The sequence below is a fragment of the Prionailurus bengalensis genome, chromosome A3, assembly GCF_016509475.1.
Source record: "Prionailurus bengalensis isolate Pbe53 chromosome A3, Fcat_Pben_1.1_paternal_pri, whole genome shotgun sequence".
Taxonomy (NCBI): Eukaryota; Metazoa; Chordata; class Mammalia; order Carnivora; family Felidae; genus Prionailurus; species Prionailurus bengalensis.
In genome coordinates this window covers 59,412,392-59,468,838 of record NC_057354.1, presented here as the reverse complement: position 1 = coordinate 59,468,838, position 56,447 = coordinate 59,412,392, and the positions used below count along the sequence as shown (strand labels likewise).

Below are 56,447 nucleotides of genomic sequence, written 5' to 3'. Positions count from 1 at the left end.
TATGGTACCCTATAACATGGGAATATTATTATCTTCAAATGAATTAATAAATGTTTTAAATTTCTCAGTTTTTATTACTAATACCATAAACTTGGATAGTCATAATCCAGATTAACAAAAGCTCTTTGGGGTTCCTTGATCATTTTTAAGAGTGTAAATGAATCCTCAGATCAAAATGTTTGAGAACTGCTGTTTAAAAGAAATTCAAGTCCTTAATGATAAAAGAAAAATATACCAGATTCTTTTACCTTCCACAACCGTAAAATGTATATCTTTAAAGGCAAGGCCAGAGGTGAGACTAGGGAATAACAGAAGTTAACCACTGGCCCAAAATATTGCCACCTGTTGGAACCAAACCAGTGGAATAAACAAATAGATGCATCTAGAGAAACCTAGATGCCTCTTATGGGGTTATGGGTTACATGAAAAACCATTCTCCTATGAGAGTAAAAATTTGCCAGTTCCTCTGACCATTCTGTGGTACTAAGATTTTATAAATTTCTGTCAATACTTCATTTTGGGTTAAGCACAAAATGGACTTGGGGTCCGTTAGTGTCAGATCCTAGAAATTGAAATTGTTTTCCTTCTTTGGACTTGCCGAGCTCCTCACTAAATCACAGAGAGGCTCCTGCTTTTTCCACGGCAGGGCCCTGGTCAGAGACGGTTCCCACAATACTGGCTAGCCCCTTCCTGTGTTCTCATCTCAGTGTTCACAGTTGACATCAGCCACTCACAGACCTCCTTGGGTTTTCTTTAAAAGAATGTGTTTGGAAATTATTTCTCAGCCATCCTGGAATTTAAAGGCAATGGAAAATTGCATATAGAGAGCACACATCCAAGTTCCTTTTCCCGAGCCTACTGAAAAATTGCACTTGACTCCCTTGGTGGGTGTATGAGGAGATACTTAAACAGAGTTGAAATGAGATTTTTCCCAGGTTAAGGCTTTAGGAGAGCTGTAGTGGCCACAACCAGGCATCTCTAAGGAGTTCTAGAACTGTGAAATTGTTCGGTTACTAAGAGGGCTCTTAGGAGATGTGTAGAGATAGGGATTATACAGGCCTGCCAAGTTGATGGCCCTTTCCAATTTATAGACGGTCATATAATTCAAAAGTTGTTTGTTTGTTTGTTTGTTTGTTTGTTTACCAGCAGATGGTGGAGGGAAATAGCCTGTCTTTTATGCTGTGGCCCTCAGAAAACCTCTAATGAGTTTATTATGGTATTTATGGGGGGTTGTTTTTTCTTGTTAATAGCTTCTCCCAAACTAGGTAAAATATGATAGAGCTTCACATTAGGAAAAAGTCACCAGAAGATTTTTTTCATATTTTAATTCTTTTTTTAAGTTTATTTATTTATTGAGAGAGAGAGAGAGAGAGAGAGAGAGAGAGAGAGAGAGAGAGAGGAGAAGCAGAGGGAGAAAATTCCAAGCAGGCTCCACACTGTCAGTGCACAGTCAGACACGGGAACTGTTAGATCATGACCTGAACTGAAATCAAAAGAGTTGGACACTTAACCGACTGAGCCACCCAGGTGCCCCTCATATTTTAATTCTGAGACCTCTTTAAGACCTACATTTTGAATTGTTGAAAACACATTTTAAATATTATTAAAATGAAAAAAACCAAAGAGGTGCTGAGCTGTTGAGATGGGAAGACACATCCTACTGTCAGGTTAGACTGTATTCTCAATGTAATTGCCTAGGGATAGAAAATTGTATTGGAAGTAAGGTGACCACACAGAGTAAGATTGGGCCATATGACTAAGCCAATGAATATACACAAAAGTAATCTAAGCCACCCATAGGTCTCACCATTGGGAACATGCCATATGATCCTGAAGTTTTCTTCCCCTGACACATGTCCTAGAAGGCAACACACAGAATAGAAGCAGCTGTGATTGCTAAGTCACCATTTGGAGGAAAATTACAGTACCTGCATAGAATAAGACAAACATGAAATCAGTATTCATTGTGGTAAGCCAAGAATAGTTCATGGTATGTGCCTTATTAAGCACAGCCTATCCTAATATAATATTCTAGTTAAGTGATAAGCACACTGGACTGAAAGTCAGGAGACTTAGGTTCTGTGAAGTTGAACTATAAGAAATTGCTGATAATCATTAGTTTTTGATGTTCAAGAATGTCAGTTTTACATGATTCACCCTTATAGTTACACTTCTGTGACCAAGTGATATGCAACACTGAGTAATCCACCAATCCCAAAGGTATCTCATTTTTCTCATTTATAAACATCAGACCTCATAGACATCTCTGGAACATTCCACCCACTAACAGCAGAATACACATTTGTCTCAAGGATACATGGAACATTCTTCAGGATATATATCCTATATGCTAAGCTGTAAAACAAGCCTCAATACATTTAAAAGGGTTGAAATTATGCAAAGAAAGTTCTCTAATGATAATGGAATTTAGAAGTCAGTAACATGAGGAAATTTGAGAAATATACAAATTAAATTGAACAACACAATAACCAATGGGTCAAAGAAGAAATCACAAGACATTAGAAAATACTTTCAAATGAATGGAAACAAAAGCACAGCATACCTGAACTTATGGAATATACTGAAAGCAGAACTCAGAAATGTATAGCTATAAATGGGAACGTTACAAAAGAAAAAGATCTCAAATTTAACCTAACCTTTTACTTTATGAAACTAGCAAAAGAATAGCCAGCTAAACCCAAATCAAGAAAAAGGAAGGAAATAACAAATATTGAAGTGGAAATAAATGAAAGAGAAAATTGAAAAACAATGGAGAGAATAACAAAAAATTCGTTCTTTGAAAAGATCAACCGAATTGATACACCTTTTTCTAGACTGACCAAGAAAAAAAGAGAGAGGAATAAAATTACTAAAATCAGGAATGAGAGGGGAGACATTACTACCAAGACTATAATCGTTGGAGAAATCAAAAGGATTATAAGTGAATACTTGAACATTTGTATGCCAACCAATTATATAACCTTACATAATGGACAAATTCCTAGAGAGACACAAACTATCTAAAATTGACTCAAGAAGAAAATCTGAATGGACCAATAGCAAGTAAGAGATTAAATTAATGGTTTTAAAACTTCCAAAAAGGAAAAGTCTAAGCCAGGTAATTTTACTGTTGAATTCTACATTTAAAGAAGAATTAATACCAATCCTTCACAGCTTCTTCGAAAAAATAGAAGAGGATGGAATACACCTCAACTCATTCTGTGAGGCCAATATTACCCTGAAACCAAAACTAGAAATAGGCATCACAAGAAAACTACAGACCAATGTTCTTATGACTACAAACACAAAAATCCTCAAAAACATACAAATTGAATCCAGCAACATATGTAAAGGATTATACCCCATGCCCAAGTGGGATATATCTCAGGAATACAAGATTGCTTTAGCATCTGAAAATCAATTAACGTAATATACCATGTCAATAGAATAAAGACAAGTCACATGACTAAATAGAAGCAGAAAAACCATTTGATAAAATGCAACTCCCTTTTATGAGAAATGCATGCAACACACTGGAATAGAAGGGAACTTACTTAACTTGGTAAGTGACATTTACAAAACCCCACAGATAGCATCGTACTTAAAATAGTGAAAGACTGAAAGCTTTCCCCCAAGATCAGAAACTAGACAAGATGTCTGCTTTTATTATTTCTACTCAACATTTTACTGGAGGTTCCAGGTAGGACAGTTAGGCAAGAAAAAAAAATAGTATCCATACTGGAAAGGGATAAATAAAACTATTTCTATTTTAGATGACATGATCTTGCATACAGAAAATCCTAAGGACTCCACTAAACTATTAGAACTAATAAATGAATTGAACAAAGTTACAATATATGAGACCAACCTACAAAAATCATCTGTATTTTTATAGACTAGCAATGAACAATCCAAAAATGAAATTAAGAAAACAATTCTGTTTATAATAGCATCTAAAGGAATACAATTCTTGGGGATATATTTAACAAAAGAGGTATAATACTTATACTCTGAAAACTATAAACATTTTTGAAAGGAATTAAAGAACACCTAAATAAGTACAGAGACATCCCATGTTCATGTATCAGGAAATTTAATATTGTTAAGATGGTAGTACTCTCCAAATGACCTGCAGATTCATTGCAGTCCTCATCAAAATTTCAGACGACTTTGCAAAAATTGCCAATGTGACCCTCAAGTTTGCATGGATATTCAAGAAACTCAGAGTAGCCAAAACAATCTTGAAAAATAAGATCAAAGTGAGAGGAACCACATTTCCCAATCTTAAAACTTACTACAAAGCTACAGTAATCAAGAGAATGTGGTACAGGCATAAGAATAGACATATAGATCAATGGAGTAGAATTGAGAGTCCAGAAGTAAACCCTCACATTTATGGTCAATAGATTTATGACAAGGTTGCTAAGACAGTTAATGGAAACAGAATTGTATTTTCTACAAATGGTGTCAGATGACTGGATACCCACATGAAGAAGAATGGATTTAAACACCTCTGTCATAACGTATTCAAAACTTCACTCAAAATGGACCATAGATATAACTGCAAGAGTTAAAACTTAAAAAAAAAAAAGCTAGCAGAAAAATAGGCATAAATCTTTGTAACCTTGAATTAGACAATAGTTTCTTAGATATGACACCCAAGAGCACAAGGTCAAAAAAAGAATTTTTTTCATTACAATTTAAAAAATGTTGTGCTTTAAAGAACACTGTCAAGAACATGAAAAGACAGTCCATATAATGGGAGAAAATTGTTGCAAGTCATATATACCTGTTAAGGGACTAGTGTCTGGAATATGTACAGAACTCCTACAATTAATTCCATAATAAAAAGACAAAAAAAAACTCAATAAAAATGCACAAAGGATCTGAATAGACATTTCTCCAAAGAAGATATGCAAATGACCAATAAGTGCATGAAAAGATGCTCAACATCACTAATCAGTAGGGAACTTAGAATCAAAATCACAAGGAGATACCACTTAACACCAACTGGAATGGCTACAATCAGAAAAGACAATAACAAGTGCTGATGAGTTGTGGAGAAATGCAACACTCATACATTACTGGTAAGAATATAAAATGGTGCTGTTGCATCAGAAACCAGTTGGCGGTTCCTCAAATGTTAAACATAGGGTTCCCATATAACCCAGCAATTTCACTCCTGAGTGTGTACCCAAGTGAAATGAAAACAAGCCTACAGAAAAACTTGTACATAAATGTTCACATCACTATTTATAATAGCCTAAGAGTAGAAACATCTCCATCAAATGATGAATGAATTAACAAAATGTGGTATATCCATACAGTGGAATATGACTTGGGGGAAAAAAAAAAAGAAGAAGGAATGACATGGATGAACCTTGAAAACATGTTAAATTGAAAGAAGCCAGATACAAAGGACAACTGTTGTATGACTCCATTTAAATGAAATGTCCGAAATAGGCAAATCTGTAGTGACAGAAAGTGGAATAGTGGTTGCCTGGGGCTGGAGTGAAGGTCAGGAATTGGGAGTGACTATTAGATACAGGGTTTCTTTTTGGGGGCGATGAAAATATTCTAGAATTAGATTGTGGTGATTGCTCAACAACTCTGTGAACATACTAAAAGCCATTGAACTTTAAGTGGATGAGTTTTAGGGTATGTGAATTATATCTCAATAAAAAGGTTAATTAAAAATGTGAATGTGTAGTGATTTAGAAAAATACCCTCACTTATATTGCAGTTCACTTCATTGTATGTATCTGTTGAACAGAATAGTAGATGGAAAAATGCTCAGCTAATAGGAGATGTGATTTCCAATCTGGCTTTCATGTAGAGTCTGGTAAATCAACTTCTGAGCCCCAGTTTTCTAACATGAAACCAATATGTTATTTTGAATAACTGCTGTGTTCCCTTCCAGCTTTAATAGCCAATTATTCTATGGAAGCTAGATCTGAATCTGTAAAGAGTTGTTGTGGGGGATGTACATTTATATCTGGGTTTAAGTCCTGTAATGAAAATAGCAAAGTGTGGAAGGAAAAATGTCAGAAGCATTCATCTAAGAAGAAAATAATATGGAGACATAAGGAGAAAAAAAAAGACAAATTTTTTTGTCTATGTGACATACGTTTAGGTAATTACCCATCCAGTTGGATGAAAACACAATTATTATTTTCTTTCCAATCATGGCAAGATGGGACCTACTTTTACATCTCTTATGATAAGGAAACTGCCAATTAAAGTTACTATTATCTTTTTTCATACAATGCTACTCAGAATGCAACATAGTACTAGAGTGGCACTTTGAAAAATTGGCCTGCACTTCTGGTATTGAGTTCATAAAGCATGGGAAAAATGTATCTTGGTCAGATAAGATGTGTTAATAAAAAGCATGAATTGACTGTATCAAGAATTAACAAACTCCTGATGTCTTATACTAAAGATTGTTTTAGGATCGTTACCAGAAAAGCTCTCACATCAGGTGGAAGGTTGGAAATTCACCATGCATATGCTCTATTTTATTTACCATCCAAATCTTCCGCTAGTAATAAATTAGGGAGGTGCATTGATTCTTCAAACCACGAGAGCACTATTTGGTTCCCAGCTACTGTTGACTCTCAAACCTGGCTGATCATCAGGGATCAGTGTAAAGATAATTCACATCAGTGGCTCTGTCCCCTAGAGATTCTCATTCACTAGGTAAAGCCCGGACCCTAATATTTAAAATCTCCTCAGATGATTCCAGTGAGCAGCCAAGTTTGGGAATACTTGTCTAATTAAGGCCCTGAATTACTGGATAGCCTTAGTGCTTAAGTGCCACTGACTGAAAAATGCTATTGAGAGAGGACTTCAACCCCCTCCATTTTGACTTCAGTCTGTACCTTCTAATTGATTAAGTTCTTTTCAGCTTATCTCTTAACTCAGGCAAAAGACTGTGTGGGTACAGCATCCTGTGATGGGAACTGACACTATTCCCTCGAGCAATAGAGACCCCCCTGATGCCAGCAAGACCCCACATATTAGACCTGACCTTTACTGCCAAGCTGCATGAACCTACCGACCTTTGTCCCACATTTCCCTTATGTAAACCTAGAAATATTTTCAGCACTTTGGAGATGGTCTTTGAGATGTTAGTCTGATGTCTTCCCAGTGTTGTTAGTGTTACTGAAATAAATTCCTTTCTTGTCTCACTGCCACTCATGTCTCTGGCTTTGGATTTTGTCAGCAGGAATGAGTGGGCCGAACCTGGTCTGTTTGGGAGCCAGATGCTGTTGTACCCTGTGCCCCAGTTACACTATGTTAATTTATATTTACTTTTGAGGACAGGACAGAGAAATGCTACATTAATTGTACTAAAACTCTTTTTACAAAGTGAAAATAGTAATCATGCATCCATATGATTGATTACATACGCTTTCTTTTTCAGCACCACATTCAAAGTTTTGGCCTAACCCCCCTTTGTTTCCAGAGTCTCAAGAGTCTCTGGCAAATAGGCTGCCATTATTAACCTATGCTCTTGATCTTGATTACTTGAAAAGTCTTAGGATTGAGTGATTTGAAACACACCGAAGAATACTAGTGTTTTATTTGTATTTTCCATTTGGTCAAAATCTGTTTTGTTTTCCCTTGCCTTAATTGAATCACTTGTGACTGGTTGTTCAAAAGCTCTTCTTCAATGTTGGCCAGAGGTTTTTGACAGACAGTAGTTCAATGCACTGGAATAGACTATTGCAATGTATGCACTGGTTGCAAAAACCTTACCTACCTTTGGAAACTCTGTGATTTGAGAGGTTTGATAACTTCCTCTGCCTTGAATTGACTTGCTTTGTATACCAAAGACCCAGTTTCAATACTGCATCATGGTGGTATGCCTTTTCTTTGTTTATGAAAGTTGGTAATCCAAATTCAAGTTAAAATTCAGCCACATTTGGGGCCACCAAAGTAATTTGCTTAACTGAGATGACAGTGGAGTGAACAGATGCCTTGCCTGAATGAGTGAGTTTATACATGTGTAGCCAATGACAACTACGTGACAGCCTTCTCTTCATTCTGGTGGCTAGCAAATTTCTTTTGCTATTGATTATAAGAGACAGACATGGATGTAGGTGATACCCTAGTTCCTAGTAGAAGTTAAAGAAAAGAATGTTTTAAGAGGGGATACTACTCACAACTTTCTATTGAGACCACTCTCTTAAAGGCCATTGATAACGAGATTAATTCTACAGACACTTATCAAATGCTTACTACATGCCAAGTATTATGCAAGTGCTGGAGAGCCATAGATGAATGATAATAGTAATATATATAGCAAACGTTTATATAATGAATACTATATGTAAGCAACGTTCTTCATACTGCACACAGCAACCTTTTAGTGGGTCACAAGAATCAATTTAGTGCTTCACAACCATCATTTGAAAAATGAAGAGAAATGAAGTAACAGAGTAGTTCCCTCGTATTAAGATTAGGCCATTTTGGCATGGACATTATTGAGTTAAAACAAATCAAAACCCAGCAGATTCAGGAAAAGGCTCTTTATCTCTCCATTAACTGTCTGCTAGTACAAGGAAGAGAGCTATTAATAGAGATTCTTCTTTACCCAAGAAATTTGTCTGCATAATAGGGTACCTATGTTTTCCAAACATCTCCTTATACCTTCCTGCTAATGTTCTTTTTCCCTTTTGTATCCTCCGAGTCCTACCCGTCTCCTTAGCTCATGTAAGTGTCATGTTGCCTCATTGTCTTTGGAATTTCCATGTCTGTGTGAATTCCCTGTGTGTGTGCTATTAAATTTGACTTTTTCCTATTAATCTGTGTCTAGTCAACTTGATCTTAGACCAGGTAGAAGGGTCTTGAAGGGCATAGGAAATTTTCAACAACAGTAAGAATTGTTCCATAAAACTTTTATTTCATACACACCTATACTCATACATCTATGTCCAGTGGGTCACAATATAAAATTTATTTCCTATTGTTTTGGTCAAAATGGTTTAAAAAAATGTTTATTTTATTTTTGAGAGAGAGAGAAAGAGTGCAAGCAGGGGAGGGACAGAGAGAAAGGGAGACACAGAATCTGAAGCAGGCTCCAGGCTCTGAGCAGCACAGGGCCCAACACGGCGTTCAAACTCACAAACTGGAGATCGTGACCTGAGCTGAAGTTGGACACTTAACTGACTGAGCCATTTAGGCACCCCTGGTCAAAACAGTCTTAAAGTCACTGATCTGGAACACTATAACTAGAAGCATTAAAATGGGTTAATTACAGATTCAATTTTTTAACAGATATAAGGCTATTTAGAATTTTAATTTTTTTTATATAAGTTGGTTAGTTATCTTTTGGTTAGTTGTGTTTTGGGGGGAAATTTTCCATTTCATCTGACTTTTCAAATTTATTTGCATAAAGTTATTCATAGTATCTTATCTTTTTTTAATATTTGTGGAATCTACATTAACATCTCCCTTTTCGTTTCATACTGGTCATTTGTGTTTTCTTTCTTTTTTTCCTGCCCAATCTTGCTAATGTTTATACTTTATTGTTACTATTTTTAAAAAATTTTGATTTGTTGATCTTATTGATTTCTTCTGTTGCATGTCTGCTCTCTATTTTATTGATTTCTGCCTTTATCTTTTTTCTTCCTTTTTATTATTTTCTGTTCTTTTTTTTTTAAGTTTATTTTTATTTATTTTGAGAGAGAGATAGAGAGCAAGCAGGGGAGGGGCAGAGAGAGAGGGAGAGAGAGAATCCGAAGCAGGCTCCATGCCATCAGCACAGAGCCTGATTCAGGGCTTGAACTCATGAACTGTGAGATCATGACCTGAGCCGAAATCATGAGTCAGATGCTTAACCAACTAAGCCACCCAGGCACCCGAGGTGCTGTTCTTTTTAAGATAGAAGCTTAAATCATTTATTTTCAGCTTTTCTAATATTTACATTTAAAGCTATAAATATCCCTTTAAGTACAACTTTGGCTACTTTCTATAAATTTTGACAGAATACTTACCTGTCAAGTCATTCCAAGTCATATGGTTTTAAGACTCCATAAAAACCTACATTTTGCTCCTTTTCCTGCTTCTATTCCTTACTAGGACCTGCACCCCCACTTTACACATGCCTTGTAATGCAAATAGCATATGTCCTCCTTGTAAGGGACAGGAGTTAATGATTTCTCTGGAATAGATAACATCTAAGGAAGGACCAGGTGAGAATGATCAGAGGAAGCTGTCATATGCATATTCCAGACCACAGATACTAGAGGGCTCAGCACCATGGCCCCCTGCCTCCAAGGAATAACACTTGGGCCCTCGACTATGTTCTAACTTGTTCTTGGATGCCTGAAAGGACAAATTCACTGGATCACAATCCTCAATAAAAACCCCCAGACCCTGAACAAAGATCAGACACATGCTCCTTTCCGTGTCTCCCAGATGCTTCATCTGTATCTGTTCTCTCTGTATGTTCAATAAAGTCTGCTCTCACTTCCTGCTGGTTTGCATTTGATTTCCATCCTTCACAAAGTCAAGGACCCTCTTCCTGCAGGACCCCATCTGGGTCTGGCCTGCTGGTGTCAATAATTCAATGGTTCTGTTTGATTTGTTCTATTTAATTTCTTTCAGCTTGAGGAGTATGGCAGCATAATTTTGTGACTATCAGAACAATAGTCACAATTTCCCAAATCATTTATTATTTAAAATATATCTAACAAAACATCTTTTGGCATTATCTTATGAAATAGCTTTTACCAGGAGACTGTGGTGTGACCCCAACAGGTGGAGGCGGCCATGCAGGCAGTGAAAGAATTTGCCCAAGGCAGAACAAAGGAGATAGCAATGTATTGAATACATTGTAAGGGAGTAGTGGGCAGGACAGCAAAGGAAAGTCTGCCAGGAGGCAGTGTTGGGGGGGGGGGGGGGGGAAGAGGTGGTTTCTATAGTTATGGGAGGGAGTGAGGAAGTATGGGAACATATGGAGTTTTCCTTTTTTGGTAACTATGCCCTATTGTAAGTAGCCCATTTGTCAACTGGGGCCTATGGCTATACTGAAGTGAATCACTTAATAAGCCTGTTTGCATTCAGCCTGGTGGTCGCTTGTGGGTCCTTTTACCTTCCTCGGTTTTCCATTGCTCAAACCTATTGCCTAAAAGCAGCCTTGTGGAAGCACATTTTGATTCTTCCCTGCTTCTATAAGAACTATGAAATGGCATCTCGAATTCTTCTTGTAAGATATGAGCTATTAAGTGTTGCTTATTCATAATGTCTGTGGGCAAATAAGGACATGACAATGAACCTCTTTTGTCTTAATAAAACTCAATATATTAAAACTTTCCAGAAAATTGAAATGCTATTATAATCATGGCAAAACATTAAGACAACCAATTAGAATTATGTACTTTTGATATAAAAGTGTACTTTCAGGGCACCTGGGTGGCTCAGTTGGTTAAGCTTCTGACTCTTGGTTTCAGCTCAGGTCATCATCTCACAGTTCATGGGTTTGAGCCCCACATAGGGCTCCACAGCTGGCAGCAAAGAGCCTGCTTGGGATTCCCACCCCCCGCCCCTCCCCCACTCACACTGACTCTGTCTCAAAATAAATAAATAAGGTTTAAAAAAAAAGTTTCTGCAGTCCAGTTACATCTGTAAGAATAGCTTTATTATGCCAAATAATCTGTTTTCCCAGAGGCATGGAGATAACAAAGATGCTTTCCTCTTTTCTTTTTGGGATGGGATGTCTCTCACCCACTGCTAGAAGGGCCTACATTCTCAAGGCTCAGCACTAGAATTGCATTAGCACTAAGAAAAAAGCCAAGCCCTGGAGACTCAAAATTTATAATATGAAAAGAGGGCAGAATAGAATTATTGACAAATGGAATGTGGAGCTGGGTTGTTTTGCCTCTCTAATTCTGAGTCATTTTATCACATATGAAATGTCCTATAAAGAGTAATTTAACCTCCTGATGTAGATATTGCTTGACTCATGGCACACAGTGGGATAAAAACTGGCCTAGTTAATTGCAGTACCAAATTTTTAGGAAGGAGCAGGACATGCTCTTGGTTGTTGGAAGTCAGAAAATTTGCTTCAGAAGACATCATTTTGCAGTCCTTTGATGCAGCATTTCCATATCTAGGGATTTGCTCTAAGGAAATAACTATTTACATTTGTGAAGCTTTAATTATAAGGATGTCTATCATAATATTGCTTAGAGTTCTATAAAAACTACAAAAACCCTAAATATTCTCAATTAGGTAATGTAAGTTTATTATATTGGAATATGATAAGGCCAAAAATGATGCTTCTGATGAATATTTCATTCTATAGAAAACATTCCTACTATATTTTAATTTGATTTTTTAATGTTTATTTATTTTTGAGAGAGGGAGAGACAGAGCATGAGCAGGGAAGGGGGAGAGAGAGGAAGACACAGAATCCAAAGCAGGCTCCAGGCTCTGAGCTGTCAGCACAGAGCCCAACATGAGGTTCGAACTCACAAAGATTTCATGCAAGATCATGACGTGAGCTGAAGTCGGACACTTAATCAACTGAGCCACCCAGGCACCCCTACTATATTTTAAAGATACAAATATTATATGTGATGTAATTCAATTTTTTTAAAGGGCACATGGTATATTATATACTGTATGCTTTGATAAAATACCAGAAGGGATAAATACCAGATGTTGACGGTTGTTATCTCTTGGAGTGGGGATTATAGGTGATTATATTTTTTGGCTTATCTGCAGTTTAAAACAACTTCTTAAAAAAAAGTCTATGCTTTTTGTTTGTAATACTGAAAAATAGAAGCTATTGCTTTATAAATTGCATTAGAGCAATTGAAAGGAGTGAATATGGACCCTTGCTGTGAGAATTTCCAGCTATCTGACTTGGATGACATTTAAAAAACTGTTTAATTGTTTTTGAATCACCTCATCTGCAGCATAGATAGGAAGGTATTCAACAGAATATTAACCATGATTATGGTTATCGAATATGGAAGAATCTGAGTATTTCCTTCTTGAGTTCAATCAGAGAAGCATACCAGTAGGAATGGGATGTATTACAGGGATTTGGCCTTACAAAATTGTGGGAGCTAGTTAAATAGCTTATACACGGAGGTTATCTCCGCATCCAGAGCTGGGCCTGATGTCAGTAGGGAAGGCAGTCAGGAAAGAAAGGGCGTGAAATGAGAGAGAGCAGAGACAAGCTGCAATCTGCAAGGATGAACTAAAAGCCACATCAGTTTCTCACCGACTTCACTGCTCTGACTTCAATGATAACTTGAAGAAGATACTTGTGCCTGTTGTCACAAAGCTAATGTGTACCTGGTAGGAGGTAGAAAGCCCAGAAGCCCAAGGAGGAATCCAGCAGGAACTAGAACAGCTGTGGGTCTGGCTGCTGTCTCACACCAAGGTGGGAGGCAGATCTGTGGTATCAGTCATGGTCTGCAACCACACCTGACTCTCCACAAACCAGGTAGAAATACACAGTTGACCCTTGAACAGAGGGGCCACTTATACCTGGGTATTTTACAGTAAAGTACTGTAAATGTATTCTCTCTCCCTTATGATTTTCTTAATAACATTTTCTTTTCTCTAGCTTACTTTAATTGTAAGAATACAGTATATATAATAACACATAACATGCAAAATGCATGTTAATCGACGGTTTATATTATCTGTAATGCTTCTGGTCAACAGTAAGCTATTAGTAGTTAAGTTTGGGGGGAGTCAAAAATTATAGGAGTGCTGGATGGCTCAGTCGGTTAAGTGTCTGGCTCTTGATTTTGGCTCAGGTCGTGATCTCATAATTTGTGAATTCAAGCCCCAGATCAGGCTCTGTGCTGACAGCACGGAGCCTGCTTGGGATTCTCTCTCTCCCTCTTTCTCTGCCCCTCCCCCACTTGCTCACTCTCTCTCTCTCTCTCTCTCTCTCTCTCTCTCTCTTTCTCTCTCAATAAATAAACTTAAAAAAATTATATGTGGGTTTTTGACTGTGTGGGGAGTGGGGGTGTTGGTGTCCCTAACCCGTGTTGTTCAAGGGTCAACTGGTACAACCAAATGGCGTAGAAGTATATTTCTGAGTATAAATAAACATGGCTTCTGGTTCCTTTCAAGCCCCACATAAGACTGTCTTGTGGCCACACAGGAGAAGGAATTCTAGCCATACAGCTTGACTAAGTTGATACAGTACAAGCTACCATGGCCTTTATTTGCTACTAACCCATGGGAGGACCACGGACAAGTTGCCTATCCTCTATGGCTCCCCAAACCTCTCCAAGATAATTAAAAAAGCAGCACTAGCCACTTTTTGTTTTGTATGTATGGGGTAAAGATGAGAAAGACTAGATTTGTAAAATTATTGGGTGAATGTTAGGATTAGTTCAGTATCATCATTTTAAGTTGTTTTATGTTTATTATTCTGTGACATAGGCCTTCCTCTGGAAATGCTGCTTTCTGTCAAGCCGACTATCAAAACGCATTAAATATGAAGATTTGATAGAAAAACGTACATATAAGCCAACAGTAACCCATAAGGTATGTCAGTCTTCCTAACAAGTAAATGAATACTTTGAGGTTTTCTCCCCAATGGGAAACAATGATAGTATGTCTCTTAATTATGTACTAAAACAATAACTCACTATTCTCTCTTCCATCAAGCTGCAAATATATAGCAAGCAGACTGTCTTTTATAATAATACTGCCCACTGAGCCTAAATACTACCCATTGTCATATGTCGAGTCGCTGCTATGTGTCATGTCCTGGCCAAATGGCTTTTAATACATCATATCTAATTTTCTCACTAACTGTGCAAGATAAGCATTTTTGCCAATCCAACGTGTGTGAAATAGTATTTAATTGTTTTAACTTATATTTCTCTAATACTAGTCTACTGATCGTTAGGTTACTTCTTCTCTGAATGGCTTATTTATATCCTTTGCTGAGTCCTGGCCCAGGCCATTACCAGCTGTATAAAATTGAACAAGTTATTTAAATCCTTTGCATCTAAGTTTCCTTATCTGTATAAAGAAATACATATAAAGGATTACTGTATAAATGTAGAGTAATTTTTAGGATAAAGTGTATTCATGTATATTAACTATTATTAATTCATAGCACATATGTTAATTGGCATTTGGATATAAATTCCCATTTGCTCTGTTATAAATATGTTCTCCCTGACAGTGGCTTGTCTTTAAACTTAATTTATAACATATTTTATCATATAGGAGTTTAACATTTTTATAATAATATATATCAGTACTTTAATGATTTCTATCTTTATAAAGAACTCATCTTTCCCTCAAACAATAAAACATTATGAGATACCTTCTTCCAGTTGTTTTAAATTCTTTTTAACGTTTATTTTTGAGAGAGAGAGACAGAGCGTGAGTGGTAGAGGAGCAGAGAGAGAGAGAGACAATCTGAAGCAGGCTGTATGCTCTGAGCTGTCAGCACAGAGCCAGATGCAAGGCTCGAACTCACAGACCGTGAGGTCATGACCTGAGCCAAAGTCAGATGTTTAACCGACTGAGCTACCCAGGCGCCTCTCTTCCAGTTTTAAAATTTTGAATTTCACATTTAGATATTTAATCTACCTGGAGTTTATTTTTATATGGTATGAGGAAGTACATATCTATTTTTTTTTTTTTTCATATAGATAGCTGAGCTAGGTCAGACCACAAGTGCTAGTATAGGTAAGAAGTCTGTTGAGAATGGTGACCTCACTTAGCTTGGGTTACTTTCTTGGTTGTTTAATAGTGACCCAGTCAACAACCAGGGCAAAGGATCATAGGAGGGTAAAAGCATGCTTTCGAGGAAACAGCTCTCCCAAATTTCTTTGTCACTGTGGAATTGCCCCTAAATACTTGGGGGTCTCAGCAGCCTGGGAGAGAAAAGTGCCAGAGGCTACAGAATCAAGACAACCCGCCTTTTATATCATCTTGGAGTTTAAGAGGGTTTTTGTGTGAAGTGTTACATCAACACTTAAGGATGACCTTGTGATCTCTTAAAGGTGTTGGTACAATGCATACTTTCTATTCCATTTCTAATTGGGCCTCCTTGATTTTTTCGTGCTGTGAGATGTGAGGTGACACAGTTGTCCCAACTCCATTTATTGACCAGTTCTCCCCATGATTGGTAACATGTCCCACACCAGAGACCTGCAAAAACCAATGTCTGTCTATGAATACAATAGCTAATGTAATCATTTATGTAAAACAGACAATTTCAGGGGCACCTGCATGGAGCAGTTGGTTAACCGTATGACTTTGCCTTAGGTCATGATTTCAAGGTCTGTGGGTTCAAGTCCTACATTAGGCTCTGTGCTAATAGCTTGGAGCCTGGAGCCTGCTTCGGATTCTGTGTCTCCCTTTCTCTCTGCCCCTTCCTCTCTCATGTTCTGTCTCTGTCTCTCTCTCAAAAATAAATAAACATTAAAAAAAGTTAAAAAAAAAACCAGACAACTTCAAATGTTGTCCATCTTGATTTTGGTTTGTGGATTCTAAATGTCCAAAGTTCAAATGATTCAGAGTTGAAGTGAAAGAAAACTAAATCCTTATTTTCCTTTTGATGACACATTCTAGTTTTTAAAGATTCATAACACAATCCAGAGCCTTTTTATACTGATGCCTAATTGTATGACATGGGCTCAGGACTTGGATTTGTGCCTTCTGATAAATATGGTGGTGTCAGATATCATAGCAGGTGATTATAATTGCAATAATTCTGTAGCCTTCTCACAGTAGGAAACTAAGTCAGTCTGTGAATTGGTCAGCAAACTCTCCAAAGGAAATTACTAATGTGAGAAGTGGAGGAATAAATGTGTGGTTATAGTCCAGTTTAATTTCCTGTGAACTGATTGCTTCCTTGGTAGTGGTCAATATGTGTGTCTCAGTGCCTTTGGGGAAGCATGCTCCTATGGTATTATGATGGATAATAAAAACACAGAATCCTGTGTCTCCCTCTCTCTCTGCCCCTCCCCCACTCATGCTCTGTCTCTCTCTGTCTCAGAAATAAATAAACATTAAAAAAAATAATAAAAAAAACAACAACACAGAATCCTGAAGAAGAACATTGCTAAATGGTATTTAAATATGGCTCTGGGATGAAAAAATGAGCTTGTGACATCTGACTAATAGGGAGATGGAGCATAGTGAGAATTATTCATAGTGGTCAATGAAAAGGCCAGGATGCACATTGAGCAGAGCAGCCAGCAATACTCGGGTGTTGTTTGCACACTGCTTCTCTAAGTGACAAACTGTAATCATCAAAGCCTCCTCAAAACTTTCCATTCACCAGGGCTGCTTAGGCTAGTATACAAGTGATATTTTTACAGATGGCTGTGTGCGGATCATACAGACGCCAGCAGCTGTGATGGGTCCCCACTGTGGCACGGATCTCCCAAGACATTCCATGTGGCTTCTTTGGAGTCCTCTATTATTTATTTATTTGGGGCATAAGATTTATCTTTGTGAGTGTTTTTCCAGAATTAATATACACCAATAACCTCTGCATGTCCTGAGTATCTCTAAGGTGATGTAGAGAGGAGAATCCAGGATCATGCTGGCTAGAGACAGGAGGCAGAAAGAGCCCAAAAGGGCTGAGAGTGAGCTGTTGAGCAAATAAGAGAAAATGCTTAATTCTGCTGAACTGAGATTCTCAACCTAGGGTCTGAACTTAGGGTTCTCAAACTTAGATTTCTGCAGAATCCCCTGGGAAGTTTGTTTACAATGCAGATTCACCCCCAATTCAGATTCACAGAGTCTGGAATGGACCCACAAATGTGCACATCCGAGGTGTTTCTGAAGTATGTGGTCTAGGAACTATATTCAGAGGAAATCCTCTACTGCTGGTGAGTAGTTGTATGTGTTGGGGGTTCATGAAAAAGGACTATGGAAAGGAACCATGCACCTGAACCCCCAACATAGTATGACAAATTGCACATCCAGACATGCCTGTGCATTTGATGAGGGAGCATAAGGCAAGCTGACAGGCCACAAACACCCTCCATACCCCCCACACCCAGATGGGATATGTGTGATACTCCTCAGGTACTCCTGGCTGCCCAAGAACAAAGGAAAGTGGAAAACAAATGGTTAACTGATAGAGATCACAGTTCTGTAGGACCTAAGTCTCCATCACCCCTCCATAGTGATGTGGGAAACAAAGGCAGAAGGAAATGACAGAATTAAATTTCTTTATCACCTGCATCCCATTGATAAATACTTGAGGCTGACAGAGTGAAACCTTTCTCCCTGAACTCCCTACTGTCTTAATGCTAATGGTTTGCTAGAGGAAAAAACAAACTTAGCTTGACAATAGCTAGACCTCCAGTATCCTGTGAGTCTTTAGTTTATGAAAATCTTGCTAAAGATTTCCCCTGGACTTTACCTCCCCACAACTCCATAGTATAAAACCAGTCTCTCCTCATGGTTCCAGGGCAGCTCTTCCTGCCCATGGGTCTTGTCCCCGTGCTTCAGTAGAATCTACCTGTTTACACCAAAGACAGCTTCAACAATTCTTTCTTGGCCATTGGCTCTGGGCCCCACAAACCCCACTATCACCCCAAAAACCTCATCACATTTTTCAGAGATAAAAATCTAGGGGCACCGGGGTAGCTCAGTCAGTTAAGCAGCCAACTCTTGATTTAGGCTCAGGTTATGATTTCAGGGTCATGAGATTGATCCACATGTCCAGCTCTGTATTGATAGCGTGGAGCCTGCTTGGGGATTCTCTCTGTCCTCTCTCTGCTCCTCCTCATGTGTGTGTGCACGCTTGCATGCTCTATCAAAATAAATAAACAAACTTTATTAACAAAAAAGAAGGAAAGAAAGAAAGTCCATACGTTTCCTCACATACTTGGAAGGATCCATGTCCCTCAGAAGTTACAAACCATGATAGCATGTAATCTCCACAAAGCGAATGATCGGACCTCTATTGCCACAGGTGTTTAACTTCTCTTCCAGATTACTGCCCCATATCCATCCAGCATCTCACACAAATATGAACATTCTTGGCCCTAGGAAGGCTCTGGTCGGAGACCATGTCTGGGTCCCTGTGACTCAGTTGTCAGTATTTAGAAAGTAACACAAAGGGACATCCTACTGAGATGGATAGGTAGCTTGTCTCTGCAAACAAAGATAGCAGTGCTGTTTTGTGCACTAGAAAGCCTTGTTAATGGCTTCCAAAGATAGCCAGAGGGGCATGGAGCTCCCCCAGGAGCTGCTTCTCCTCAGTCAGTGCCTGGGAAAGGACCCTCAGAGTCAAAGGTCTGATTAGAAGGAGGTCTTTCTAGTCCTCTGGCTTCAGTTCCAGAGCCCCCACAGCGCCTTGAGCTTCCAGAACCTTCCTCTCCTGTCCCTCAGGCTGTGTAAAACTGAAGAACAGCCTGGAGTTACAGTGTAAGGGCATCCCCATTGAGCATGCTAACCTTAACTTTGCCCTTAGCCATTTTTTTCATTTACCACATAACTTCTCAAGCATTTATTATTGTTAATTTCCATGAATTATTTTTTCAAACTGTTTAAGCAAGATAAAAGAGTCATAGAATTTAGTTTTTTTATTATTATTATTAATATTACCTTTGCACAAATGGGATGAGAGAAGTGTCCATAACCCTCTTCTGACTTGGAGGACTCACAATACGTATGCTTTTCAGAAAAAAAAAAATCTCGTAGGGAATATTACCAGAGTAACACGTTTTAAAACAAGACCAATGGAGGATTACCACCTTCATGGAAGTTATAGTTACATCCACAAGCTGTAGCAACAATCTCTGAAATTCAGATGTTTTATTACTCCTGAGTTAGAAATAACATTGACAGGCATAGTTAAAGATGTAGAAGAATATTTCTTTGTGTTTTCATTTTGTTTTGTTTCAGTTAGAAAAAGATATATTTTCTTCTTAACTAGCTGAGATTTCTCTCACCTCTAAGTAGAGGGTCTGTTATTTCAGGATTTTGATTTCCTTGACTTAGCACGGTGAGAAATAATGCACACCTCTGTATTAACATCCTTAAAAATCTTAAAATTTAGAGTAGGAAAAAAGTAGGAAGAGAATTTAACAAATTGGGTATGGAGCGTGAGTGTGAGGAGTGGCTTGATTGCCCTCTCTAACTCCCTGCTTCTTCCCACCAGCCTCCAACTAGGTAACTCAGCCTCTTCTTTACATAGAAGGTAGAGGTTCCCCATCATGTGACTTGCTCAGATTCCTTCCTACCACCTCCAGATCTGAGTATGTCTTTACCTCCCTCCCTCCTGTTTCAGGAATAGAGGACTTATCCTTCTTCTTGGCTTATGATTATATCCCTTTTGATTACTCCATGACTTTGGCTCCTCAATTTCCATTCATTTCTCTGCCTCCCCTGTTTCCTCTCTTCTGCCTATCTACATGTTTGCGTCTCCCTCACCCTTCATTTATTTTAAAGCTCCCCTGGTTCCCTGGCCCTTCACCTTCCATCCTTCCTGAAAGGCTGTATCTGCCTCTTCTGCACACCCTCACCCCAGACCCTACTGATACTGTTCACCAGTGAGACCCTAACTGCTAAATCCACTCCTCTCCTGCAGGGCATTTTCCCTGACTATTGCTTCTTGGCTTCTGTTCCTCCCCTGCCCTTGAGCACTGATATTCACCAGGGTCTCATGCTCCTTCACTCCCTTCATTTTCCCAAAGCGTTCTCAATTTCTCTAGTGACTTCAGCTGCCGCACACATGCTCCTGATGATTAAGTCTACACACATGACTTCAGTCTCTTTCTTAAGCATGAGGCACTCATCTCCAGCTACATCCTGGACACCTCCGTTTGCATCCTCCACGGGCGCTTATACTATACATCAACCCACTGTTTTCTCTCCATTCCTGGTCTCTGTGAAGAAGGCCACTCTCTGCTCTGCATCACAGGCCTGACTCCTTGGAGGCCTCTCCAGCTCCTTCCTTTCCTTCAGCCTCCAGATAGGCATCCCCAGTTCTTGCCAATTCTCTGGTTAAAATGTCTCAGTCCACCCCCACTTTCCCTTCCTGCCGACGCTACCTTGGGTCTAGCCCTCACTGTTTTTCACATGCAGATGTTTTCTGATAGATTTCCATTTTAGGTCTCACTTCTCACATAAGCTCTCTGTAGCTACAGCTGTGGGCAGGCCCCAATACCTTTGATGACTTCCTAATACACAATACATCCTACTCCTGAAATGGCATATTGGCTCTTTAGGATAGCATTCCATGTCTCTAACCACTATGATTCTTTCCCTCTCACTTCCTTCTCTATCAGAAGTAAGGCCAAGTTCTAATATCAGAGTATCAGAGGTACCCAGCTGGTGGCAAGCACTCCATCTGCAGATGGCAAGAGTAAGCTTATAAAAATGATACCACTCATTTCCCACTGTCTCTAAAAGTCTGCAACCTGGCAACCTGCTTCCATTTTACCCCTTCATTCTGTTTCTCTTAACATCTTTGTCATAGTCATAAGAATCTCCCAAAAGATGCCACAACTCTCTCTCCTCCTACTCCAGCTATCAGCCATGCTTCTGCCCCCGCCTCTGGAAGCACCAAACTTCACTTTTCTCTGATGTTTTCCCATCTATGTACCTTTCATATGGCTACTCCCCCTCCTCTGCCTGCTCTGCTGGGCAAACTCAATTGGTCTTCAAACCCCCTGTTGAAGCCACCTCCACTGTAGAATCTTCCCTGCTTTCCCCATAAAGGACATACTGCTCTCATGCCCTCATAAGGAATTACTGATGTGTTTGCTTTTCCTGCTACAGTATGACCTCCTTGAGATCAGAGATTATTTCTTATTAATCTTCCTATCCCTGGTGCCTGGCAGATAGTTGGAGCTCAATAAATGTATAAAGAAATGAATGAATGAGTGAAAGACTATCATTGTTCCAAGTGCCATGGCAGAGCAATAGGACTGGAACACAGAGCCCCCATCCTTCTGAGGGTTAAAAATAGTAGATGATGCAAAGTGAATATGTGGGGAACTCCTTAAGGCAGAGAGGGCAGTAGAATCAACTAGCAAATGGTGTTGTTGAGAGGAGGAGGCAATGTTTCAGGTTGCTTTGCTGGAGAAGTGGATAAAGTACACCAAAGATGGTTAACGGGGCTAAAATAAACTCTGGTCTCTAGCTTAGAGACCCCTCCTCCAGGTTCTTCTTCCTTTGTTTGCTGCATGCATGACCCCCCCCCCACACACACACACAAATATGGAGGCTGATAACTATAAATTACCCTTCCCACTCGCATTCGGGGCTCAGATCTTTGGAGAAACAGTCTCCTCTGAGCCCGCCGGTGTTACATAAATCTCCAATCCACCAAGATCTCCGAGTGCTGCTTGGTTTTTCTGCCAGTGTTCCAGCCTGGTTCCGTAACAGCTTCACATTCCAAGCAAGAGTCATCCCCATTCCTCTTTTCCTCCTTCTCCAGCTTCTGAATCATCAGGCTAGAAAGACTCCACAGCAAATTGACTTATCCCACCCACACACCCCAGTAACCTGTCTAGAAGACAGGTTCTCATCTTGAGATGAGGTTCTCATCTCAAACAGGCTGACCTGGGGTGTGTGAGTTGCTTGTTTATGTTTTCTTGTCTCAGTTAAGTTCTTATTCTAATTGGGCTTCATGAAACCGCTCCTTCTTATTCAAATTTACACTTATGTAGAAACCCACTGAGGGGCGCCTGAGTGGCTCAGTGGATTCATCCGACTTTGGCTCAGGTCATGATCTTATGGCTCATGAGTTAAGAGTCCCACATTGGGGTCCGTGCTGACAGCTCAGAGCCTGGAGCCCATTTCAGATTCTGTGTCTCCCTCTTGCTCTCTGCCCCTCCACCCTCATGCACCATCTCTCTCTCCTCCAAAAATAAATAAACATTAAAGAAAATTTTTTTAATTAAAAAAAAAGAAATCCACTGGATGCAAGCCATTATCTTTTCTATTGCTTGCCATTCCTATTTACTAAATTACTGATTTAGTAATTAGTAAAGATACTGATTCTCATCTATACTCTCCCATTATATAGTCTCTATTTCCAAACACTAGCAATTTACTCTTTTAAATGTTTCCTATCTAATACCTCTGAATTTTCCCCTATGTGTTTCCTAGAGATTCTTTCTTGCTTCTCTCCTGTGCCTACACTTCAATAGAGGCTTTATATTCTCATTTCATCATAGTCTCTGCCTGCCTATACAGGATTCTTGATTTTTCATACTTTCATAGCTCTGAGAGCTTTCCTTTCAATAAATTATTCATTCATTCGCCTAATACAGATTGAGTATTGAGTTACTTAATTTTTGTATTGACTCAGCATACAACTAGGAAAAAAGAAAAAGAAATAACTCTAGGTATCTTAAACAGAGGAATTTGATTTAGGGAATTGGTTACAAAAGTGTTGGAAGGAGTAGAGTGGGTAAAGCTAAAAACATGACGTATTGGGGCGCCTGGGTGACTCAATTGGTTGAGCATCCGACTTCGGCTCAGGTCATGATCTCGTGTCCGTGAGTTCCAGCCCCGCGTCAGGCTTCATGCTGACAGCTCAGAGCCTGGAGCCTGCTTCAGATTCTGTGTCTCCCTCTCTCTCTGCCCCTCCCCCACTCATGCTCGCTCTCTCTCTCTCTCTCTCTCTCTCTGTCAAAAATAAATATAAAAAAAATTTTTTTAAAAAGACATTACATATCAAGTGTTGATAAGAATGTGGAGCAACTGGAATTCCCATGTACTGCTGGTAGGAATGTAAAACTATACAACAATGGAAAATTACTTTGCTATTTCTTAAAGAGTGAGATATACAACTACCATATAATCCAGTCATTCCAAGCTTAAGTATTTACCCAAGAGAAATGAAAGAAGATACCCATACAAAAACTTGTACACAAATGATCATAGCAGCTTTATTTGTAATAGCTTAACACTAGAAACAAATGTCTGCCAAAAGGTGAATGACAAACAAACTGTGATACATATAAACAATAGAATACTATGTAGCAACAAAAAAGGAATAAAAGATTAAAATATGTAACATAGGTCATTTTAATTGTGCTGAGTGAAAGAACTCAGATTTTAAAGAAGAAAATATTCTATGATTCCATTTATGTAAAATTCTAGAAAATGCAAGCTATGATGACAAGAAGCAGATCTGTGGTGAGGGAAAAAGAGGGAGAGATTACAAAAGAGCATGACAAACTTTTGTAGCATGAGAAATCACATTTGTTATTTTTATTGTGATGATGATATCACAGTATATACTTAAGTTAAAATTTATCAGATTATAAATACATGTGGTATATCTCAACAAAACTGTAAAGGAGTTGAAAGGAGTCTGGAATTGAAAAATTGAAAAATGGTAAATGGTGACATTACCCAGAGATTAGCAACTGCAGAAAGCTCCCATCCACCCCTAGGGTTGGAAAATCATAAGGAAAAATGATGTTCACAGAGCCTGTGTTCCTTGACCACTAAGACTAATGGGGTCTCCACAAGAGCTACTGTTTCAATTACCACCTCTACTTCTCTCCAGGAATCCAGGAGCACACACTCTCATTACACCACAGGACCTGGGGAGTATGAAGTTATGTATAAATGCTTCTGCTTGTGAAGTGCTCATGGAGTCTAGGAGAGTTGCATCTGCAGGAGGCATCACCCAAAGCAGAAAAAAAATGGCTCTCCCTTCTGTCTTTCAAATTCCTCCCATCCTTTTCTACCAATGATAGAAACTAAGAGGAAGCTAGCTGGGAAGAAAGTTTATTTTGCAGGTTTCTAGCTCTCCCTGATCAGAGGGGAATAAGGAAAGGCACTTAAGGAGCTGAAGGCCAATGGACAAGTAACTCACCCAACTGTCTGATATATTACTCTTGGCAGAGGAAAATATAAAATGAGTAAAGCCATGGTTCTTACTTTTGTGGATCTTGTCTCTTAGCACTTCCTGGCTCTCCTGAGATTACATGGCTCTCCCATCCCCTGCCTCCACTAAATAGCCCACTATAAGAGCAGATGTAAAGGCCACGAGAAAAGCACAGGATATAGGCATAGAAGGTGGGAGGCAAAGAAAGAGTGTATTCAGGTGAGTGGGGACAGTGCTAGCAGATCGGAAAGGCTGGCCTTTTCTACCACCAAACAGCTTTTTGGAGGCTTTTACAGCCAGCCTCTGAAATAAACCTGTCATTACTTTCTGTGAAACCCTGCTAGAGAGATAGAAGCCCTCAAACATTAATTCTCATACCTGCGTCTTAATTTGCTTTAGACTCAGAGGTTCTTGAAGGACACTAGGTGCCACTGAAGATCTCAGAAAGCTATGCTTTGAACACAGAAACTTATAATCAATTTTGAAATTACATTTTTTATATCCTACAGATTAAAGTTCAGTTCCTTAAAAGCCTGCTGAGTTTTTTCATAATAACCATTTACAAAGTGGGAGCTAATTTAATGTGGAAAGGAGGAGGAATTTTTAGTGTAATTTTCAGCATTCACTTCTGTTTCAAATGGTGTGGGAGCTCCACTTGTGAGTTCATGTATTTAAAAAAAATATTTCATTAAATTCACTTGACACTGACAAATCCACTGGTTACAGTCTTTTCAGTAATGCCTAACAAAAGAAACACTTCGGAAAAATAAATGTAATAAGATAAAGAAGCTGCGTTTTCATGTATGTAAGTTCAGATGTTTAAATGTGAACCCACATACTCATAATAGTGTTTGGAGTTGAATAAAGTTTTAAAATTTAGTTTTAGTTATACAAGTAATTCATAAATAGCCAATGTGGTCATTCAAAAGTACAGATAATGGAAAAGATTTTATGATTCCCTCATAATCCCATTTGTCTAGAATCACTGCTCTTTGTGTGTTTGTGTGGAATCCTACCCTTTCTCTTTGTGTTACCTACATACGCACTCATGGGACTGCAGGAGCCATTTTGAAAAAACTTGTATGTAAGTGTAGGTTAGTCGATTACAAAATTGGCTGTATACTTTTCAGCCCCTTTCATTGAGAAGTGGAGTTTATTTTCCCACCCCGTGAATCCAGTGATGTTGTGCCAGTTCCAAACTAGAAGACTGTAGCTTCTACACTCACTGCCTTGGAACTCTGAAACCAGTATGGGAAAAAAACCTGGGCTAGCCATCTGGAGATAGACCACATGGAAAGGGGTCCCAGACACCGAGTCTGCTTACCAGATGAATGCAAATGTCTGAGTGAGCCCAGCTGAGATTAGTTGACCCAGCCCAAACCATAAGAATTGCCCAGTTGAATGCAGCCCAAATTACTGACCTGTATAATTTTGAGCTAAATATATTGTTTTAAACAACTAAGTTTGGAGACTGGGCTGTTATTGGTTGAGGAAAACTAATACTAGATAGTAGTTCTAGTAGTTCTATTGTAGTTCTATAACTGTTTTTCTTTACTCACTATGTTACAAAGAGTTTGACTTGTCAATACAGATAGATCCATCTTATTCTTTTTAAGAGTTGCATACATTTCCATATTATGGATATTCTACAGTTTAATATTTTCTCTATGTTAGACATTTAAGTTGTGCCTGCCTGCCTCCTTCTTTCTCTCCCTCCCCTTTCTTTTTCTGTATTATATCTGTATAGTTGTTGTATAGTTACCCCACTCTGTCTTTTCTTTGATAATATTGGTTATCTTTTTCATATAGATATTTTTAAAATATAATAAAATTTATCAATCTTTTCCTTAATGGCTTCTCTATTCTAAATTTTGCTCAAGAACAGTGTTCCAATCAAATATATACTCTATTTCTTTCTAATACAGAATTTTATATAAGCGCCCCTGTGTATTTATGGGTATATTAGGCTTAATTCATTAATCCTCTGAAATTATTTTAAATTTATAGTGTGAAATAGGGATTTTTTTTTGCCAACTAGATTGCTAATTGTTTTTTTTAAAGATTTTATTTTTAAGTAATCTCTGCATACAATGTAGAGCCCGAACTTACAACCCTGAGATCAAGAATCACATGCTCCACCAGGTGCCACGTGGATGGACAGTTGTTCTAAACACCATTTAGCATAGTTCATCATTTTGCACTGATTTGAAATAAACACTTTTACTCTGTATTTAAATGATCTGCTTCAAGACTCTGTTCCAGTCCATTTATCTATTATTGTCTGTTACCAGATCAATAACAAAATGACTACAACAATATAACAATTACTACTGCTTTATAGTACATTTTGACATTGGCAGAGTATCTTTTTGGCAAAGTATAGTTTGAATATTTTCTCTCTGGAAATGATTTGAGAGTCAGTTTTAAAATTCCATGAAAAAGGAGTTTTGGAATTTTAATAAGGATTACACTAACTTTATAGATTAATTTGCCATCAGTTGAACTTTTAACAACATTGACTCTTGTCCTCAACGATCATGATATGTCTTTTCTTAATTCACATATTTCCTTACGTCCTTCAGTAAAGTTTTGTAGTTTTCTTTTTTATTATATTGCATACTTATTCTTTGGCTTAGTCCTCAGAATTGCATAGTTTTTAAGGCTATTTACATTTCCTAATAAATTTTTAAATGTGTTTTTATTTTTTTAAGTTTATTTAGAGAGACAGAGAGCACGTGTGAGTGAGTGCACGTGGGAGGGGCAGAGAGAGAGGGAGAATCTCAAGCAGTCTGCACACTGTAAGTATGGAGCCCAATGCAGAGCTGGAACTCACAAACCACGAGATCATGACCTGAGTGGAGATCAAGAATTGGACACTTAACCAACTGAGCCACTCTGGCGCCCCACCTAATACATTTTAAAATTTATTTTTGTTTATGTTCAAGAGAATTATTCCTGAAAATAGTTTTGTTTTGTTTTGTTTTGTTTTGTTTTGTTTTGTTTTGTTAATTAGGCCATTTTGGTAAACTCATTCATTCTACTAATTTGCCAGTTGATTCTTTTGGATTTTCTGGGTAGATAATCGTATCATTTGAAACTGAGAGTTTCTAACTTTCATTACACTTTTCATTTCATTATTTTACTTTTGGAGGGCTCCTGAACTGACTAACCCTCCCACTCCCCCATGTGTTTGTATTAGTCTGCTCAGGCTACCATTCTGAAGACTACAGTCTGGGTAGCTTAAACACCAGAAATTTATTTTCTCACAGTTTGGAGTCTGGAAGTCCAGGATGAAGTGCTAGCAAAATGTATCGGATGAGACGTCACTCCTCAGGTTGCAGACAGTCCCTTCTCACTGTGTCTTCTCCTAGCCCTTTCTTTGTGTGCTCTCAGAGAAAGGATTCTGGTGTCTCCCTCCTCTTATAAAGACACCAGTCCTGGGGCGCCTGGGTGGCTCAGTCAGTTAAACATTCGACTTTGGCTTGGGTCATGATTTCGCAGTTCGTGAGTTTGAGCCCCACGTTGGGCTCTGTGCTGACAGCTCAGAGCCTGGAGGCTCCCCCTCCCCTACTCGCACTCTGTATCTCTCTCTCTCTCTCTCTCTCAAAAATAAAAGATTAAAAAAAAAATTTTTTTTTTGAATAAAAAATAAAGATACCAGTCCTATCAGATTAGAGCCCTATCTTTATGCTTCATTTGGGCTTAATTATCTCCTTAAAGGCCCGGTCTCCAAATATAGCCACACTGGGGATCAGGGCTTCAACATACTCCATTTCTGGGATATCAGCATAATCCAATTTCTGAATTAGCATTAAAAATAATATTTTTAGGGGCACCTGGCTGGCTCAGTTGGTGAGGCATGTGACTCTTGATCTCAGGGTTTTGAGTTCCAGCCCCATGTTGGGTGTAGAGATTACTTAGAAATAAAATCTTTTTAAAAATAATGAGTTAAAAAATATTTCTGTTTTTTATTCTAAATATCTGAGAAATAATGTGTGAAAAATGTACAAAATAAAATTAATTTGATATAAACCAGAGTTATTACATAGGTTTATTTGAAAAATGTATGTTTGTGCATAGATCACTTAGTTCATGGTAGAGATAGGCCAAATATTTAAACAATACTTATTGATTGATAGTAGAACTGCCACAAACCTTTGCTAGTATGTGTGTGTTGTGTCTAAAATGTCCATAAGTAATTGTGTTTTAATATCATATAGATAAGTGGTTTATGTTCAAAAAGCAATCATTCATTTTTTTCCCATTCGTTCAGTAAAGACTTGCAGTTGGGAAGTGGGTGTATTTCAATACAAAGATATCATCTCTTCCTGGTGTTTGAAGACCTTAGTTTATTCTCCTTGAACTAAAGTGGTAAATACTGTAATAAATAGAAATCTCTATTTTCTTGCTGGCTTAAGGAAGTAGGCAAAATATTATTGCTATACAGTAGTTTATAATTCCCACTCTCTTATGAATTAGAATTTTTTGGCAAAATACCACATTTTAAGTCATAATTAAACAGTTTATGTGTTTATTCTGAGTGACTCCCACACAAAATTATTCTTAAAACTTTCATTAACTGAAAAAAATGATATAAGATGACTTAGGTAAAGTATTAACGTGTTTTAAATACATTGTAAACATTCAACAATTGTTAGTTGCCTCCTAATCCTTAAAAGAGCAAAAATTAAATATATGCATAATGAAAAAAAGATATTTATTTGATATATGCCTTATACAGGTTGTACTTTTTGCAAGACTGCAGACTTCATTCTTTCTCCTTTCTATTCCATATCCAATCTCAAAGAGGCTGTTAAATTTTTTTTATTATTGAAATATAGTTAACACACAATATTATATTAATTTCAGGTGTACAACATAGTGACTTGACAACTCTATACCTTACACAGTGTTCCCCACAGTACCGTCTGTCACCATATGACATTAGTATAATATTATTCATTACATTCCTTCTGCTATACTTTTCATCCTATGACTTATTTATATTGTAACTGGAGGTTTGTACCTCTTAATTCCCTTCCCCTATTTCTCCCACTCTTTTACCCTCTTCCTTTCTGGCAACTACCAGTTTGTTTTCTGTATTTATAAGTCTATCTGTTTCTAGGTTTTGTGGTGGTTGTTTGTTTTATTTTTTAAGATTTCACATGTAAGTGAAATCATATGGTATTTGTCTTCGTCTTATATCACTTAGCATAATACCCTATTATAAGATGCCCATACTATGCAAAGCAATCTACAGATTGAATATATTCCCTATCAAGGAAGGTCTTTTTAGAAAAAAGTGAACACATTGACTAAAATCCCACACTTTTACAGACATGACTGGATTCAGATATCCTTGAGTCCAAATCCCTGCTCTGCATTCATTATGGTTTGGTAACCTTGGCAAGTTCCTTATTGTCTCTCAGCCTCAATTTTCCCATTCATAAAATTAGGATAATCATACACTCCTTACGGATCTTCTGTGAGAACTACATAAAATAACCTAAGTGAAATCCTAAATAGAAGCTCAGTAGATGACATGTTATTATTGTTGTTATTATTATTGTAATTAAACACTCATGTTTCCTTATATGCTGGTTTTATTTGAAATATTTAACTTATTCATAGAAAGGCGTCTGGACAAACCTTAAGGAGTCTAATTTCTAACTATGCTTTTTAAAATATCTACTTGAACTTTTGAGTTTCTTGTAATATTATATCCAGGACACCAAATTTTGTTCTCAGATGCACCAAAGACTATAAAACATCCTTTGTTAATGGTGGAAAATAAACAGCTTCTTAGGAAATAGGACTTCGTCACACAAGAGTGTATAGATTTATATCCAGTTCTTTGATTAAAAAAAGAGAAAACGCCTTTCTAGAGTCAGAAATGTTTCTCAAACCACTATAGAATAACAATTATGACTCTCCACTTTTTATTTTTATTGCTGGATTGAAAAAGATGATTCTCTACAATGCCTACCCCAGGAGGAATTATTCCACAAATAAGGGCCCAGCGTGACATTTATGAGAAAGCCAGTGTCCTCCTGTGCAAAATTGATTGGTTCTCAGCCAACGGGCTCCCGGGCATTGCAAACAAAGGCACCTTCTCCACTGGGACCTATCAGATGCAGGGCAGAGTATTGCCTCTGCCTTTGGAACTTCAGGAAATGCTCAACTCCTATCTGGGCAGCACACATCTGTGGCCAGCAAAGAGGAACCTGGCTTTGAAAATGAAACAACTTCCTCCTCAATTCGTTTCCATCTTGGCCATCTATTGCTTCTGCATGCTACAGATTCCCTCCTCAGGTAAGGAGATCCCTTCATCAGACCCTCAGCTGGGCTGAGCTCTAACCCTTGATCCCTCAGGGTGGTTCTGGGTCCTGGAAGGAGTCCAACATAATCCCCTCACCTACCTCCATTTCCACCCTTTTGAAATGGCTTCCCATTTGTCCCTAACCTTTAAGAGAGGGTGGACAGAACTAGATGCTGCAGCCTTTTACCGAAGGACATGACTCCCTTGTGGAACTGTCGTTAAACAGCTTCTGACTTAGGGCTGTCCCAAAGATGAGCTGCTAAAACTGTGAGGGATATGAGTTGGAGACCCCGATGTCTTAGCCATCTGTGTTCCTGGAATTCTGAAGAGAGAATACAGTAAAATTGAGTTTACAGACATGAGGACTGGGGATTGAGGGACAGTTGGAGAGGGGCGGGAAAGGAACGCAAACAGGAAAAAGGAATATTTTCATGGCCTTTCTGTGGGCTCCCTGGAGGCAGGACCCCAGACAGAGCTGTGGAGGCCCCAAGTCTTAGTGGGCTTGGGCGCTGTCTGAGGATCTGACTGGACAAGGCTATTGCTTCACCAGCTTCTGAGAAACCAGTACCTTTACAGGGAACCAAGGGTGGGATATGGGATCAGTAGTCGGAATGCATTACCAATTTCAAGGTAATTCACCAAATGATACAGGGAGGCATGTGGTGGCAGCTCCAATTGGAAATGTGGACTATTTCAAAATTTCAGTCTTTTCCATTAGAATTTTGATTTAGGGGTGTAGAAAAGTTTTGAAAATATATTCAAACAGAAAATATATTTCAAACAGTATGTTTGTTTTGCTGTGTCTTACAGTATAGTCACAAAACCTAGACATTGCAAGGAACCTTAGAGGTCATCTAATTTAACCTTTCATGGCAAGCAGGGATCTATGATTTCCCTGTTTGATTACTTTCAGTGACACCCAACTCACTACCAGCCTAAGAGAGCCAGTAACTGCCTCTTCTTGGGTCCAATAGAATCTTGTTTATATTACACTTTGGGGAATTTGTTATTACCTTTTATTTATCTATCTATATATTTATATCGACCTCCCCCTTTTTCCTATTTAAGTTTTTTTGTTTCCCGAGGATAAGGTTCCTATGGTCTTTATCATTTGTACTGTTAACACAGAACCTGTTAATAAATCCTTATAGGATTGGTTCAAATTACTTTGCATTTTTGAATGGCTCCAACCATCAAAAATTTCTTTACACTAAACTGAAATCTGATCACGTGTAACTTGTAACCATTAACCTGAGTTATTATGTATACACTCTTGAGCCAAATATTCCCTGTCCCACATTTAAAAAAATCTAAGTTCAGGGTTTTACATTTATCCCATTAATTTCACCTCTCCAACTGATTCCTCCAATTTCTGTATTAGCTATTCCCCCAAGTATTGCATCGTGTACAAATGAGATGGAGACTTCTTTTAGGCCAGGTAAAGGCTGACTGGCATAGGGTGCAGCTGTGTGCTGGTAACACCCTTGCCCAGACCTACCCCTGAAAAGTCTGATGAAGCAGAAGAACAAGTATCTGTACTTCTTGAAAGTTCCTAGACTGACTCTGATGCACACACTTTCTTGACACCATCTCCTAATATGCTATCTCCATAAATTCCATAAAAATACAAATTAAGTTTTTCCCTCTTGAGTTACTAACTCTTATGTTGGTAACTCCTGGTAAATTAAAAAAGGAATTGTGTTTAATTAATTTTAGTACAAATCTCACATTTACTGTTGTAGGTAGAAATGTGTTTTCTTTGTAAATCCTTTTTAAAATATTGTATTTCTAGAATCTCTGTATGGTTTTCAACGTAAAGATTTAAAAGTTAATGCTATGAACTTTTCTCTCTAATTAATATTTTTGTGATTTCTCATAATAGGATTTCCTCGACCTCTAGCTGATCCTCCAGATGACTTGGATATCATGCAGCTTGAGGTACGCTGCTATTCAGTAATGTGCGATTTTTATTTCATCTTGGCCTTGAAAATATCATGTGGATAAATGTTCACTTAAAACTATTTTAAGATCAGATTCTTGGCTGCAGCAGGAACTCATATTGCCATTTTCATAGCTTCATTTAAGGCATCCTGAGAGTTGTGTTGAAATTCACTGCCACTGTGCGAGAAGGTAATGCAAGGTTCATAAATGGGACAGTTTTAGAGTTTTATATGTGCTGTAATAGATTTCTATTGACTAAGGAATTTAGACTTATCTTTGATTCGAATTTAGACTTATCTTTGATTCATTTTTCATATTTTTCTTTAGTGGCTGGCATATGGGGCAACTCTTTCTTGGCAAACTAAGGTAAAACAGTTATATGCATATAATTATTCTTTAAGTTATAACAATTCACATGTTTATATCATAATTGATATCTGTAAGAAGCACAGTTTTTTGGTACCTACAGGAGAAATCTGTGTGTATGTCTAAATACATGTGTAAGAATGTAGTTTTAGGAAATAACAAGTGAATCTGTCATATATAAAATACCATAAAACATTGGTAGTTCATGTATATTCTTATAATTATTATAATACATATACATATACATAATATAATTATATTATGTATATTGTGACATATCATGGTATATGTTACAAATTGATATACTATGATATAATAGTTCTTCAAAACAATCATCTCATGTAAATGACCTAACAGTGATAGGAACCACAACAGTAATGTTTCAGTGGATACAAAGTAAATAGATCTCATGTAAAGAACCTAACAGCGATAGGAACCACAACAGAACCACTTTTGATTCAGTGGAAAGTACAAGAGGGTGGTATTAGGGTGGAGTCCATGACTCTTAGCATACACTGAATATTTTCACCTTGAGGCACATCTTTTCTTCCTCACTTCCCCTAAGCCACAGCATACCATATCCTGGCCACATTGAGCTGCTCACTATTCCCCAAGTGCACCAGGCCTTTATATGTTTGTTTGCACAGGCTTTTCCTTAGCCAAAATGCCTTTGCAGGCTGTGTTCGCAGCTCAGACTCTAAAACCAAAGTACCTGGGTTTAACACCCAGATCTACTTAACTTTGGCAAGTTTGTTAATCTCTCTGTGTCTCAGTTTTCCCATCTGTAATATGGGAATAAACCTCATGTTATTGTGAAGATTGAGGGCTTTAATATTTGTGAAGTGTTTACAACAGTAACACAGTAAATGACAGCACTTCAGTGCCAGCTGTTACCATTATCTCTGATGCCACTAATGGCCATCCTTCAAGATTCAAACATCACTTTCTCGCTTACACTTCATAAGTATATCATGCCTATTTCTTCTTATTTTCAGTTTATCTTATGCATATGTTTGAAGACAACTGTCCTCTCTTATCTTCAAAACTAATCGTATAGCCTTGATATCCAGAGCAAAAATTTAGGGTGAAAACTCAGTTTTCCATCTCCTTGCCACTGCCTGTTCACTTCACACCAAATGTGCTTCCCTACCCCTCAAATGAAGGCTGCAAGGATGTCCCCTACATAAGCAGAAAAAGTGGAAGTGTGGCAGTCACATGTGCTAGTTACAGTATTAAATTGGATTATAGGTTTCCCCAAGTGCAAGGTGCCACATGGAATGAATTTCCTTCCACTTTTTCCATCTTCCCAAAGCTGATCCTGTTCGTCATCACCAGTTGTAGAAGAGCAAAGGCTTGTTCAGTGAACAGAACTATCAATATTTTTAAATCTATGGATAGAGATCTCCCTGGTCTTGCTCCTGCATTAAAATATGACCTGTGGCATGTCACTTCCTTTCCTGGGGCTCTGGTTCCCTCAACTATCCCATGTCTGGATGAGCTACCTGGGCTCTAAGTCCACTTCCAGTCCTGCTCTCCAAAAAAGCCAGGTGTGTGTCTCTAGGGGACTTCTATCTTTAAGCAATTCAGAAAGCAGAGTTATGTTCTACAAATAATGACACCTGTGGAAAGTCTTACTGTTTTGTGTTTCTGGTGGGATCAGAAGTTTAGATGGGAGGGTGGCAATAGATTCTTATGAACACAGCTCTACCGTTCATCCATTCAGAAAAATACATTCATTGGAAGCATGCCATATGTTAGGTGCTAAATGTGCAGTAGTGGCCAAAATAAACAAAACTACCTGCTCTCATAAAACTTAAGTTCTAGGGGCACCTGGGTGGCTCAGTTGGTTAAGCATCCGACTTCAACTCAGGTCATGATCTTGGGGTCCGTGGGTTCAAGCCCCGCGTCAGGCTCTGGGCTGATGGCTCAGAGCCTGGAGCTTGCTTCTGATTCTGTGTCTCCCTCTCTCTCTGCCCCTCCCCCATTCATGCTCTGTCTCTCTCTGTCTTAAAAATAAATAAACGTTAAAAAAAAAAAAACTTTAAGTTCTAGTTAAGGAAAAAAATCATAAATTAGATAGGTAAGTACATTTTGAAATTTTTTTTTATGTAAAAAGACAAAATTAAAGCAAGGAAGGTGCATATGAAATGTTGAGAGTGGAGTTCTAGCACCTGGAAAAGCATCTTCATGTTCCTTGTTATTTTTTGGCCTGAAACATAACAGTATAAAGCTGATGGATATGGCACAAAAAACGATTGTTTGCCCAATAAGTGTCCAGAAAACACACATACACTCACACATACATGACAGGTGTGTGTGTGTGTGTGTGTGTGTGTGTGTGTGTGTGTAGAATACATAAGTATCAGCTGCTTCCCATGTAGAAACTCTCCACAATTTGCAGAAAGATGTAATTTTATCAACAGCAACAAGTTAGAAGTATTATTAACAACTTTCATTTCTGTCTGGATTGAAGTTTGAGTTGATTCAAGAAGATTTCAGTGTGATTGAGATGTGAATGATCAATATTATCCAGATCAGCATATTTGCAATATCATTGACAGTACTCCTCTCAATCAATTTTACAAAATGCAGGCATGGAAACCTGATTTATTTTTTTGTAAGATGTCTTCTTCACAGCAGTATCCTGGAGTAGCATGTGCTGCCTGTGCAACCATCCCTGTCTGTCATCCACGCCAACAAGGGCAAGGTGGTGCTCTAACAAGGACTTAGAAATGAAAAGTTGGGCTTTCTGCCAAGAGATTGGAAGTTCATGTAGAAAGCATTTGGGGAGGTGGGGGTGAGGAAGAGTTTGGTTGATTTGAACCAACCCTAAAAAAGCTGAATTCCAGGGTACACCCAGCAACAAATTAAAAATTGCAATCATTAATTTTATTTCAACTCTTCGATGGTTATCTGGCACATGATTAGGGGATTGCTTGTGTGTACTACGGACCATGTTTTTCTCCCAAAGAAAGGTGAAATAAGATTTAGTTTTAAAATAATGATGTATTGCTGACAACTTGCTTTTTTGTAGGCCCTGCATCAACTCTAGTCTTACTGAGTTTGTCTAATTGATTTCCTTTTAGATTGCCAATTTATTTTGTAATATTCAGATAAATTCAATAAGGTCCCTGGTGTAACTTATACTGAAAACCTTGTCAATTGCCTGCCCCAGTAAAATGCCATGTAACTTACCCTCACAATTCTCTTTCTAGGATAATCAAGACATATACAAAAGGGTGAGTACTGCCCAGCCTGGCAACACAGGCATGTAACTTTCACATTGATAGCAAGTGACACTTGTACTAAAATCAACTCGTACTAAAATCAACTTACTAAAATAAGACTAAAACCTGTCTTATTCAGTTTTTTTTTAATTTCACTACTCCAGAACTCAGGAGCCAACACATCCAGTTAAAAGTGGGGTCAGTATTTTACCATACTCCTCTTTCTATAAAAGTCACTCTCCTCTGCTTGCCTTTTATCCCTACCTAATACGTGCAGATAAGTAGAAAAGCAGGGGGCTTACAGACACTGTCTGTATAATAGCTCTCAAAGAGCTTTTTCCTGGGGCTTCTGGCATATTATCTCTCTCCCTGTCTGGGCTGGAAGTGATGTGAGGCTGACACATCAGAAAAGTTAGAGAATATATTACCAAAAAGGAAAAATAAGTGAGGAATAACTTTTTATTATGCATTTACAATAAATGTTTTTAAAAGGCCCCATAAGTACTTAACCTCTATTTGCATTTATCATACTGCCTTATTTTTTTAATTAAAAAAAATGCTTTGAGAAGTGTAAAGTGCCATATCCCCAGTAGTGATCCATGGAGCTGCACTTTCTATAACCATCACCATGTGTATGTGCTATGGGAATAACATGCACTACCTCTAACTTTGTTATTATAAACTTGAGTTACCCTGAAAAGCAGGCTGTGTAAGTGAATTTCTGCAGGGTATGATTTGAGGAATATTAGGAAGGTCATAGAATAAAATTCTTAATTCAGGTGCTCTGTCATAGTAACTGAAATTCTACCATTAGAAAGCCACTTATTTATATAGTAAAAGCTTTCCAAGTCTTCAAGAACACCCTTAAAAAACAACAACAAACAAAACAGCAAAGTGTTGTTTCCCCAAGAGGCCAAGACTCAGCTGTAGTATAGGTTAGGAATGAGGATCAGGTGAGGATGGGGATATTCTCAGTAAGGGCCATGAGCACTGCAAAGGGAGAAAGGACACCGGAAGAAGAAAACTCTGTGAGACAAATGAACCTTGACCCTGAGCCAAAGTGTTCAGAGAGGATTCCCAACAACTAGATATAAGACACGGGTATGTATGTCTGAGTGTGTGCCGAAAGGTCATAGACAAGAAGTGCAGGAAAATCAAAGGCATTAGGGAGAGGGTTATGGACGCTGCCCTTCTGCCTCCTTCCGTAGACTAGGAGCGCACACCTGGAGCGAAAAGAGATTGGCACTGGGTTGCTTCTTTGGGACACTGCACGCCATACTAGGGCAGAACACTTGGCGTTAAGGCAGATAAAAGTCTGATTTACCCTCAGGGAATATTTGTAAGCGATGTGTTGGAATTGTGGACTGCTATAAAGGCAAGCAGTTCTTTATTGAAAACATAAAATTTAAGCTTAGGCTCTGACATGGACTTTATTCTGGAAATTAAACTATCTGTAAGGCGGGCAATGGAGAGGGCCGTGTCCCACCCTCCCTGCGCCCTCTGTTGCAGTTTCCGCCGGTGCGCCCGTTAATGCACCTGGCCGCGCAGCTCGCCAACCGAAGGATGAAAAGATTTCAGCAGCAGCGCGTAGGTGTTTTTCTCTTTTAGGGCACCCAAAGTTCACTTAACCATGGCAGATGCATGTGGTCGCTGGGGGAGTGAGGGTGGGGAGGCACGCGCTTGCATGCTGTCTTTGGATCTAAGCCTCCACCTTGGGAAGGAGAGCTGGCCCACCTTGTGCCTCAGTCCCCAACCCTGGAACCCGACCCAGTGGCTGCAGAGCCCCCCGGGGGTGGGTCGGTGGGGGGCTAGTGCAAAGTTCTCTTCTGCTCTCGCCATCCCTATGTTTCCTTTTAGTTTCCATGTTGTTTTTACTTTCCCTGACCTTTCCTCTTCTCTTGACGGGAACAGTTTGCCTTGGTGATCCCCTTGCTTTCCATTGTTGCCCCCACCTGCCCTTTTATTTTTTTTATTTTATTTTATTTTATTTTATTTTATTTTATTTTATTTTATTTTATTTTATTTTATTTTCAACGTTTATTTATTTTTGGGACAGAGAGAGACAGAGCATGAACGGGGGAGGGGCAGAGAGAGAGGGAGACACAGAATCAGAAACAGGCTCCAGGCTCTGAGCCATCAGCCCAGAGCCTGACACGGGGCTCGAACTCATGGACCGCGAGATTGTGACCTGGCTGAAGTCGGGCGCTTAACCGACTGCGCCACCCAGGCGCCCCACCCACCTGCCCTTTTATCCGTATCTCAGAATTTTGTTTCTTTAAAAATCGTTTTTTATAATTTAGAAATTACCAGTTTCAGTAATAGCTATAATTGTTCAAAATTCTAATCAAGATTTTGTTGCACGGTAGCCCACCCTGCAAAAAAAAAGAAAAGAAAGAAAGAAAATTTCTTTTTTAAAAATATTTTTTTTAAGCAATCTCTACCCCCAAGGTGGGGCTCAAACTCAGAGATCCAACATCAAGGGTCACATACTGGCCAGACTGAGCCAGCCAGGTTCCCCGAGAACATTTCTTTTGAATGCTGAAACTCATCCCAGTTTGCCCAGGACCTTCCTGGTATTAGCTTTGAAAATCCCAAGATCCCCAGGAAGCTGCTCAGGTCCTGGAAAATTGGTTGGTCATCTTATGCACAGGCAACAGTTTGTCTTATCTGATCCACTGCTGACTGCAACCTTCCAGACTGAGCCTGATCCTTGTTATGCCAGACCCACAAGTAGAGACAGCTGACGAAGCTGCCATGGCTTAACCTTGAAAATTTGCCCAAACCGAGGGTCAGTTTCAAGTTGAGGCTATTGGGAAGAGCAAGCCAAGTTAACATTGTGTCCTGGACACATATGTTACCTCAGGAAAACATGCTTGCCTTCCTGAACAGGAAGTTACAGTTGGCTACCCATGGTTAGCCCTTCCCCTGAACTGCTTTTTTGCACCTGATCTCTGGCTACCTAAAGATTAGTGAGGATGGAGCCAGGGAGGTGCAAGGTCACAGCAGAACAACGGCAAGTCTCGGAGATGTGGTTCCTGTTAAAGTAACCTGTGCCTCCCTCCTTCACAGGATTCGAGGACTGATGCAGGAGATTTCACCAAGAAGGTAGGTAAGCCCCCATGGAGAACAAACCTCCCAAAGACCTACAAGGGAAGGACAGGAAGTGCTTGGAGCTAGGCAGTCTTATAGCCCCTTCAGATCTCTTCTGAAAGAACTGGTCTCACAGTATGCCCCTGAAAATCATCTCTGAGGCTGAGCATTTAATTTCAGGTTTTCCTGAGCTTGTCCTGAGGCAGATAGGAATCATGGGGCAATGCTTCTGGCTGTTTATATTTCATCTCCATTCTTGCAGATGAGTCACCTAGAGCCATCTGTTCCTGAGGATTTGCTTTATGTGGCTCAGGGGCTCACATACCAGTTGTATAAACTGGGGGAGAGGTATTGCAGACGGCACAAACCAGCGCTTCTCGAGGTTGACCATGAATCGTAGATACCTTGAGACTTTGTTAAAATTCAGTAGGGACCTGAGAATAGACATTTCTAAAGAATTCTCAGGTGTTGTTGATTCTTCTGGTCTGGGGACCACACTTTGAAAACTGCTGTCATAGACATCTTCAGAAGACCTTTGGCACAAAGTGGTTACATAATGGTTTGTGTTTTTATGTTGCAGGATCACACTGCCACCTTGGGACGACCATTTTTCCTTTTCAGGGTATAACACATTTCTTTTTCTCTGTTTTTAACCCCAGTTCCCCCCTGTCACCCAATTATGAGTTCCTGCAGAATAAGCATAGCCCAGCAAGCTGGTGAATAATTATGGGAACTATCTCATCCTTTACTTAGGGGTAACTCTCAAAGTCTCCTCCTAGATGCTTGATGTTTATAAAGGAAAGAGTCCAGAAGGACCCAGGCTGAGAAACCAGGGCTCTGGGACCGTGGGTGGGAGGCGAGAGTACTGCTGATGGACAGACATGGGGGCAACCAGAATTGGAGTCTGTGACCCTGAGCACGAAGGTCAGGATACGTGGCCCCCAAATGCACTGGAAGTAGTATAATCTCCATCCTCTCCTCCTGCCCTGGGATCTCCGAGCCTCTTGCAAAGGTCACAGAGTCAGAAACTGTATTTGTGATCCTCCACTGGCTAGCTATGCTTCATCCCTTAGATCCTCAATTGTTTGCATCAAAAAAATCAGACTATGAATCAGACTAGACCCATGGCCCTCAAACTGCCTTCTGTGGGTCACTAAGAGGTTCGCCAAGAGGTAACTCTGCAAAGATCGGACAAGATTGGAAAACATGGCACCCAATACTCTCAAAGGTTTACAGTGTACACAGGCGTGTCCTTCAGGAAACAACCTGTAGTTCCCAACTTGTTTGATCAAGGAAGTTCTTCCACCTCCATGCTGCCTGCATGACCTATTAGTGGTTATTCTCCAGAAAGTGCTTTGAGAAACAGTGGGTCTCTATGATGTCTTTAGGGTGAGAAGTCCTGTGATAAATGGTTTGAAGACCATCCCACCACATAAATAGAGGCTGGGGGTGGTGGAATGGTGGGGCGGGGACAGGGGGCTGTAGGATCAGCAAGGGTCCTGGAGCACTGCCACAGGTGACCTACTACCAGCCCTGGGCTAGGGATTACCAGGTGAACTCCCAAGGGGGCTGCTGACATCCCAGTTAGGAGAATAAGGCCATAAGGCCCAGTTGAGGAAGGATCTGAAGCCCAGAAACAGGTTCTAGGCAGTTTTGTCTCAGTATCTGTAAGCTGCTCCATTTTTTTTTCCAGCCAAGGAATGGAAGAAACACTGAAGCCAACACCCAGTAGGATAGTCCAAGGTCAGCCCCATTGCAGTCTTCTCCTCCTAGCAAATGTTGTGTCTGACTGAAGGGCAGTGAGAGGCAGCCAGAGCGGTGGTAGTTCAAGAAGAGGCGGGCCACATGGAAGCTCTGAGGGCCCCCCACCCCCCTCCCTTCCCTGCTCTCCACACTGCAGAGACCTCCACTGCAGCCTGATAGGCTGTCCCAAGCACACAATGCAGGCTTTGCTGCCTGCCAGCTCTTTGCAGGTGTGTTGGCTCCAGCAGTAGCTGTGAGGGAGTGAGAACCCCACACGGCCCAGCTGATCCCCAGGACTTCTCACCTGACTCTTCTGATGAGGGAAAAGCCACCCTGGAAGGCTTGGCAGGGGAGGGGGCGGTACCTTATAGTGGGCACATCTCTGAGTACAGCCAGGCAAGGCTACTCTGTCCATTCAGCAGTGTTCTGAGACCCAGTTTAAATCTGGGGAGATTCGTTGGCCTCCAAGCCTGTGGAAGTGAAGTCCATGTACGAGGGCAGCTCTGGGCCTCCTCTGTCTCTTGTGTGGTCCCAGGGGCATCAGGTGGCTGTCCTTCAGAGGTGTCACAGTTTCCTTCCTAGAGCCTGATCCTGACCTGCTGGCAGCAGCTAAAGCCTGGGCAGGCCTAGGTGCCTGAGAAAGCTGTCCAGATGCTGGGAAACAGAGCTCTCCGGGTGAAGGTGGGGGAAGATGTTCACAGAGGCCATAGCACTCACACAGACCGAATGGCCTAATTAGATACAGCAAAGATAAATAAGCACCGTTTTGGGGCATTTATGACTTGTCCAATGAGGCATAATTTTAAAATATGTTGTATAATAACATACCCGCCGGTCTCGTCTTGATTCTGATAATGATTTGTTCCAAGTGGTACATTTTTCTCTTCTTTTGCAGAATTCAGTGGCAAAGAGAAACTGGATCAGATAAGGAAATCGAGCAATTATTTTGAACAAATGTCAAATTTCTTTCTGTGAACAATACTTGAAGATAATTCTCTTGCTCTGTATTCTCCAGAATATTCAGTTGTATAAAAAATAAAGTAGCATAGGCATAACATTTTCATTTCTTGTTGGGAAGTCTTGGGGGAGGGATAAGATGTATTTTTAAAATAACAGGATATATATTTTTTTAATGTGTTGGTTTTGGTATTGTTTTCATGGGCCTCAGCTATCTTGTTATTACTGAGAATTGACAGGACTGTCTGGCTTCATATTCTGACCCTTCCCCCTTTTAGCTGGAGGACTATGGGCTGGTCACTTCTCTATGCCTCATTCTCCTCCATGGTAAAGTGTAGTTGGTAATGATAGTACCTTCACATAATTTTTGTGATGACTGGGGAGACCACCTGTTTTAGTAAGGGGCTTAGCATAGTGGTACATAGCGCTCAGTAAGCATTGGCTCTAATTACACTTCAAAGATGAAATCAAAGATGATTTTCATGACACAAATGGTACCAGAGCAACTTGCCCTTATGAGAGCTGCTTCTCTGTGGCTGACCAGGGCCTTGAGGTTATAGCACTAAGTTAATGTCTAACAATTCCATGAGTCTTAGGCCCCTTACCTTCTTAGGCACCTCCTCTGTAAACAGGATGTGACTTCCAGGCCTCCCAAGATCATTTGAAGGAGTAGATGACGCAGAAGATCTTCTCTTACTCTTTAAATAATAGTGACACATACTTTCTCACTCTTTTTTCTCCAATCACATTTATATTAGTTCTTTTTTTAATTGTTTATGTATTTTGAAAGAGAGAAAGAGTGCACATGGAGCCCAATGCAGGGCTCAAGCTCACAAACCATGAGATCATGACCTGACCCGAAATCAAGAGTCAAATACTTAACTAATAGCCACCCAGGGGCCCCATATTAGTTCTTTTCACTGCAGTCTATATTATCTCCCATATTGTTTTGTCTCTCTGATATTCATTATGGATATTATCTTTTAGTCTGTCTTCTAGTTCACTAAATCTCTTTTCAGCTGTGTCTCTTATGTTATTAAAGCCACCTGCTGAGGGGTGCCAGGGTGGCTCAGTCAGGTAAGCTTCTGACTCTTGATTTTAGCTCAGGTCAAGATCTCATGGTTAGTGAGTTTGAGCCCCACATTGGGCTCCACACTATGACTCTGTGGAGCCTGCTTGGGGTTCCCTGCCCCCCCTTCTCTCTCTTTCTCTGCCCCTCCCATGCATTCTATCTCAAAAAAAAAACAAACCTTAAAAAACTTTTAAAAAGCCACCTGTTGAGTTCTTAATTAGGGTTATTATATTTTTCAGTGCCAGAATTTCCATTTGCTAATTTCATATTTTCTAGCTCTCTGGTGAGATTCTCAATCTTGTCATTTTTCTCCTTTATCCTATTAAGAATAGATATTTTTAGAGTCTTTCTGATAAGTAAATAATCTAGCTTCCCTTTATGTATGTTTCACGATTGCTATTTATCTTGGTTTTTTATTACGTACCCTTATTCTTACAGTATAGTTCTTTGGAGGCCTTAATGAAATAGTTGAGAGTTTTTCATGGGTTCCTCCATTGCACACCCTACACTCCAGTTCTTGCCCCCTGGTCCTAGAGGGTGACAAAGATTGCTGCCCAGTTTTTCAGTCTCACAGCTGCCTTCCTGAGACCTTCAGATATTCCTATAAGAAATATACTAGCCCCAAAGGTTTATTTTACCTTTCTGGGTTTACATCTTAATCATATTATGGCCTTATAAGTCTTAAATGCCAAGTTATCCTTCATGATACCAATTTACCAGAGGAAATTCTTGCAAATCCATGAGAACACAGGTATAAGAGTGTTCACATAGTTTCTTAGAGCAAAAGAGTTGGAAAGAACCAAGATGTCCATGAGAAGAGAAGAAATAAATATAATATTCATATAAATGAACATTTGCATGATGTTAGAAGAGTCTTAAAATCATGATGTTGAGTGAAACAAGCAAGATGATTTTTATGGAAAGATATAAGTTGAATACTATTGTGAGAACAAATACCAAATTTAGGAGAGCAGTGATTCCTGAGGTAGGAAAATTGACACAAACCAGGGAGCCACAGCAGGGCTTCAACTATATTGGTAATTTTTACAGTGGGTGTTAATTGTGTAAAAAAATAATAATTTACAAATGAATTTATGTGGAAGCACAGAGATTGTGTCCAGGAAGATCAAAGAGAGAGGTGGTTCTTGAATTGATTCTTTTTTTTAAATGTTTATTTATTTTTGAGAGACAGCATGTGAGCAGGGGAGGGGCAGAGAGAGAGGGAGACACAGAATCTGAAGCAGGCTCCAGGTTCTGAGCTGTTGGCACAGAGCCCGATGCAGAGCTTGAACCCATGAACCATGAAATCATGACCTGAGCTGAAGTCAGATGCTTAACAGACTCAACTACCCAGGCACCCCTTGAATTGATTCTTGAAGTATCTGTAAGATTTCTATAGATGGCAATCGAAAAGAGCATCCCTGACAGAATAACAAAGGCGGGAAAGTGGGAAGATTCAGGGCATGTTCAAAAGACTGACTACAAGTAGCCTAGTCTGACCAGAGGGCAGGGTGCGTTGCAGGGTGGTTTCCTCCTGCTTTCCCACCCCAGCCCCTGCACACATACACAACCTTCCTGCTGGGCTAGATAACACTTGTTGAAACTGGGGTGAGGCTAGATTCAAGTAACTTGGAGATGAAGCTATGGCCCATGTTGAGGTGCTATGACCAGCCATATTTGAGATATATGGACAGTGTGCATGACTTGGCAGCCAGACTACCAGGGGTTCAAATTCCACCTCTGCCTCTCACTATTTGTGAGAGCCTAGAAGAAGGAGAGGCAGATTTGGTGAACAGCTGGTTAGTTTCTACTGTAGTAAAAGTATTATCTCTAGGCCATGAGAAAACTAACACTCATAGGTATTAAATTCTTGTCCAAGATCTTTCAGTAAATGGCAGAGTCAGAATTCAAACCCAGGTGTAACTGGCTCTAATATCTATAGCTCATGACTCACCATTGCCAGCTATCTCTCAGGGACACAGAATTACCCTTGGCTGTGTGCAGGAGTGGGATGGGATGAGGGTGGAGGGTTGAGTTCTACAGGAAGTTACGAAGCTATAATGCCTGTCACCTCAGTCCTGGACTTGCTAGGTAGAGATGATGTACCTAGTACAAGAACAGAGTGAAGCAAGAATTCGCTGCAGCCGAGTAATGCCAGGACCACTTCTTATTTAGGGGTCAAGAGAGGGTTCTGGGTAAATTGGGGGAGGTTGAGTAGGGACCTCCCCCACCTCTGCTTGGGCTCTCAAATTCTTTTCCAATTCAACATGTTTAGACACTTTGGCTTTCTTAGTATTTATAAAGATATTTTTCCTATATATCTCAATCTCTGAAAGAAATAGATGTGCCTGACCCAAACAAACCCCTTCAGAGGGTTGGAAAAGTTCCACCTCTGGACAATTTTATTTTTTGTTCAATTGTCTGATCTCTTTGCTGACTCCTAGCATTTCAGTTTAATATTAAAACCATCAATTTGCCTCAAGAGATTAAGTCACGATCAATAGAAACCCTGAAGGAGAAGATAATAGGACTTACATTATTTATACTCTCAGTCTTTGTCTTCCAGACATTGGTGAAATGAAACTTAGGAAATTGCTGTAATAAAGCAGAGCCCAGGACAAGAGGCTTTCACCGCATAGCAGCTATAGGGACACTGGAGCACCGGGAAGTGGGCAGTAGACTATGTGGCTGTACACTCAGAAAGAGAGGTGGCCAAGGGAAGAGTTACCACTTGTCACCATTTCCCAGGGAAAACTCATCCTGACCTCAAACAGTGGAAGAAGCGTGAGGAACATTTGTGGGAGAGTTATTTTATGCTTGATTGGCACTTGAGTGATGGACAGCACTGTAAAATGTACCTTTTTATCAGGGGATAGGGTCTACTCCCACTGAACTAGAAAACAAAGAAACCTCTGGGTAATGAGACTTGTTTTACTTAGAGTGAGAGACCCAACAATATTGTGATTTGAAGAACAAGTAAGTTTTTCTCTCTAGCTTACAGTTCCAATGTGGATGACCCAGATCAATGGAGCAGCTCTGTTCCTTGAGCCGTTCAGAGATACAGGACCCTGAAAATCGCTGCCCCACTATACCCTGCGCTGCCAATGCTGAGTTTCCACCAGTCTATGCTCCAGCTTGGTGAGGTGCACACACAGTGTGTTAAGGCCTAGGCCTGGAAATGGCAAACATTGCTTCCCTCCCTTGGAGAGAAATCAGCAACAAGGCCACACTCAGGGGATGTAGTCTGTACCTGGGGTGGCCATGTACCACTAAACCCTGCTGCCTTAGATTTAGAAGAAGAGAAGGGTGCCTAGTGGGCAACACAGGATTCAATGTCAAGGAAGGGGAAGGGATTCTTTTTTTTATTATTATTAATATAATTTATTGTCAGATTGACTTACATACAACACTCAGTGCTCATTCCAATGACCGCTCTCCTCAATGCCCATCACCCATTTTCCCCTCTCCCTCACCCCCCATCCACCCTCAGTTTGTTCTCTGTATTTAAGAGTCTCTTGTGGGGGCGCCTGGGTGGCGCAGTCGGTTAAGCGTCCGACTTCAGCCAGGTCACGATCTCGCGGTCCGTGAGTTCGAGCCCCGCGTCAGGCTCTGGGCTGATGGCTCAGAGCCTGGAGCCTGTTTCCGATTCTGTGTCTCCCTCTCTCTCTGCCCCTCCCCCGTTCATGCTCTGTCTCTCTCTGTCCCAAAAATAAATAAACGTTGAAAAAAAAAATTAAAAAAAAAAAAGCCTCTTGTGGTTTGCTTCCCTCCCTCTCTGTTGGTAACTATTTTCCCCCCTTCCCTTCCCCTATGGGCTTATGTTAAGTTTCTCAAGATCCACATATGAGTGAAAACATATGATATCTGTCCTCCTCTGACTGACTTATTTCACTTAGCATAACACTCTCCACTTCCATCTGTGTTGGTACAGAAGGCCATATTTCATTCTTTCCCACTGCCAAGTAGTATTCCATCGTATATATAAACCACCTCTTCTTTATCCATTCATCAATTGATGGACATTTAGGCTCTTTCCATAATTTGGCTATTTTTGAGAGTGCTGCTATAAACATTGGGGTACAAGTGCCCCCATGCATCAGCACTCCTGTATCCCTTGGGTAAATTCCTAGCAGTGCTATTGCTGGGTCATAGGGTAGATCTATTTTTAATTTTTTGAGGAACCTCCACACTGTTTTCCAGAGCGACTGCACCAGTTTGCATTCCTACCAGCAGTGCAAGAGGGTTCCCATTTCTCCACATCCTTGCCATCATCTGTAGTTTCCTGATTTGTTCATTTTAGCCACTCTTACTGGGGTGGGATGGTATCTAAGCATGGCTTTGATTTGTATTTCCCTGATGATGAGTAACATTAAGCATCTTTTCATGTGTCTGTTGGCCATCTGGATGTCTTCTTTGGAAAAGTGTCTATTCATGTCTTCTGCCATTTCTTCACTGAATTATTTGTTTTTCGGGTGTGGGATTTGGAAAATTCTTTATAGATTTTGGATACTAGCCCTTTATCCAATATGTCATTTGCAAATATCTTTTCCCATTCTGTCCATTACCTTTTAGTTCTGTTGCTTGTTTCCTTTGCAGTGCAGAAGCTTTTTATCTTGATGAGGTCCCAATAGTTCATTTTGGCTTTTAATTCTCTTGCCTTTGGAGATGTGTCAAGTAAGAAATTGCTGCAGCTGAGGTCAGAGAGGTTTTTTCCTGCTTTCTTGTCTAGGGTTTTGATGGTTTCCTGTCTCACATTTAGGTCTTTCATCCATTTTGAGTTTATTTTTGTGAATGGTGTAAGAAAATGATCTAGTTTCATTCTTCTGAGTGTTGCTGTTCAGTTCTCCCAGCACCATTTGTTAAAGAGACTTTTTTCCATTGGATACGCTTTCCTGCTTTGTCAAAGATTAGTTGGCCCTACATTTGTGGGTCCAATTCTGGGTTCTCTATTCTATTCCATTGGTCTATGTGTCTGTTTTTGTGCCAATACCAGACTATCTTGATGATTACAGCTTTGTAGTAGAGGCTAAAGTCTGGGATTGTGATGCCTCCCACTTTGGTTTTTTTTTCCAAGATTGCTTTGGCTATTCAGGGTCTTTTGTGCTTCCATAAAAATTTTAGGATTGTTTGTTCTAGCTTAGGAAGAATGCCAGTGCAATTTTGATTGGGATTGCATTGAATGTGTAGATTGCTTTGGGTAGTATTGACATTTTAACAATATTTATTCTTCCAATCCGTGAGCAAGGAATGTTTTTCCATTTCTTTGTGTCTTTTTCAATTTCCTTCATAAGTTTTCTATAGTTTTCAGCATACAGATCTTTTTATATCTTTGGTTAGGTTTATTCCTAGGTATTTTATGGTTCTTGTAATTGTAAATGGGATCCGTTTCTTTATTCCTCTTTCTGTTGCTTCATTATTGGTGTATAAAAATGCAACTGATTTCTGTACATTGATTTTGTACCCAGTGACTTTGCTGAATTCATGTATCAGTCCTAGGAATCTTTTGGTGGAATCTTTTGGATTTTCTATGTAGAGTATCATGTCGTCTGCGAGAAGTTAAAGTTTGACATCTTCTTTGCCTATTTTGATGCCTTTTATTTCATTTTGTTGTCTGATTGCTGATGCTAGGACTTCCACTATGTTAAATCACAGTGGTGAGGGGCACCTAGGTGGCTCAGTTGGTTAAGCATTCGACTTGGGCTCAGGTCATGTTCTCACGGTTTGTGGGTTTGAGCCCTACGTCGGGCTGTGTCCTGATAGCTCAGAGCCTGGAGCCTGCTTCAGATCCTGTGTCTCCCTCTCTCTCTCTGCCCCTCCCCCGCTCGTGCTCTGCTGCTGCTCTCTCTCTCTCTCAAAAATAAACATTAAAAATTAAAAAAAAAAAGTGGTGAGAGTGGACATCCCTGTCATGTTCCTGATCTCAGGGGGAAATCTCTCAGTTTTTCCTCATTGAGGTTGATATTAGCTATGGGATTTTGATAAATGGCCTTTATGACGTTTAAGTATGTTCCTTCTATCCCAACTTTCTTGAGGGTTTTTATTAAGAAAGGATGTTGTATTTTGTCAAATGCTTTTTCTGTATCTATTGACAGGATCGTATGGTTCTTATCCTTTCTTTTATTAATGTGATGTATCACATTGATTGATTTGCGAATACTGAACCAGCCCTGCAGCTCAGGAATGAATCCCACTTGATCATGGTGAATAATTCTTTTTATATGCTGTTGAATTCGATTTGCTAGTATCTTGTTGAGAATTTTTTCATCCATGTTCGTCAGGGATATTGGCCTGTAGTTCTCCTTTTTTGTGGGGTGTCTGTCTGGTTTGGGAATCAAAGTAATGCTGGCTTCATAGAATGAGTGTGGAAGTTTTCAGGGAAGGGATTCTTTTAGCAAAGTACTAATGCTATGAAATGTGAGGGGGAAGAGGATATCAACAGTGCAAGAGCCTGTCAGGGGCTAGTAGATGCTCTACCAGTGGGACCCAATGTGTCCCCTTGTCCTCCTCATCTGAGTGGACTTTGATGAACTTAATGGCCGTCTACTGAAATTGAAGGCTGAGAGGAGGTAGGATTCTGTGGACCAGACTACCCAGAAGAGGAAAGAGAGAGGGAGGGGTTGGTGACCCAGTGGCTACAAGAAGGGCTGGCTAGGAGGAGCTGCCCCAGAAGTGAAGTAAAGGCTGTGTCTTTTGAAGAGTTACTGGGTGAGAGAAGGTAAATTGAATAGTAAGGAGACTCTGTTCCTGAACATTCCTGTGAATATTCTCTCAAAGGATGAGAAGGCATGACTGGAACCTGAACTAAAAACACTGTATGAAATCCTTCTGGATCATGAGTGACTTGTTTAGGAATGGACTGTTCCACTCTCTTCTACTGTGGCAGGGGTGTGAGGAGCATAGTGCTTCTCTGGTCTAACTTAGTGAGAAGGTTCTCCACAGGGACTCTGTTGGCCCACACATGGAAGATTTTCCTTGACGTTCTCCTCTAGGGAGCTGTGCTTCACCCCTGAACCACTCCTTACTCATAATTTCTGATTTAATATGTCTTCCTGCCCAGATATTAAAACACCAAAAGGGCACGAGGGCCTGAGGGCATGGACCCCAGCTGTCTAGGTATATGCTGTATATACAGTTTCTAACACATGCTCAGCACATAGTAGGTGCTCAATTAATAACTGAATTGAATTTCTTCCAGGCCCTATGGCTTGCTGCCAAACAGGGGAAAGGCTTGTGACAATGCAAATGGAGGGACTGCAATCTAATGCAGTTGGGATCCCTCCCAGGGATTCAGAGCCACCTCTGTCATCTGCTTGCATCAACCTTAGGACCTTAGACAGGGTGCTTGAGCACCCACCCAGGCCATTCCCTGATAGCTGCTCATGACTGCTCAGCCCAGTGCCTCAGGATTCCTCAAAGCAGCCCAACCCAATGGACCCATTTACTCCCCACACCCATGGTCACAGCATATGCTGCTGGCTGCTACAGCCCCCACAAAAGAAGAGATAAGCATCACTCTGCCCCAGAATTATCTCCCAGCCATCCTCCCATTGCCTCCCTGTCCTCCAGGGCCACTCCTCCATCTGGGCTCTCTGAACCTTTGCACCAGGATGAAAAGCCTTCTTTATCCACAATCTCTTCCTGAAATCTTACCTCCATTTCCTTTCTCTTTCTGGGAAGGGGGTGGGGTGGGAGAAGATGCTCAGTGTCCAGTACCAGGTATTCCAGAATGCCTTCAGGGGATGGGTCCTCCTCACCACCTTAAGAATTCCAGACCAATTGTACTCTACCCTTCCCTAAAGCTCTGCACTTCTGGGCAGCTCATTTCTTCCAGCTAAGCCATCCTATCCCCACTTCAGTTCTGTCATCTACAGACATCCTGACTGTACTTTTCTCTTCCCTTGAGGGATATAGTAATTTGTTCATGATCTCCATCTGTATCTCATGTCCTGTGTCATCTGGATTGGCCTCACAGCCCCTGTGGACATCAGGACTTGGATTTCTTGACCTCATCCACAGAACTTTTCATCTTTTCACTTCAGCTGCCCTCTGGTTCTCTCCCCAACCTTAGCTTAGCAAGCTTCCTAAGAGCAGAGGCTCTGTTTAATTCCTTTTAAGATCTGAGACCTAGGATAGTATTCAGCTTACAGAAGGTTCTCAAAAAATGTTTGCGTGAATGGAAGAATGAACATGTCAAAGATAAGTGCCTAGCCCATATTTGAGATACAGAAGTAATATACTAGATTTATAATTCAGAGACACTGCATTAATCAAGTCACAAAGCTCTTAGCTTTGGTTTGTTGTAATTATCAGTGCAAGTTCCTTAGGGGGAGAATGCTCGTATTATTAATAACTTAAGTGATTTGATTAAATGAAAGATTGCCATACTTGATTCATGACTGATAATTTCAGATCTTTGTGTAGGGCTATTATAAGAAAATACCTAATGATATGGGGAGGTAGAAATAGGGTCTGATCTGAAATGTGATAAGTCATCATTGAAAATTTCAGTCCTCTGGCTTCCTTTCTGGGATGTAAAACTGGTAATGGAGTCAAATAAAAACAAACAACAAACAAAAATCACTACTACCCCTTCACCCAAATACAGGGCCAAGGGACCATTTTCCTCCTATTAAAGCTTCATCAGACAAGGACCTCCAGGGACGAGACTGTAGTCCAACAAAATCAGATTTATTGATGTGAGTTTAGTGACATCAAAGCAGCTGTGAAGTGCTGCTCAGTAGGAGGGAGGAAGTTTGTAAAGTCAAGGCTCCAGCAGAATGATCTGAGGAGAGTCTAAAGGAAGTGGGGATCGAAGCACCTGGGTGGCTCAGTCAGTTAAGCGTCTGACTTCAGCTCAGGTCGATCCCGCGGTTTGCAGGCTTGAGCCCCCCCTTCTGGCTCTGTGCTGACAGCTCAGAGCCTGGAGCCTGCTTTCTGTATCTCTCTTTGTCTGCCCCTCCCCCATTCTCTTTCTTTCTCTCTCCCTCTCTCTGAAAATGAGTTAACTTCAAAGAAAAAATAAACAGGGGCACCTAGGTGGCTCAATCCATTGAGCATCTGACTTTGGCTCAGGGCGTGATCTCGTGGTTTGTGAGTTCGAGCCCCCATCAGGCTCTGTGCTGACAACTCAGAGCCCACAGCCTGTTTCAGATTCTGTGTCTCTGCCCGTCCCCTGCTCACATTCTGTCTCTGTCTCTCTCAAAAATAAATATTAAAAAAAAAATTTTAATAAATAAATAGGGAAAAAATGAAGTGGGGGTCATGTCTGGGCTGGTTGAAGTTTCTGAGGCAGAATGAGGAGAAACTACAATGAATCAGGGGTTGCATACCATTGGGAGCAGGGATGATTCTACCTGCGGATATTCCTAGTAAAAGATGGGTGTAGTAAAGCAGATCTAGGGGAATCACTGGTAAGAAAGCAGTGGCCATTCAAAGCAGGGGTTGTTCTGGCATTTTATAACCACAAGCCAGACTTGGGAAGAAATGTGATTTTCTGTGACTTTGCTCTTGGCTTTACCTGGGTCTGTTCTGCCAGCCCGGGGAACAGCAGGGCTGCTTTTACTCCCTTTCAATCTGAGCTTACTTTCATTCTTTCAGGCCTGGATAAGTTTTAACTCTTTCAAATAACTGGATTTTGCCCATTTAAACACTCTCTTTTAAATCATGCTAATGTCGGGGCGCCTGGGTGGCGCACTCGGTTAAGCGTCCGACTTCAGCCAGGTCACGATCTCGCGGTCCGTGAGTTCGAGCCCCGCGTCGGGCTCTGGGCTGATGGCTCGGAGCCTGGAGCCTGTTTCCAATTCTGTGTCTCCCTCTCTCTCTGCCCCTCCCCCGTTCATGCTCTGTCTCTCTCTGTCCCAAAAATAAATAAAAACGTTGGAAAAAAAATTAAAAAAAAATAAATCATGCTAATGTCATATGTCTACATTTCCTCTGCTACGGTGACGTGACCACCCACCACACATGGGATCAGAGGCCCTGCCAAGTTCAAGGGGGCCATATGCAGGGCAACTGCAGGATGCCTCATTAAAACAATTGGAGTCAAATAAAACTCAGAAGTGACTTCTTCCTGGCAAAAGTGGAGCCAGCCTCTGCTTGCTGTAGCATGACCAACTTCTTGTGACTGGTATCAGAGAACCTTTATCTCTAATGAGGCCCAAAGCATTCACTAAGAGAAAGTGCTTATTAGTTCCTTATCTCTCACTTCTTAAAAAAAGAGAAAAAAAAGGAAAACTACTTAGAGTTTGGACACATGAGGAGCCAAGCTATCGTGGCTAATGAAAAATAATTCCTATACTCTAGTGGTCCTCAGACTTTAATGTGCTGCAGAAACACCTGTAGGTCTTGCTGAACACCAGACTGTGGAGATTCTGCTTCAGTAGGCTCCAAGAATTCACATCGTTAACAAGTTCCCAGGAGATACTGATGGTGCTGGTGCAGGGACCACATTTGAGAGCCACTTCTGTAACTCTTAGTACTGCCACCTTCTACACGTTTGCACTTTCTGTTCTTCCTGCTTGAAATGCCTTCCCTGCTCTCCATCTAACTGATGGCTTGTCTTAATTTGGTATGCCTCCTTTGTGGCCATTGTATTAGCTAGTTACTGCTGCATGACGAAGGACCCCAGGGAGGACCCCAAGAATGGTGGTTTGAGGTGTTCAGGACAACCATTCCCCAACAAAGACCCTTATTAAACTGGTCAAAATTAATAAAGTCAATTGTTCAAAATCTCTGGAGATTGATTGAGGGGTTTACAACAAATTGAGAAACGTTAATCCTGCAAAATGTGTGGACACGTAACAAGAAGAGTAGAAATCCATGATATTCAAGCCAGGGATTGTAGCCATCTTCCCACAGCTCTGCCTTCTGGAAGAACTGTTTCAGTGAACTTGGCAACCAACTGGCAGTTCACGTCTCTCCCAGATCTCTGGGGGTGGAACAGGTATTCCTGCTGGTTTTGTCAGACAGCGAACATGAGCAGATTCCATTTTCCACATCTCTATGCTGTAGAAGACCTATAACAAGTAAGTGGGAGCAGTTAGGTGGCATTCGTTTCCTTACTCACAACTTCTACTACATAGAGAAGATCCTTCATTAGGAAGCCGCTGAAGAATAGAACCCGCCTCTCTAATACAGCTCTGTGTCGCAGAAGAGATGCTGTGGTGGGCTCAGCAGATGAATGGCAGTTCCCTTCTTCCCCAGGGATGAAGACCTATTCTGGCAACCAGGAAATGTCAGATCTCATCCTCTTTGGGTCTGTGTTGCAGAAGATCCATACTGGGGACAAACTTGGGAGTGGCAGCAGCCTGGCATGGGACCACCTTCCAGCACCCACTCCCCACTATCAGTACGCACAGCTCCTACGCCATAAGGAGGACCCAGGTGGAGCAATCAGTCAAGAGTGAGCTCCTTAGTAGCAGAACCTGAAACACCTTTTTAAAGTCCCTATTGACCATATCCTGAATCATAAAACAAATCTTAACAAATTTTAAAAGTGTGAAACCATATAGAGTATATTCTGTCCATAGTGGAATCAAACTAAAAATAAATAATAAAACGACACTTAAAAATCTTCAAACATTTGAAAAATTAGCAGCACGTGGTTACAAAATTCAAACTTGTCTGTGCACCTGATGCATAGTAAGCCAATGTCTGAAATATTGGTTTTGAAGCAAAGAAAGTTTATTGTCAGAAGAGCAGTCCAATGAGAAGGCAGAGAATCATTCCCAAAAGCAGCCTTGCTCTGTTGAGCCTACAGATAGCTTATCCACATAAGAGGAAGGTAAGGGGTTTCTTGAAACCAGGGATGGGGAGGCTTGAAACAGTCTGGAGGTAAGCATTCTTTTGAAAAATGGGACACTATTTAGGACCTGGTACAATCAGATATGTCAAGACAAATTTTACCATCCTGTCCCCATTAGGTTTCTACAATCACTGGGTAAGTAAGGAATAGGGGTAATGATTGGTCAAGCATGATGTTAAGAGGTGCAAAGAGCATAATTAAGTAGGGAGCTAAACAGAACATGGAGCTAAGTTAACAATCAAACTAATAAAACCATAGTTCTGTTCATGCTTTCAAAACAGGTCCATGAACCAAGCATCCAGCCTCAACACTTCTTAATCATCAATGTGTGGGGCTTGGATAGTGGAGCATGCAACTCTCAATCTCAGGGTTGTGAGCTCAGGCCCCATGTTGGGCATGGAGCCTACTTAAAAAAAAAAAAAAAAAGAATTATCATGGGTCAAAGAGGAAGTCTCAAAAGAGATTTAAAAAAAGTAAATAGAACTGAATGACAATGAAAACATATCAAAATTTCTGAGATGCAATTAAGCAAAGCTAAAAGGAAAATTTATAGCACTGAACATTCAGATTAGAAGAGAGAAAAGGCCTCAAATCAATAAGTTTCTACTTCAAGAAAACAGAAAAATAGCAAAAGAAGAGAAAAATAAGCCCAAATCAAGCAGAAAGAAAATTATAAAGATAAGAATAGGTATCATGGAATTGAAAACAGAAAAACAGAGAAAATTAATGAGACAAAAAGCGGGTTCTTTAAAACAAATCATTGTCATTGATGCACTTTTAGAATTAGTGAAAAAAAATTCTAGCCTGGGAACTGAGATTTTTAAAAACATCCCAGGGGAGTCAATGTGCACCCAGGGTTCAAAGCCACAGGTAAAGGATTTCAGGTCAGCTTGTGCTGGTTCCTCAGGCTGATGAGAGAAGAGTTTGGGGTGCAGGGAAAATGCTCCACGTACCCAACAGCTCCTCTACATATCCAAGGTGCATCCTTGCTAAAACACCAAGCCTTCTCCATGACCATGATTCCAGTTAAATTCTGAGATATGCTTACAGCTCAGTCCTCTCTGGGTCTCCATTTCCTTGCTGTGAAATGGAGATAATAGTACTTAGCT

The 56,447-nt window shown here is 40.1% G+C and overlaps 1 protein-coding gene across 5 annotated transcripts; it reads left to right on the top strand.

Moving 5' to 3' along the window:
• The first annotated feature begins 8,686 nt into the window (after positions 1 to 8,686).
• NMS (neuromedin S) lies at positions 8,687 to 42,561 on the top strand. 5 transcript variants are annotated; one of them, XM_043603153.1, is made up of 10 exons: positions 8,687 to 8,718; positions 14,422 to 14,526; positions 30,786 to 31,132; positions 33,022 to 33,077; positions 33,408 to 33,446; positions 38,183 to 38,260; positions 39,743 to 39,778; positions 40,344 to 40,385; positions 41,457 to 41,506; positions 42,402 to 42,561. In XM_043603153.1, exons 3-9 carry the CDS (start codon positions 30,799 to 30,801, stop codon positions 41,493 to 41,495), a joined length of 624 nt encoding a protein of 207 aa, XP_043459088.1. In that variant the 5' UTR covers positions 8,687 to 8,718; positions 14,422 to 14,526; positions 30,786 to 30,798; the 3' UTR covers positions 41,496 to 41,506; positions 42,402 to 42,561. The 5 variants fall into 5 exon arrangements, with proteins under 5 accessions (XP_043459088.1, XP_043459090.1, XP_043459091.1 ...); XM_043603155.1 differs by lacking the exon at positions 38,183 to 38,260 and adding an exon at positions 36,662 to 36,685; XM_043603156.1 differs by lacking the exon at positions 38,183 to 38,260.
• The last annotated feature ends 13,886 nt before the right edge of the window (positions 42,562 to 56,447 follow it).

Coding starts and splice junctions, on each gene's coding strand:
- NMS (XM_043603153.1), top strand. CDS start 30,799: ATGCCTACCCCAGGAGGAATTATTCCACAAATAAGGGCCCAGCGTGAC. Junction 31,133..33,021: donor GCTACAGATTCCCTCCTCAG/GTAAGGAGATCC, acceptor TTCTCATAATAG/GATTTCCTCGACCTCTAGCT. Junction 39,779..40,343: donor CAGGAGATTTCACCAAGAAG/GTAGGTAAGCCC, acceptor TTTATGTTGCAG/GATCACACTGCCACCTTGGG.